The sequence below is a fragment of the Ovis canadensis genome, chromosome 24 (genome assembly GCF_042477335.2).
Source record: "Ovis canadensis isolate MfBH-ARS-UI-01 breed Bighorn chromosome 24, ARS-UI_OviCan_v2, whole genome shotgun sequence".
Classification (NCBI taxonomy): Eukaryota; Metazoa; Chordata; class Mammalia; order Artiodactyla; family Bovidae; genus Ovis; species Ovis canadensis.
The window spans coordinates 16,213,662-16,280,521 of record NC_091268.1 but is presented as its reverse complement, the minus strand read 5'-3'; the positions used below and the strand labels follow the sequence as shown (position 1 = coordinate 16,280,521).

The 66,860-nt window shown below is 64.4% G+C and overlaps 3 protein-coding genes across 7 annotated transcripts; 1 reads left to right on the top strand and 2 right to left on the bottom strand.

The window, feature by feature from the left end:
• Positions 1 to 1,154: 1,154 nt before the first annotated feature.
• On the bottom strand, positions 1,155 to 2,987 carry LOC138429650 (tryptase-2-like). The gene is made up of 6 exons (XM_069571399.1): positions 2,921 to 2,987; positions 2,491 to 2,545; positions 2,210 to 2,381; positions 1,835 to 2,100; positions 1,548 to 1,711; positions 1,155 to 1,475 (listed from the first exon to the last, which is right to left on the bottom strand). Exons 2-6 carry the CDS (start codon positions 2,543 to 2,545, stop codon positions 1,311 to 1,313), a joined length of 822 nt encoding a protein of 273 aa, XP_069427500.1. The 5' UTR covers positions 2,921 to 2,987; the 3' UTR covers positions 1,155 to 1,310.
• Positions 2,988 to 6,857: 3,870 nt separating this feature from the next.
• Positions 6,858 to 9,811, top strand: LOC138428731 (tryptase-2). 3 transcript variants are annotated; one of them, XM_069569529.1, is made up of 7 exons: positions 6,858 to 6,936; positions 7,899 to 7,943; positions 8,319 to 8,373; positions 8,483 to 8,654; positions 8,764 to 9,029; positions 9,153 to 9,316; positions 9,389 to 9,811. In XM_069569529.1, exons 3-7 carry the CDS (start codon positions 8,319 to 8,321, stop codon positions 9,551 to 9,553), a joined length of 822 nt encoding a protein of 273 aa, XP_069425630.1. In that variant the 5' UTR covers positions 6,858 to 6,936; positions 7,899 to 7,943; the 3' UTR covers positions 9,554 to 9,811. The 3 variants fall into 3 exon arrangements, with proteins under 3 accessions (XP_069425630.1, XP_069425631.1, XP_069425632.1); XM_069569530.1 differs by lacking the exon at positions 7,899 to 7,943; XM_069569531.1 differs by lacking the exons at positions 6,858 to 6,936; positions 8,483 to 8,654 and having other exon boundaries at positions 7,640 to 7,943.
• A 1,682-nt stretch (positions 9,812 to 11,493) lies between these two features.
• Positions 11,494 to 36,702, bottom strand: CACNA1H (calcium voltage-gated channel subunit alpha1 H). Of its 3 annotated transcripts, none has more exons than XM_069571447.1 (33): positions 36,527 to 36,702; positions 36,258 to 36,352; positions 35,714 to 35,811; positions 33,130 to 33,289; positions 32,500 to 32,818; positions 32,236 to 32,328; positions 30,711 to 31,488; positions 29,089 to 29,531; positions 27,501 to 27,652; positions 26,657 to 26,842; positions 25,843 to 25,960; positions 25,435 to 25,590; positions 25,021 to 25,111; positions 24,655 to 24,863; positions 22,742 to 23,158; positions 22,199 to 22,299; positions 21,944 to 22,067; positions 21,798 to 21,866; positions 21,509 to 21,693; positions 21,201 to 21,327; positions 20,911 to 21,036; positions 20,659 to 20,748; positions 20,227 to 20,419; positions 19,642 to 19,659; positions 18,332 to 18,483; positions 17,498 to 17,607; positions 17,174 to 17,307; positions 16,942 to 17,012; positions 15,558 to 15,636; positions 14,732 to 14,853; positions 14,214 to 14,637; positions 13,854 to 14,014; positions 11,494 to 13,291 (listed from the first exon to the last, which is right to left on the bottom strand). In XM_069571447.1, exons 1-33 carry the CDS (start codon positions 36,617 to 36,619, stop codon positions 12,287 to 12,289), a joined length of 6,699 nt encoding a protein of 2,232 aa, XP_069427548.1. In that variant the 5' UTR covers positions 36,620 to 36,702; the 3' UTR covers positions 11,494 to 12,286. The 3 variants fall into 3 exon arrangements, with proteins under 3 accessions (XP_069427548.1, XP_069427546.1, XP_069427547.1); XM_069571445.1 differs by having other exon boundaries at positions 36,258 to 36,391; positions 36,527 to 36,695; XM_069571446.1 differs by lacking the exon at positions 19,642 to 19,659 and having other exon boundaries at positions 36,258 to 36,391; positions 36,527 to 36,695.
• Positions 36,703 to 66,860: the final 30,158 nt, after the last annotated feature.

Genomic DNA, 66,860 nt, shown 5'->3' with positions numbered 1-66,860 from the left:
CTCACATTGTGGGCAAGCCTCACAGTGTAGCATATGATACATCTTTTTTATATCTTGTGTATCACACATTATGTATCTTGCACCATGTTCACATTATTGCACGTCAATGACATGTTAGATTAGGTCTCAGGTTTGTTTCCAGGGTATGTCTCACATTGTGTCAAGGTGTTGGATTCAAAGAAAACCAGAGCAACAAGGGACCAGAAACCCCAGTACAGACTGGGCTCCACTCAGAAGGAAGCAAGTGGGGATTGAGGGTCAAGGAGCAAGGGGTTGATGGATGATGGAGCATTTCTAAGCAGAGACAGCATGTCTGGGGGAGTTCTGGCTAAACCAACCTAAAGAGGCTCCTGACACAGCCCAGGGAGATGAAACCTTGGGTGGGGAGTGAGGGTTCTGATCAGATATCAAGGGTGATTAGGTACTAAGGGCAGGGTTCTTGCTGAATCAGCAAGGGTAAAGTAGGGTGTAACCAGGAAGGGCGCCGCTGGGCCAGGAGAAGGTTCAGGGGCCACACTGATGAGGGGAGCGCTGTCATAGCCACAGGTGGGAGGAGACAGGGGACCAGCCTTTCTAGAGATGGTTTAGTGTTGCCATGAGGTTCCAGGGAACCTGCTCCAGACACAACAGCAAATGAGGAGACAGCGCTGGGACGCTGACAGCAAGAGCTGCTGCTGCTGCTAAGGCGCTTCAGGCGTGTCCGGCTCTGTGCGACCCCATGGACTGCAGCCCACCAGGCTCCTCCATCCCTGGGATTCTCCAGGCAAGAGCACTGGAGTGGGGCGCCATCGCCTTCTCCAGACAGCAAGAGCAGCCTGGGCATAAGCAGGAGCACAGTCCCAGTGAACACAGTTGGGAGGCAGGGGCCCAGGCGTGTCTCTGAGATGAGCTGGGACAGTTGCGGGGGCAGTCCCCTGGGGGCTACCCCACAAGAGCAGCGGACGCTCTGCCCCACAGGAGACGTGTGCTCTACGGCATGAGCCAGGGTGCAGAGAAGAGGCCCTGGGCTCGAGGGGCAGGGCGGGACCACCCCCACAGCCAGGTGGGTGCCCAGGGGTGGGGGACCCACAGAGATGGTGGCTGCACCTAGCCGGGCCCTGGGGCCCTCCCCTCCCTCGGTGACACCCGCAGCCAGAGACAGGCAGGACCACATCTGCTCTCCATGCTCTTTAATAAGTGTCATCGGGGGTGGGCTTGGGGCAGGGGGCCGGGGAAAGTGGGGGAAGGTCCCTCCTCGGCCAGAAGCAGTGGGGAGGGGGCAGAGGGGGCTGGCTCCTCCGCTGACCCAGGGGGCAGCCTGGGGACCAGGCTCAGGGCTCCTGGGGGACGTACTGGTGGATCCAGTCCAGGTAGGAGGTGACGCGGGTATAGATGCCGGGATAGTCGGGGTTTGTGCAGCCGTCGCCCCAGCTGACCACACCCGCCTGCAGCCAGGTGCCGTTCACCTTGCAGACCAGGGGCCCTCCAGAGTCGCCCTGCGGAGTGGGGTGGGGGAGTTAGTGTGGCTGCAAAGCCAGGCGGTGGGGGCTGCGGGTTCGCTGACCCACCTGGCAGGAGTCCCTCCCGCCGTCCCCAGCACACAAGTTATCCTCCTGCACGATGGGTACGCTGTAGTCCGTGGACAGGCCAGAGTGGTACTTCCAGTCACAGACACTGTTCTCCACGATGGGCACCTTCACCTGCCTCAGGGGGTATGGGGGCGGCAGGGGCCCTGGGGGAGGGGGCGGAGGGAGGCAATATCAGGGGGAAGCACGCGGTGGGGACCCTGGACCCCAGAGGAAACACCAGAGCCTGGAGCCTGGCCCCACCTCATCCTGGGGTCCCCGACACTCACTTCCATTGTCCACGTTGCCCCAGCCCGTCACCCAGCACTGTGACCCTGGGGGGAAGGTCTCCGATGCAGGGGGCAGGGTGACCGGCCGGACATGGCAGGAGATGCTCACGGGCTCCTCCAGCTGCAGCAGGGCGATGTCCGCCCCATTCTCAACCATGTAGTAGTGGGGGTGGGGGATGACCCTGCTGATGGGCAGCAGCCGGTCCTGGTAGTACAGGTGCTGCTCCCGCAGCTGCACCCTTAAGTCTGAGGGCTCCTGGAGTTCCCTGAGGACAGAGACGGGCCCCCTACTCAGAGCTGAGCCACCCTCGGGACACCCAGGAGCCTGGGTGGAGCCCCGGGCGCACCCCACCTGCAGGCCCCCTGGAGACTCACGGTCCGATGCAGTGGGCTGCGGTCAGCACCCACTGGGGGTGGATCAGGGAGCCCCCGCACTGGTGCTTCCAGTACTGGTCTCTGACTCTCAGGCTCACCTGCCAGGGCCACCTGCTCCCAGGGGCCTCCTTCCCCCCGATGATGCCCGCGCGCTGCAGGGCCTGGCCTGGGGCTGGAGCAGGAAGCCTTCAACCCTGGGCTCCTCTGAACCCACCACCCGCCCCTGGGCTTGTGGGGGTGGGGGAGGGCAAAGACCCCGCGGGCCCAGGGTCAGGACTCACCAGGGGCTGCGGAGACCAGGCTCAGCAGGAGGGCCAGCGCCAGCAGATGGAGCATCTGGAAGCAGCAGGGAGGGGTCTGGGGGTGTGAGTCTGGGGGTTTGCAGTCTGGGGTTTGAGGTTGGGGTCTAGGGGTGTGGAGTTTGGGGGTGCGGGGTCTGGGGGTCTGAGGTCTGGGGTCTGGGGGTGTGGGGTCTGTGGTGTGGGGTCTGGGGATGCAGGGACTGGGGTCTGGATTCTGGGGTCTGGGATCTGGGGTCGGGGGTCTGGGGGTGTGGGGTGTAGGGTGTGGGGTCTGGGGTCTGAGGTCTGGGGTCCGGTGGCATTCGGCCCTTGATCAGGGGGTCTGTCCAGGCGGGGGTCTGGGGCCTCAGTGCTCGGCCACCCGGCTGCACAGTGACACCCAGTGTCAGGGTCCTGCTGGGGGGCTCACCTTGGCAGGTCCAGGCTGCTCTTGCCCAGCCTGCTCTCTCTGCCCCTTTATCCTCACAGACAACAACAGGGTCAGAGGAGGGGGCAGGTCCTCCAATCCAGGGGAGTGGGGGAGGAAGTGGATGACTCAGACCAGAGTGAGTCCATCTGGTCAGGAAGGGGCCCTGCCACCCCCGTCCACACCAACAGACCCGATTCCTCCATGTGGTCCCATATCCATCTCTGGCTGTTATCTGAGAGGTTAACTCTACCATCAGGGGAGCCTTGTTATCTGGGGATCTGAGTGCCATCGCAGAGGGACAGGTCACGGGATGTGATGGGGAGGGGACAGGAGAGGCCAGAGCCACCTTCCCTGGACACTCCCCCACCAGGCCCAGCATCCCTGTCCCCCGCCTGCAGGCCGGGTGAGCCCCATCCCTGTCCACCCACTCCACCTCCTCACTCTCCCCTGGGCCCTCCCCATCTGCCCTCCTCACCTCACGGCCTCCTGACCCCTGCCTCCCCCTCCCTACCATCCATGTGGTACCTCCTGTCCTGCCCCCACCCTGCTGGGACACCAGCCTGGCTCTGGGACCCTCCTGTCCCTGGCTAGCTCTCTTGAACACCCTAGGGGTGTACTCAGCTGGATTTCTGGGGGTTGGCACTCCTGGAGGCAGGCAGGAAGACAGGCTGCCCAGGCCCCATCTCAGGCGTCCCTCCAGCCGACCCTGGTCACTTATTCTATCAACAATTCATCCCCTGGCCTCCAGGTGCTGCATCCAGGCCCATGCAGCAGGTTGATGGAGATGGAACTCTAGCAGCCCACGGTCGGGGCGGGGCGCGGGGAGCGGGGGAAACAGGGACAACAGTGACATTCTGGTGCCCAGAGCCTGCTAGGGGACCAGACAAGGCTTAGGGAGCTCCAGAGAGCCTTACCTCCAAAGGAAGCTCTGATTGGCTTAGCCCTGGGAAGAGGGCCAATCAGCAGCTTAAGCATGTGCTCATTCTGATTGGCTAACATTGGACCAATACGTGGTCAGGCCTGGGATGTGGGCGGGGCTAGGTGATAGGAAGGTGTGGACACGTGAGTCCTCCCGAAGACCCTCTCAATTGAGTATCCTTAGTTCATAAAGACCACCTCCTCCTCTTGAAACTCAGCAATAAGTTTAAGCCCCTTGCACAAAATCAGTAATAACCAAATAAATAAATAATTCGTTGAAGAAATGTAACCTAGAAAGATTCTACCTAGTTAATGAAAATGCGGTATAAATTGGGCGATCACGTTGGGGGTCCAGTTTGCAAGGTTCTGAGATGCATTTCCCAGTGTTGTGAGGATGCATCCCACGTGTCCCACCGGCTGGGGAAGCAATGCTGTCGGCCGATGGTGTCCTGTTCTCAACAGCCCTAAACCAGTGGCCTCTTGAGCTTTCTGTGGATACCCCACTGCAGAATGAGTAAGTGATGAGTGAAGCTGGTCAGTGCATTCAGCCCCCAGGGTAGCCCCAGGGGAAGTCTCTGTCTGAGGCTGTGGTCTTTGGGGCCAGGGATGGGGGTCCTGCCTCCTCAGGCATTGCAAGCCACTGGCCTGAGGTGGGACCTGAAGTGAGAAAGGACAGGAGGAGGACTCCCAGGGAGGAGCCTGGGGGATGCCCCAAGAGCCTCAGTCTGCTAAGGACAGGGTGATGCAGAGAAAGTGGGGCTGGGCCACCCCGGGTGAGAGGCCTGCTGCCCTGGGGAAGATGGACCTGGGGGCAGGTCTCTCCGGGGGTGGTCTTTGGGAGTGACCGGGGCAGTGTGGAGCAGATCGGAGTTGGGGAGTGTGTGTCAGGAGGGACCAGCTGACTGGCCATCCCTGACCTGCCCACCAGGTCGTGGTCTCAGAGTGGCGGTCTGGCTGCAGCTGTGGCTCTGGGCTGGGACCTCCGAGGAGGGCGTGGGGAGCACAGCTGGACCTGGGGCACTGAGGTCTGCGGACTATCCTGCCTGTGACCGTGGCCTCAGTTCCCACAAGGAAGAAACGCTGAGGTGGACTGGACCCAGTGCTTCTTGCCCCAGGCCCAGCCTATGGCCTGTGCTCTCCCTGCCAGGGAGGGGTCACGGGTCGAGGGTCAGAGAGCAGGAAGCCTGGAGAGCCCGTGATGTGGGCCAGTCAGGACAGCCACAGCCCTCACCCAGCTCACCTACAGTCAGGTACTAGCTGACCAGAGGTCCACTAGGTTGTCCTGTGGGCAGAATGGTGTAGGCCCAGGAGGCCAGAGAGCCGGGGAGTCCTCATCCTCCACTTTCCGAGCCTGGGCTCACCTGCCCGACCTCCCTGGGGTCCCGGGGACACAGCACGTCCAGCCAGCTGATAGCGGCTGCCCTCTGGGTCTGGTCGTCCTGGTTGGTGGTCTGCAGGGCAGCAGGGGAGGCTAGGATCAGGGGGAGCTCTACAGGGGGAAGGGGGCAGCAGCCCTGTGCTGCAGAGTCACACACGGAACTCCAGACCCCCGCAGCAGCCGTGAGAGGGTGTTATCAGTGCAGGGTGATGTCCAGAGTGTTAGGGCAGTAGCCTGGAAAGAGACTCAGAAACAGTCCCCTATTTTCAGGAGACAGAGAGGGGGACCTTCCTAGCACGTGTTTCTGGAACAACTGTGTCATCTGTGTGGGAAGAGAGGTGAGCCTTGGTGCTCACCCTGTAGCACACACAGAGAAACTGTTCACAGGGGACCCTAGGCCTCAGTGTAGACGATAAGACTGTAAAACACGGGAGAGAAACTATAGCGGGAAACCCTGACCTGGAGGAAGGCGAGGAGACTCGGAAACCACCACGAGAAACAGAAGAGCTGGTGAGTTTCTGAGTCAGAAGAAACTGGACCTCGCCAAATTGAAAACTTACACTCTGAGGGACACCATTAAGAAAGTGAAAGTGTAACCCACCCCCTGAGAAGGATATCTGTGAGGCAAGAGCCAGGTAAAGCGGGGAGAGGAGGAGGCTTACAACCCCTCAGACGACACCCAACTGATTAAAGGGGCAGCAGCTTGTGTAGACGCTTCCTCAAAGGTGAGGCACCTTATTCCTCATCAGGAAAGTGCGGAGAGGAGCCGCTGCCCCTCACCCTTTGAAATGCAGGGACACCCCAGGCTCTGCCCACTGCCTCCCCGTGTCCCTCTGCGCTGCGCAGCTGGGCGGGCGCTCGCTCGAGAAGGGGTCAGTGTTGCAGAAAAGAGAGGAGGGTGCCAGCCGGAGCAAAAGGGCTTGTGTTCAGGCAAGGCTAATGGAGATGGGAGGGTAATGGACACGTGGGCATTGACCAAATACGTCGCTGGATTAGGGGCAGAACCGGGTTTTACCCACCGGAGAAGGCAGGAGATAGGAGACGGGGCTGCAGTAAACCCTGAGGTGTGGAGCTGGGGTTGGGGAAGACTGATGGCTTCAGTGTAGACACTGAACTGTACAGTTCAGTAAATACAGGGAGAGCCCGTGTGTGTGCGCACGCATCAGCCCGTGTGTACATGTGTGTGATCCCTTGTGCATGTGTGTACATGTCTGTGTTCACATGCCAGCCCATGTGTGCCTGTGTGTGCTCACGTGTGAGACCCTGTGCAATCCCCTAGCTGTGTCCCTGGGAGCACCCGGGAGCCTGAGTGTCACCGTCGCTGGAGTTCACGGGTGCGTCTGCACTGGTTTGGAGAGTTTTATGCAAATCTAAACCCGTTCTAAAAAATTACATTTAAAAAAAAGAAATACAGAATAGGGTTTGAGGCCCAGCTCAGCCCTGTGACTGGCGTCTCTGTGCCCACCCGTCCCCGGGTCCCGTGGGCCCCACCGCAGATCAGATGGGCACAGCCCCAGCTGTCCAGCCTGGGGCAGCCCCTTCCTAACCGTCCTCTGCCTGGCCAGGGCCTGATGACTGAGCTGATTAGGCCCCTGGGAGGGGCCGGGACTTTCCTGCCCCTCCTTCCTGCCCCAGCCCCCTGCTCAGCTCCTAAGCACAGGCTGCGGTTCCTCTGGAAAGCTCGAGACCACGGCCCCCTCTTAGGTGTGGGGGAGCTGAGGTACGGGGTTGGGTAGGGAGCTGCTTGATGATCCACGGTGGAGGGGGACAGAGGCAGTGGGGGGCAGACTTGTCTCCTCCCTGCCAACCCTGGGCCCAGAGCCCGCTCCTTGTTTGATCAGCTGACAAATCAGGACGTTAGAGGCTCTACCTACGCTCTGAGCCCATGGGGACTACACACCTAGGAAGGTGGCCTTGGGGGAGGCACTGCGGTTGGGAGAACTGGGGCCCAGGCCACCCCTCCCAGGGCCCAGGAGGCCTGGTGTGGGGGCAGGAGAATCAGTGACCAGGGTCGGCTGGAGGGACGCCTGAGATGGGGCCCAGGCAGCCCCTGCCTGTTTTGAGGGGTGCTCACCTGAGAAATCCAGCTGAATACAACCCTAGGGTTTTCAAGAAAGCCAGCCAGGGACAAGAGGGCCCCAGAGCCAGGTTGGTGTCCCAGCAGGGTGGGGGCAGGACAGGAGGTACCACATGGATGGTAGGGAGGGGGAGGCAGGGGTCAGGAGGCCGTGAGGTGAGGAGGGCAGATGGGCTGCAGAACCGGGTGACCAGTAGGCCCAGGGGAGAGTGAGGAGGCGGAGTGGGTGGACAGGGATGGGGCTCACCCAGCCTGCAGGCGGGGGACAGGGGTGCTGGGCCTGGTGGGGGAGTGTCCAGGGAAGGTGGCTCTGGCCTCTCCTGTCCCCTCCCCATCACATCCCGTGACCTGTCCCTCTGCGATGGCACTCAGATCCTCAGATAACGAGGCTCCCCTGATGGTAGAGTTAACTTCTCAGATAACAGCCAGAGATGGGTATGGGACCACATGGAGGAATCGGGTCTGTTGGTGTGGACGGGGGTGGCAGGGCCCCTTCCTGACCAGATGGACTCACTCTGGTCTGAGTCATCCACTTCCTCCCCCACTCCCCTGGATTGGAGGACCTGCCCCCTCCTCTGACCCTGTTGTTGTCTGTGAGGATAAAGGGGCAGAGAGAGCAGGCTGGGCAAGAGCAGCCTGGACCTGCCAAGGTGAGCCCCCCAGCAGGACCCTGACACTGGGTGTCACTGTGCAGCCGGGTGGCCGAGCACTGAGGCCCCAGACCCCCGCCTGGACAGACCCCCTGATCAAGGGCCGAATGCCACCGGACCCCAGACCTCAGACCCCAGACCCCACACCCTACACCCCACACCCCCAGACCCCCGACCCCAGATCCCAGACCCCAGAATCCAGACCCCAGTCCCTGCATCCCCAGACCCCACACCACAGACCCCACACCCCCAGACCCCAGACCTCAGACCCCCAGACCCCGCACCCCCAAACTCCACACCCCTAGACCCCAACCTCAAACCCCAGACTGCAAACCCCCAGACTCACACCCCCAGACCCCTCCCTGCTGCTTCCAGATGCTCCATCTGCTGGCGCTGGCCCTCCTGCTGAGCCTGGTCTCCGCAGCCCCTGGTGAGTCCTGACCCTGGGCCCGCGGGGTCTTTGCCCTCCCCCACCCCCACAAGCCCAGGGGCGGGTGGTGGGTTCAGAGGAGCCCAGGGTTGAAGGCTTCCTGCTCCAGCCCCAGGCCAGGCCCTGCAGCGCGCGGGCATCATCGGGGGGAAGGAGGCCCCTGGGAGCAGGTGGCCCTGGCAGGTGAGCCTGAGAGTCAGAGGCCAGTACTGGAAGCACCAGTGCGGGGGCTCCCTGATCCACCCCCAGTGGGTGCTGACCGCAGCCCACTGCATCGGACCGTGAGTCTCCAGGGGGCCTGCAGGTGGGGTGCGCCCGGGGCTCCACCCAGGCTCCTGGGTGTCCCGAGGGTGGCTCAGCTCTGAGTAGGGGGCCCGTCTCTGTCCTCAGGGAACTCCAGGAGCCCTCAGACTTAAGGGTGCAGCTGCGGGAGCAGCACCTGTACTACCAGGACCGGCTGCTGCCCATCAGCAGGGTCATCCCCCACCCCCACTACTACATGGTTGAGAATGGGGCGGACATCGCCCTGCTGCAGCTGGAGGAGCCCGTGAGCATCTCCCGCCACGTACAGCCGGTCACCCTGCCCCCTGCATCGGAGACCTTCCCCCCAGAGTCACAGTGCTGGGTGACGGGCTGGGGCGACGTGGACAATGGAAGTGAGTGTCGGGGACCCCAGGATGAGGTGGGGCCAGGCTCCAGGCTCTGGTGTTTCCTCTGGGGTCCAGGGTCCCCACCGCGTGCTTCCCCCTGATACTGCCTCCCTCCGCCCCCTCCCCCAGGGCCCCTGCCGCCCCCATACCCCCTGAAGCAGGTGAAGGTGCCCATCGTGGAGAACAGTGTCTGTGACTGGAAGTACCACTCTGGCCTGTCCACGGACTACAGCGTACCCATCGTGCAGGAGGATAACTTGTGTGCTGGGGACGGCGGGAGGGACTCCTGCCAGGTGGGTCAGCGAACCCGCAGCCCCCACCGCCTGGCTTTGCAGCCACACTAACTCCCCCACCCCACCCCGCAGGGCGACTCTGGAGGGCCCCTGGTCTGCAAGGTGAACGGCACCTGGCTGCAGGCGGGTGTGGTCAGCTGGGGCGACGGCTGCGCGAAGCCCAACCGGCCCGGCATCTACACCCGCGTCACCTCCTACCTGGACTGGATCCACCAGTACGTCCCCCAGGAGCCCTGAGCCTGGTCCCCAGGCTGCCCCCTGAGTCAGCGGAGGAGCCGGCCCCCTCTGTCCCCTCCCCACTGCTTCCGGCTGAGGAAGGACCTTCCCCCACCTTCCCTGGCTGCCTGCCCCAATTCCCACCCCCAATGACCCCCCTCCCAGCTGACCCTTCTCTGCTGACCCCTCCCTGCCCTGAGCCCCTACCCCAGCCCCCTCCCTGCTCAGCTCAGGGCACCGGCAGGGGCTGCGGACACTCATTAAAGAACGTGGAGAGCAGACGTGGTCCTGCCTGTCTCTGGCTGCAGGTGTCACCGAGGGAGGGGAGGGCCCCAGGGCCCGGCTGGGTGCAGCCACCATCTCTGTGGGTCCCCCACCTATGGGCTTGGGGGTGGCCCCGTCCTGCCCCTCGAGCCCAGGGCCACTGTCTGCACACTGGCTTGTCTTTTTGGTGAGGTAAAAAGTGCCTTCAGAACAGGTAAAGCAACAGTCACTGAGATTATTCTCGGGGCCCCAGGTATCCAGCATTGAGTCAAGAATCAGATTATCATCCCCTATAGCCTGTCCCCGCCCCAGGGCCCTGTCCTAACAATCTGGACTACCCAGCCTGCCAGGTGACCCCAGACTCTCGGCGGAGGATGAGGACTCCCTCGCACCCTGGTCCCCACCCCTCCCCAAGGTGACCTGGAGAACCTTTGTTCCCTAGGGGCCAATACGTCACCCAGGTGAGCTGGGTGAGGACTTCGGTCCACGTCCCTGCTTCTGCACACAGCCTGGTCAACTGTCCCGCCCTCCTGTTCTCTAACCGTTGACCCACGACCTGTCCTTGGCACAGAGAGTAGGGGCCTCTGCCGGGGCCTGGGGCAAGAACTACTGCAGCAGCCTTGGGTCCGACCCAGCTCAGCGTCTTCTCATTGTGGAAACTGAGGCCAACATCATAGGCAGGAGGATCACAGATCCTAGCACCCCAGATCCACCTCTGCCCACCCACTCTGCCCAACTTTCGAGGCTGTTTGCTCTCTGGAGTCCTGCAGTTCTTCGAGTCTCCACCAGAAGGAGCCCCTACCGCCTCTGGGCGCTGGGCGGGGCCAGGTGGACGGGGCCAGGCAGGTGTGACGGGGCCAGGCAGGTGTGAGAGTCGGGGAGAGGCCGGCTGCAGCCCAAGGTCCCTCATACTGGAGACTCGCTGCCCACCTGGGTCAGAGCAAATAGGTCCCAGCCTCAGCCAGGTAAGTCCCAGATGGCACCTCCCACCACCTGGACCAGCCTGGAGGCAGCCGCTGTCCTGCTGCCGTGCGCACCTGCTTTGCTGAGTGAAGGGCAGGGCCTGCATGCTATCGGGGAGCCAACCGCGCACGGGGTACAGCCCCACACCGCGGTCACAGCCACAGTCCACCACGGAGGACCACAGGTTCTAAACTGACCCGGCCCCTCTCTGTTCCTGCTCTCGGGGGAAGAGGTCGTGGGGGGAGCAGGTCTCACACTGGGGCTGCAGCTGAGGCCAGCAGGACGTGGGGCAGGTCTGGGTTCAGAGCCTTCAGGCAGGGACACAGGTAGAGAGACAGCAGGCCGGGAGGCAGTGCCCCCTGCAGCCCCAAGCGACTGCCCAGCTGGGAAGCTCTCTCACAGGGGCCCATACCCTGGCTTCCACCCCTGCTGGGAGCCCTGGCAAAATCTTCTTCCCAGTCTGATCAGACTCCAGCGTGTGAATGATGCCACGTGGTTCTGGCTGCCAAGGTGAGCTTGGCTTTTTCCCAGCAGAACTTTCTATCCGAGATCGGCCAGGGAGTGTGGTGAGGGCAACTGGGGAGTGGCGAGGACCTACAGGGAGCAGGGGGGCTTTGTGGAGCCCTGTAACGCTGGTGGTGGCATCACCCAGGTCTGCCCTTGCTAAGGCCATAGGCTGGCCACCCTCCCATGGGGGAGGGGGATACCAATTCTGGCGGTGGAAATCCAACGTGTTTCTTAAATAAGTTAATATTTATTCCGCTCTGCTTTGCAACCCCCCTCCCCTCCCCTCCCCTTGACTTGAGAAGCCGAGTTTTCCGCATTGGATTATTGCAAACGTTTAACCTGCCTTTATAAAAGAAAGTGAAACGATGGGGCCATCAGCTCAAAGTCTTGAACCAGGCCCCACGGGCAGTGGGGGTCTTATTGCACGGTCCCCACTCCCTGGCGACCGGCCATTTCCCAGGGACCAGAGTCAAGGTGCTCTCTGGAATCCTGAGGGGTTGGAACGGCGGGGAGTGGGTGTGGAGGGGAGATGAGACAGCGATGAGTGGTGGAGACACGGATGAAAACTCGGGACTGTGAGTGACGGAAAGCGTGGCCACGGCGGCCTTTAGCAGGAAGCCGCCACCAGAGGGCGCAAGCGGCCCCCAAGCGTGTTCCCTATAAAAAGAAGTGGACGTGAGGATGGGGCTCTGCTGGGCGGCCTCTGCCTTCCTCCTCCTGGTCAGTTTCTGGTCCTTGTCCCTGGGACTCCTGGGTGGGCCGCCAACTCGGCCTGGGACCACCTTGGCACACTGAGAAACCCCAAACCTGAATCGACAGGACGGAGGCCTCTGGCTGTGGGCTCCCGCTGCTCCACGTGCCCAGAACGGCATGGGCCTCCCTCTCCCTGCGCTGACATCCTTCTGGCTCCTCTGCCCTCGGGGGGCCCGAGCCAGGATCCACACACAGCCCTGTCCTGGCCGCCACCCTGCTGGGCGCACCCCAACCCCTGTGCCAAAGCCTGTGGGTACTGCACCCGAGCTACACGGGCTCATCCACGTCGTCATCCAGGATTGGCACAGCCGGGGGGGACGCTCTCTTCGGTGGGCTCTCCGGGACGGTGAGATGCACCCCCCGCCCCTCCTCTGGGGGGTCTCCTGAGGGCACTGGGGACTCCGTCTCCCGGGGTTCTGGAGGGGCCGCAGTGCCTGAGGAGGAGGGTCTGGGTTCTAGGGCGGCCCTGTGGCCCCCATCCGCGAACAGGTCCCCACTGGGACTTCCCACGTCCAGTGGCTCAAAAGTGAAGTTTGGGACAGTCAGGTGTTCTGTGTGGCAGGGGGCCTGGCCCCGCCGCTCCCCCTTGGCAGCCGTGTCCAGCCCTGCGCCATCTGCAGGCTCCAGGGGGTCTCTGTGGGGCACAGCCTCGCAGGATGGGGTTCGCCGCCGCAGGGTGGTGCTGCTGCCCTCTGCCGCAGGGGCCCTGGCCACACCCTCGTCCTCTGCTGGGGGCTCTATGGAGATGCAGGGGGGGCTCATCTTCTTCTTCCTGCGCGCCCCCAGGGCCAGCTCGGCTTCCAGGACGCGGGGCTTCGCCTCCCCGGCCTCTGGACGGCTGTCCCCAGCGCCTGGCTCCCCCGAGGGCCGCCTCTGCTCATCCACCCGGCCCGGCTGGTCCAGGAAGCCCCGGGCGTCTACGCTGTAGAGCCTGTGCAGGTCTGGCTCGCCACCCACGATCCCACAGGCAGTGGGCGAGGCCGAAGGGCTGCGGGCAGAGCTGGTGATGTGGCTGACCTCCTCGTCGGCCGGGTCTGGGGCTTCAGACTCCTCCCCGCCTGGGGCCGGCGGACGGCTGGAGATGCAGTGCTGTCCAGAAGTGTGCTTGCGGGTGCGGATGCCGGAGGGCCGTGGGGACCGGGGTGGGGACCGCAAGGAGGGCCCCAGGGATGCCTGTCTCATGGGGGTCTTCCCTCCAGGCTCTCCCCAGAATGGGCTGCTGTCCCCAGTGCCATCGACATGCCCTTCCAGGGACTCCGTTAGGACGGCCTCCTGCAAAGGCAGGGAGTCAGGTGAGACCAGCCAGAGGGAGCCCCTCCCCACTCCAGGCCAGGTGACCATGTGACCCCCACGGCTATGGGCCAGCGTGAGATGAGGCTGCAAGATGCCGGTGTGGATGGGCTCGCCTTGCAACTGAAGCAGAGGAGCCTTCACCGAGTCTGGTCACGTGGGGAGGACTGGAGGCCAAGCTCCTGTGGGCAGAACCTGCCCAGGGCCCTGGAAACCCTGAGGGGCACAGACCCCGGCTGCAACTGCTGCTTGTCTGCGGTACTAGGCCAGCTTGGTTCCCCAAGCAGGGAGGGGGAGAGGGGGGGCACCAAAGGCTCAGGCAGGAGGGGATCTGATCTCTGGCTGCGGCCAGGCTCGCCGCACGGTTTCTGGGGAGGGGGAGTCTGGGGGGCTTAGGCTGCTGTTTAAGGGGCCATGGGTCCCCGTGGCCGGGTGTGGTCATTACACACTCCAAGGGCCCAGCGCCCACGTTTCTCCCACTTCAAATGGGGAGGGAATCCCAGAGACCCCAGGGCTAGGCTGAGGACCCGAAAGCGCCTCCTACCTGTCTGCAGAGAAGCCGGCCGACACTAGGCGAGCGGGCTGCACCCTGCGGGGGCAGAGCACGGAGGGTGTCCCCGCCCCTGGACGGGGAGGACACGGCGGACGGGACCTGGAGGGAGGTGCAGGACTCCACAGGCGGCGAGTGGGCAGCGGTGACCCGGCCTGCGGCAGGAAAACGCCAGAAACGTGTATCCACTCCCAGCGGGCCCCGCCCGACAACCCACGCCCCTCTGACCCCCGCCCTGCCTGCCCCATCGCCCCTCTGGCCCTGCCCCGGTCCCTGCCCCCACCCATCGCCCCTTTGGCTCCGCCCCGGACCCCGCCCCGCCCAGGGCCGGGCTGCCTCCGCCAGGGGCTGTACCCGCGGCGCCTGCGTAGGTCTCCATCTCCACCTCCTGTAGCGGGTGGGGGTGAGCGGCTGCCGCAGGCGCCACGGGACGGAACATGTAGCTGTCGTTGGGCAGCGAGAGCATCCTGGACACCGACACCTTGCGCACGACCAGCACGTTGGGGGAGTCCGGCGAGGCGCCGGGGCTCTGAGGGGCCGCGGGCCTGGGCCGGGCGGGGGACCCCTGCGTCATCTCCATCTCGAGCTCTGCGTCCAGCTCGGCGTCCTCGCGGGCCTCCTTGTTGCTCTCCTCCAGGTGCTTCATGAGCACGGCCACCACCACGTTGACCAGCACGAACTGGGCCACCAGCACGAAGGTAACGAAGTAGATGGGCGAGATGGCCGGCAGGTAGGTGAGGCAGTGCTTGTCCTCGCGGGCGCACTCGCGCAGCGTGTCCTGCGGGCAGAGGGCGGCGGGCAGGCTCCCACCTCCGCTTGCAGGCCCCCACTCCGGGGGCTCCCATCGTCCCGCCCGCTGCGCCAGCCTGTACCTTCATGATCCCGTTCCAGTTGTCGCCGGTGGACACGCGGAACAGCGTGAGGAAGGCCATGCCGAAGTTGGAGAAGGTGGCGTGTCTGCTCAGGCCCTCGCAGGGGTTGTCCTCACTGCATTCTGCCGGGAGCGATGGGGTCAGCCCGCCCCACGGGGCCAGGGCACACGGGCCTGCCCTCGCCCGGGAGAAAGCCATGCTCCTCGGGGTGCAGGGCGGTGGCCCAGCAAGTCCCCTGCTCTGCGGAATGACCGGGCGGCCCTGGCACCGGAGAGCCCTAGGTGCTGGGTCAGGCCTGGGAGTCGCCAGGTCCAGGGCCGCGGCACCAACTTTGGGGTCTGGGCAGCCCCTCAAAGGTGACAGCCACCTCGATCCCTTCCCACACAGGCCCACTGGTGGCTCCTGGAACCCACTGAGCGTTCGTTCAGTGACATCCAGTGGGAGGGGGCTCCCACAGGACCTGGGCCGCCACGAAAGGTCCCCACAGGCCCCCACCCAGACTGGCCGGAGCCGCACGCCGGGGAGTTCGGAGGAGAGCCTGGGTGGCAGGAAGGGCTGGCTGCAGCGCGACCCTGGGGCCGGTAGACTTGGGGCCACACCTGTGTGTGGGCGCGTGCACTCACGCTCGTGTGCGGCTCTGTCGGCCTGGCCTGGGTGTTAACACGTGTGCGGGGCTGCACAGCGCGTCTGCATGCGCGGCGTCCAGTCACCTCACGGCCGCGGGGGCGGGGTCGGGGTCGGGCCAGCGGCCCGAACGCATGCGCATGCGGGAAGCTGCGCCTCCCAGGCGAGTCTTGGGGGTGGGACCCCGCGCTGCCGCACTCACCGAGCCTCCCGAACAGCTCCACTCCCAGGGCAGCATAGATAAAAAACAGGAGCATGAAAAGCAGGCCGAGGTTCCCTACCTACACGGGAGAGAAGCGGAGCGAGGTCAGGGGGCTCAGCCCGCCCCGTCCCCCACCCGCGACCTGGTCGGCAGTTCCCAGGCCTGCCTTGAGCCCCGTACTTGCTCCAGGCCTCCTGGCCTCGAGGCTTCTATGGCCCCAGGGCTGACTGGTGCCCAGGGCCCCTCCTTGGCTCTCACACCCGCCCTGCACCCGGGGGCGGGGGGATGGGCTGCATCCAGTTCCTCTGCTCCCGAGCGCCTCCCAGCGGCTTGGGTGGACTCTAGCTTCAGGGTCCCCACCGGGAGGTAAAGGGGGAAGCTCTGCAGGCCGCCAGGTCTTGCCCGACCCCTGCCCTCGGCTCTTCCATGAACTTGCCGCCCCTCCTCCACACCTTCCTGACTCTGATGTGGCTGGTGCCCCTCTTCACCAGCCCCCAGAGGCATCGCACCAGGGGTGGCTGGGGCCTGGGCTTCACCCTCAACCCCCCATTCCGGCAACTCCCAGACAGGGGGTGGCTACACAGGAGCACTAAGGGTGTTAACTCTGGGCTGAGGAAGGCTGCTGGGGACCAGTGGAGGCCAGCTGAAGACACAGGGTGTGGATGGCTGGGGAGGCAGCTGGGTGGATAGATATATGCTAGGCTGGTGGCCAGTGGCCAGGAGGGCTGGAGGATGGACAGCTGGACAGCTGGTAGATGGGGGACAGACAACTGTCTGAATGGATGGATAGAAGCCTGGATGGCTGGATGGCTTGTTGAGAGGGCTGGAGTCACCGTCAGATGGACACATGGATGCCCGGGGGGACTGGCTCAGGGGCTGAACACTACACAGATGGGGCAATGAGACTTTCAACTCAAGAAGCCACACAGGGTCAGGGTTGGGGCTGTGGACACAGGATGTGAGGACAGGGCCCAAGCTGGCTTCAGGAGAGACAGGCCTGGGTGTGGACCTCCAAACTCGACAAGCCCACTGCAGCCACACAGGCTCTCAGCCACACAGGCTCTGCCCTCTGCCCAAAGCCCACTGAGCGCAGAACTGCACCAGACGGTGGGCCCTGGTCTTCCCCAGAGGGACTAGAGTGAGGCTGCAAAGCATGTGGGCCGCCCCCTCACAGCACAGCTCAGCAGCCCATTACTCCCTGTAGGTGGCGGGGAGGGGCTGGATAATTGCGTTTGTCTAGAGACTAGAAAGACCACGTGAACCAGTTATGCCTGACCAGTGAGTGAGGCCCTCCTGCAGTCTTGTCTTCTTGGGGGCGTCTGTGATGCCCACCCTGGGAGCAGGGGAGCCAGACCCAGGCCAGGCCCCCGAGTGGCCGACATACCTGGGGCAGTGCCTGGACCACCGTGTCCAGCAGGGCCCGCATGCCCGTGGCCATCTTGAGCAGCTTCAGGACTAGGATGGGGAGCCAAGCATTAGTGGGCGGATGGGGCTGGTCTGACCTGGACTACACATCCCCGACCTCCCGGTCCCCAGGTGGTCCACTGGGGCAGGTAAGGCAGGAGTTAGGGGGCGGGCCCTCCAACAGCGCAGGGCTCAGGTGGGCGGCGGCCTACCGCGGGCGATGCGGAGGACACGCATGATTCGGATGATGGTGGGATTGATGGGTAGCGCCGCGTTCATCTCAATCTCCTCCAGCGTGATGCCCATGATGGACAGCAGGACGATGGCTAGGTCCAGCTGGTTCCACCTGGGTGGGTGGGCAGGCATGGCTCAGTGCCAGCCAGTGCCTCCTCCCCAGCACCCCTGGCCCTTCGGAGCACCTGGAGTCCCCTCCCCATCCCCTGGGAATGTCCTGGTGTCACCAGGGGCACCCCTGCTCAGCACCGTCGCCTCTGCAGGCCTCCAGCCGTGGCTCCCACCTGCCCCATCCCACACACCTGTCCTTGAAGAACCTCCGGAACCCAAAGGCCACCAGCTTCAGCACAGCCTCAACAACAAAGACGATGGTGAACACGTAATTGCAGTACTTGAGGGCCTCGTCCAGAGCCTGGGGGCAAGCACCAGGCTCCTGAACATCAGGCCCCCTGCAGTGCTGCCCGCCCTGCCCCACCTCTCTGCTCTGCTGACCAACCGGGGCACCCCAGGCCTGCCCACAGACAGGCCTCAGCTATTACTGGATGGAGGTCTGTGCTGGCTTAGGGAGGCCTGCCTGGCCTGACCCTCACAGCATTCTCAGGACGACCCTCAGTTGGGGGAACCTGGTGCTGGGAACCCAGACTCCCAGCCCTGCTTAGGCCAGTCCCACCCTCAGCCCAGCGTAGAAGCCAGCCCACCAGACGGGCTCAGCTTCAGCTACAGAGTTAGAGGCGCTCAGCTGTTCTGGGAGGAGGGGGCGTCCCGTCTTTGATGAAATAATGGAGATGGGATCTGAGAGCATCACCCTCTCAGTCTGACCTTTCCTGGACTTGGGGACATCCCCTAGCCAGCGTTTTGGATGGAACCTGTCACAGGGTCAAGGATGCCCTTGGGACAGGTGGCCCAGGGTGTCCACTGGCTTTAAAGGAAGGAGGACCCTTTGTTCAAGCCACACCTCCATGTATCCCACAAACCCTGACAAGGGCTCAGGCAGGGTTGCAGACCTGGGCCTCCAGCTCTCAGGGTAGCACCACCTGGCTGGCAACAGACCCCACCCTTGGCGACCGACACCACCCCCTAACCGGGCTGCAGGCCTGGAGGCAGGGGGGCCGGTGTGTCACGACAGTGAGCCCCACCTTGGGCTGGTTGTAGTGCTCCATGGACATGGTGATGACGTTGACGCCAATGATGAAGGTGATGAAAAGGTCCAGGTAGTGGCTGGTGCACAGACTGTGGATGGAGCGGCGGGTGGGCGAGTAGTCCGCATAGTAGGGCCGGCGCTGGGCCTCTGTGGGGAGAACACAGTGGTGAGTGGGCAGGTGGGGCGGGATGAGAGGGCTGCCTCCCAGGTGCTGGGGAGTAAGGGGGCTGGGGGAGGGCCCAGGCTTGCGCGTGGGCCTCGGGGCAGGTCACCCACTGACCTCCTCCTCCAAGAGGGCCTCAGCCTCAGAGCAGATCCCTGGAGTGGGCACAGAAGCTGATTCCACCTGGGCCCTGCCCTGGAGCCCTGTCTGGACCCCCCACCCTGCCAGGAGGTCCCAAGCCAGGGCCTGTGTCATCTACTCTCCTGGACTGGCATCAGGGTCCAGAGATACCTCAGCAATGAAGGGAGGGGCAGATGGGAGCTTTTTAGGGGGCAGGGACAGTCCCAAGGCAGGGCAGGGCAGGGCAGGGTGGCCCACCACACCCCCATCTCCCCGACTGGGCATATGCTGCGTTCTGGGCACCAGGCCCGGAGTCCCTCTGTTCCCTGTCCTCCAGGAGGCCTGTGGCCGTGTGCCTGCTGTCTGGGGCCTGCTTGCCCTCTGGTCCATCTGAGGTTGGTGGCCATGACCTGGGGAATGGGAGGGGGTCCATCTCCCAGCAGCTCTGTCTGCACTAAACGCTCTGCCTGCAGTAACTCCCTAGAGCACACCAGTGCCCGCTAGATGAGGGCACGGCTGCCCCCACTGCACAGGGGGCCCGCCTTGGCCTCAGAACCTGTGGGCAGGGACCAGGGAGAGCAGGGGCCAATGGGAACCAACCCCTCCCTGGGGCCCGCATGCTCCTCGGTCTGGCATGCAGTCACTAGAGAGCTCAGCGCAGCAGCCAAGGGGGCCAGAGGCCAGTGAGGCCAGGCCAGCACTGAGGATATGGGGTAGCCAGCCGGCAGGCGTCCCAGCACAGCAGGCAGGCGTGCAAGCCGGGAAGAAGCACACAAGGGCTCAGAGGCAGCAGCGTGAACACCAGGCAGGCCAGCCAGCAATCCCTCCTCCTCCCACTGGCGCCTGGCACCCTGCAGCCATCCCGTGCTGCCCCTGCGGTGGACCCCAGGGGGCCTGGCACCCTCCTGCAATGTCCACCCTTCCCTGTGGCAGGGGCAGAGGAGCAGAGATCAGGCCAGTTCACAGCCCCATGCAGTGGCTGGCAGAAGCAGGGCTGAGGCATGCGGGGTGGGGGCAGGTACCTGGGTTGGGGAAAGTGCCTGGAAAGACAAGGAGATGGTCTGAGCTGGCCGGTGGGCGGGGCCAGGACCCCTCCTGGAAGAAGCCCACTCTGCTCCCCAGCTTGGGCAGGGGTGTCCTAAGACCCTCTCTCTGTCTTGAATGGCTCTGCTTGCTCCCCCCACCGAGGCGTGAGAACACAAAAGCGGGGTGAGCCTGCCCCTGCAGTGGTGGGCGTGGGGGCTGGGGTCTCATCCCTGTGCCTCCTGGGAAGGGCCCCCTGCCTCCTCTGCAGCCGTTCTTCTCTGAGAACATGAAGGGCGAGCGTGCAGAGCCATCTGGAGAGGCCAGGGCCGAGAGGAGTAGGGCCAGGCGGGGGGCTCCGGGGCCAGGGTGCTGAGCCGCTGCCCGGATGCGGTCCCCACAGCCCTGGGCTGGGGGCGAGGCGGACCTGGTTTTCGGCGGCAGCAGCCAGGTCTCGGAGCTGCCCCTGGCTGGCCTCCCGGTCCCCAGCCACCCTCCCATAGGCGAAAGGGGGGCTCAGGTGGATGGGGAGGAGCTGGGTGACACGCAGTAGCCACCGGCCACCGCCACTCGGAGGGCCTTACTCCTGCGCTTCCTCTCCAGGCGACGCTGCCGCTTCTCCTCGCGCCGCCGCGCCTCCTCGGCCTCCTGGTGCTGCCGGCACTTGTGGAAGTTCTCCACCACGACGCCCACGAACATGTTGAGCACGAAGAAGCTGACGATGAGCAGGAAGGAGATGAAGTAGAGCAGCATCCAGGGGTTGTGGTTGGGCACCGGCTGCAGCACAGGAGAGCGCGTGGGTGCAGGCCCGCCCACGGGCTCTGGCCCCGCCCACATGCCCCGAGCCCCGCCCATGGCTGACCCCGCCCACACGCACTGAGCCCCGCCCACGGGCTCTGACGCCCGATGTGGACCTCTGCCAAAGGCAGCCTCGTCTCTGGGGACGTTGCGCGCTCTGAGATGAGCGGAGACCAAGGGAGAAGGCCCAAGCGGAGGGGCAGGGCTGCCCGCCGCACCTGCTGGTCCACGCCCACGGCGTCCAGCCCGTCGTACATGATATTCACCCAGCCGTCCTTGGACGAGAGCACGAACAGCGACATCAGCGCCTGCGAGGCCAGAGCAAGGCGGGCACCTCTGGGCGCTGCCTCAGCTCGCTCACCGCGAACCCTCCTAACTTGCTGAGACCCTGCGGCTCCCGCCCTCCAGATCAGGGCTGAGGTGAGTGAGTCACCCGCCAGCCCCGCCCGCCCCGCCCCAGCCCCGCCCACCTGGCCCAGGTTGTCGAAGTTGTACTTGCGTCGCACCCAGCGGTAGTGCGCGGCCCTGCACTCAGCCTTAGTGGAAATGTTCCTGGTGTCAGCGCCCTCGCAGTAGTAAAACTTCCCCTTGAAAAGCTGACCGGGAGGGGCGGTCACTCAGAGGGTCCGGCCCTGCCCTGCCATTCCCCGCGCCCTCACGGGCCCCGCCCTCTCCCTGCCTGCGTGGGCTGCAGCCCTCCCGGGCGACTCTGCCGCTGCTGCCCACCGCCCACCGTCCCTCAGGCAGGCAGGCCATGCACCTGCACCCCGAGGATGCCGAATATGATGAAGAAGGCGCAGCAGATGAGGACGATGTTCCCGATGGGCCTGAGGGACGATATCAGAGTCTCCACCACCAGCTTGAGTCCCGGCGCACGGCTGATGACCCTGCAAGAGGGCCAGAAGGAACGCGCTGCTGGACGCGCCCAAGGGAGCTGCCACCAGGAGGAACGCCCAGCACTGCAAACACCTGGCTGCCCTGCAGCCTGGGCCCCTCTCCCGCCCCACGTGTGGGCCCGCCCTCCTGCCTCCATCCCCTCCTTTGGCCCCGCCCCACGGCCCAGTCCACCTCAGTGGCCGCAGGGTCCGCAGCAGGCGCAGCACACGCAGGATGCCCAGGATCTTGGCACCGCCAGCCGAGGCCATGGCCACGACGATGTCCACCAGGGACACCAGGACCAGCACCCCATCCAGTATGTTCCAGCTGCTCTGCAGGTAGGCGTGCTCACCCGAGATGAGGCCCAGGGCCACCACCTGGTGAGTACAGATGATGGGCTCGTGGACCTACGCCCTGTATATGTGGCCGCAGCTGCAAGGCCAGACGGACAGACCCCCGGGTCCCCCAGGACACGGTGTACCTTCACCATCATCTCCGCCACGAAGATCGCTGTGAAGATGTAGTTGGAGACACTGAGGAAGACGCGCTCCTGCAGGAGACAAGAAGATGGGAAGGGGCGGCCGTGGCCATGGGACCCACCCCTCCCCAGTGAGGAGAGAGCCTCACGGTGCTGCCGGGGTCGATGTCGGGCCTCTCCAGGGCGATGGTGATGCAGTTGAGGAAGATGAAGACGAGGACGACGTGATCGAACATCTTGTGAGCAATGATCTTTTGGCAGGAGATGCGGAACCTGGGAGCCAGGGGTGGGGGTTTTGGGGACAGTCCTGGCCAAGCCCTGGCTTCTGTCCACAGAGCTCACCGTCTGGTAGGGACAAAGGGGGCCCCCGGGGCGGGGCCAGCTTTCCCAGGTGCGCCCCTCACCTGTTCTGCGGGGAGAAGAGGTACAGAGCCCAGGGCTCACGGCTCCGGCAGCACCCCGGCTTGTGCGGCTCCAGCACCTTCTGCAGTCGCGAGCAGCAGCTCTGGGGAGGGGGGGTGGTGTTCAGGGCCCCTCCCAGCCTGACCAACCCCAGCCCCTGCCACCTTCAGGCTCAGCCCTGTCCACCCACCCAGGCACCGGGCCAGGGAGCTACACTGGGGTCTAGGGGACCGGTGAGTGGCCATCGTCAGATTCCCCACCCAGGTGGCCCCCAGCAGCCCTGGGCAGTGGGGTGCCCAGCTGAGAAGGCACTTCCCCTCCCCCTGCAGACATCTCACTGCCTGACCAACTCCAGCCCAGAACTAGCCCTCAGCCGGAGGTGGGGCCAACCCTGGGGCGAATCCCGCTCCAGAGCTCCCCGTGGATGTGCTCTGGCCCAGCCTGTCCTGCTTCCCGCCCCCTCCCGCCCCCAGGGCCTCCCATGAACGCTGCCCCGACAGGGGGAGCAGAGGCAAGGGGCCAACGTGAGGCCCACCCCCACTCACGTCCTCGACATCATCCTCAAACTCGGCCGGATCCTCCTTGTGACTGTCGATGCGCAGGAAGAACTCGCTGGGCAGGGCCAGCACCTGCCCATTGCAGTCGTGGACCTTGGTGGGCAGCAGGGTGGCCGGCCGTGGGGGCCGCAGGTCCAGCGTGCTGCGGTGGTCCAGGGACTCAGCGCGCCGCAGCGGCGTGGCACGCGTGCCCGGCGAGGCCCCCGCCCCTGGCCGGCCATCCTCGGCCTCCTCATCAGTGCTGCCACTGCCCCTGCCCTCGCCGGACAGCAGCGACTCACGCTCCCCACACTGGCTCCTGCGCTTGAGGCTGGGTGCGCGGCCCAGGCTGTTCCAGCTGGAGCGCCGGCTGCTCCAGGCGCTGTTGGGGCCCCAGGGGGCGCAGGGAGAGCTGCGGAGGCTAGACTGTGGGGCAGGGGCAGGAATGAGCAGGTCACACACTTCCAAAGTCACCCCCAACATGCTGGCCTCAGGGCACCTGGCTCACGGGCCTTTCCCTGGTGAAAGGGATCTCCACTGACACCCGTGCGTGACATTTAAAAGAGATGATCCATGTACGAATGTCACCCGTGGGTGGCATGGATCATCTCTTTTAATGGGCTTCCTTGGTGGCTCAGATGGTAAAAAAATCTGCCTGCAATGCAGGAGACCTGGGTTCGATCCCTGGGTTGGGAAGATCCCGTGGAGAAGGAAATGGCTACCCATTCCAGAATTCTTGCCTGAAGAATCCCATGGACAGAGGAGCCTGGCGGGCTACAGTCCATGAGGCCACAAAGAATCAGACACGACTGAGCAACTAACACGCATGTGTAAGCTAAACAGGGCCTCTCCTCTAAGGAGCGGACAGCCCTGCTGGGGAGCTGCTAGTGGCAGGGAGCCTTCCGCGAGATGCCTGTGGCACACAGTGGGTCAACGGTGAGCTGGAGACATCGCCAGCAAGTGTCAGAGCCCTGAGTGGGCCTCGCATGGCAGCTTGAGGACCAGAAGGTGGGCGAAGGTCATCAACGGGCCAGGGATCCTCAGATACGGCCCAGCAGCTGACCTGGAGCTCTGAGGAGGGACCGCTCATCAGCTTCTGGCTGGCAGGCTCTGGACTTCCAAGGAGAAGCCACGCGCCGCCTCAGGAGAGAAACTGGGCTGTGCTCCGGGACTTCACCTTTGCTGCACCTATGCTCTCTGCCCTTCGCCGTTTTCACCTCCTGGGTCAGCAGGAGCTGAGCTGGAATCTGGCCCAACAGCCCCATCCTCCTCCTGGGGGAGCTAGCAGCTTAGCTGCTTAGAACAGCTGCTTGGCCACAGCTGTTCTGTGACTGACACTCGGTGTCCCCTCCCCCTCTCGATGGTTTGCCTGGACTTTCCTCCAGGTTCACCCCCCACCCCACCCCAAGTTAGCTTGTCCTGCTCCACCCACCCCTTCTGGCCCTTCTGAGATGCACAGAGCCGGCTCTAGCTGCATCTGTCTGGGGTGGTGCTTCCTGGGTTTGTCTGGAAAGACCGTGGGCCCCAGCTCCACAGGGTGCTGCTGGTGACGCACAGAAGCCTCTGCCCGGCTTCCGTCACCTGTTTCGTGTAGTCAGCTTTTACACCTTTTTGCCATCCTTCTCTGTTTTCCCTTCTTGTACATTCTGTGTTCTGCCAGCTTTTATCTTACATTGCGCAAATTGGAAGATAAACTTCCGGCCTGCTATTCTACTTGCTTATTCATATGCCTCCCATCAGAACAGTGGTTTCTAGTTCCATTTATAGAAAACAAAGCGCTTGGGCCTGAGGGATTTCTGGGGTGTGAGTGGGGAGGGCACATTCAGGACCCTCACTCATCTCTGGGAAAGGCCTAAGGAGCTGTGTGTTGGTTGGGGGGGGTGAGCCTGAAGGTGCCCTGAGGCCAGGGCAGGGTCCCCTACCAGAGATTTCTGGTCTCCTAGCTGAGGGTCCATGGAGCTGCTGCTGCCACGGCGCGAGTCCAGGGGGCCAGGGGCCGCGTCCAGGTGTGGGGAGCTCTTGGGGGTGGGCATGGGCGTGGCCGCCGTGCGCATAATAAGGGGAGGGGGCAGGCTGCCCCGGCCCTCCAGGTGCCCGTTGGGTGTCACTGCCAGCGAGTACATCTTCATCTCTAGGGGAGGGGGGAGAGGGGAGGCCACTCGAGCCTGCAGGGCTCCCAGGAAGGAGTGCCTGTCCGCCTAGGATCCCCCTCCGGAGTCCCAGCTGTGCCCAGACCCTAGAGGCAGCATCCCCTCCGCCCCATCCCTGCCCCCCGTCCACACGCGCACCTGTGGCCCTGAGGTCTCGGAACTTGTCCAAGTCCTCCTCCAAGTGGGTGGGCGTCTTGTCTTCATCTGTGTCGGACCTGGTGGCATCGCCCTGTGCCCACCGAGCACACAGCACACGTGAGGCCCCCCATGGGGGGTGACCCCGGATGGAAAGGTCAGGCCCACAAGGGGTGGGAGTGCACAGAAGAGCCCAGCAGGGCGAGGATGGCTGGGGGGAGTCTGCCCCACACTCCTGGTTCCCACCGCCTCCCCTGGAAGCCCCTCACCTCCCCTAGAACCCTTCACTCCCTTGGAAGCCCCCTTACCTCCCCAGGAAGCCCCCTCACCTCCCCTGGAAGCTCCCTTTCACCTCCCCTGGAAGCCCCCTCACCTCGCCTGGAAGCCCCCTCACCTCCCCTGGAAGCTCCCCCTCACCTCGGCCTGGAAACCCTCCACCAGGATGGCCACCAGCAGGTTGAAGAGCACGTAGTTGCCAAAGGTCATGAGGGCCACGAAGTACAGCGCGGCCCAGGAGGACGTGGAGGCCATGCCGTTGTACAGGACGACATTCCAGTCCTCTTGAGTGAGGATCTGGGGGAGGGGCAGTGGGCAGAGTGGGCCCAATGTGGGGGCCAAGGGGGCACCAGGACGGGGTCCTGGCTGGGGGAATACCACCAGGTCTCAGGACCAGAAGGACGAGTAGGACCAGGCCCACCACCCCAACGTCCCGGCCACCGTTCTTCACCCCCAGTGGTCTCGGAAGGGCCTTAGCCAGCTCCGAGCAGGGCTATGGCCCTCCAAGGACCACCCGTGCACAGCAGGGGACGGCCTGCCCAGCTGTACCTGGAACACGGTGACAATGGCCCACAGCAGGGAATCAAAGTTCTTCCGGTCGGGGACTGTGTCTCCGGCATCTGTTTTCAGACTGAATTTGCAGCCGAAGAGATGCATGCCAAGGATGCTGGGGGGTGGACAGGCACGGGCACAGTGAGTGACTGGTGAGGGCCAGGCATGGGGCTGGGGGCCAGCCTGGTCTCCCCACGCCCACCACCCACTCCTCCACACCTCCCAGAACTCCAGCTTCCTCGGGGGCAGGGCTGCCCAGGGTCCACGGACAAGCTGTTTCCATTCTATAGGTGGTAAGACCAAAGCCAAGAACGGAGGGAACACTGGAGGCCGCTCTGGCTTCAGACAGCGGCCAGGACTGGGTGTCTGCCTCACCCAGCCTATGTGGGCCGCTCTCCGCCCCAGCCCGCTCCGGAGGCCCGGGGCCAAGCCGGCCCACGGCCTGGGCCCAGCGACAGCACCAGGGGTCCAGGAGCCCCAGCTTGCCTGCCTGCCTGCCCCGCCCTCCTCCACCCCTTTGCCCTTGGCTCTTGAGCACAGTTCCAAGTCCCTCACTGCGTGCTGGCGCATGGCAGCAAAACCCACAGTAACTGAATCTGTCTTCCTCTTTCAGGCTCAGGGCACCCCAGGCCCCCGAAGCCAGGGACGGCGCGGCGGGCGGACCCGCGCGGCGGGCGGGGCCGGGTGCCGGCGCGGTGGGCGGTCCCGGCTGGGAGCAGGGCCTCCCGTCGAGCGCCAGAGCGGGCTCCTTGCCACAGGCCTTCCCCTTGCAGCCACCCGGGGCAGGGAGGCCCCTGCGCGGCGCACGCACCTGAAGATGAAGATGAAGAGCATGAGCAGCATGCAGAAGGTGGCCACGTTGTCCATGGTCTTCATGAGCACCACCAGCTGGCGCCGCAGCGCGGGCATGAAGCGCACCAGCTTGAGCACCCGCAGCAGCCGGAAGGTGCGCAGCACCGACAGCCCGCCGTCCGCCTGCCCGATGATCTCCCACACGCTGAGGGGCGGGGGGGGGGGGGGGGGTGAGGGGTGGGATGAGCAGGGTTAGGACGGCCTACTCCCGCCCTGACTCTGGGACACCCTCTTCCCAGAGGCAAGAACGACAGCCGGGAGCCACCGCGGCCTCTGCTCAACCCCAACTGGGAGCAGGTTCGGCTGCATCAAAGCGTGGGAGCGGCTGAGGGGTGGTGGTGGCAGACTCGACTGAGCGCCTTTCCAGGGTGCCTGGCTTGTCTGCTCTCCTTAGGCTGGGGGCCCCCTTGACTCCCAAGGGCCCTGCTTTGTCCCAGGGGGAGGGAATTTCCCCAGATCCCCCTGGTCCTTTCTGTGCGGATTTTGCTGTAGCAAGCTGGCCTTTCTTGCTGGGGCTGAGCCCTCAGTGGAGGCCGGCTGCAAGGCTGAACGGCCACTGAGTGCCTGCTCTGTTCCCGCAGGGAACAGCTCCACTAGCTTCTAGAAACTCCCACCTGAGCTGCAGCTGACTTCACCATGTGCACCCAACTCTGCCTTTGAAGAGGGGCAAGGGTCCCGCCCCAGGAGACTGCACCTCTGCACCCTGACGGCAGGGCCTTTCCCAGTGGTGGGGGCTCTGCCATCTGCGGGGGCTGTGGTGGACACTGGAGCCTCCCCAGGCCCCAGGGGAGGAGAGGACCCACCTGATGACGACGATGATGCCGTCAAAGATGTTGTAGGGGTTCCGGATGTAGCCCAGTGGGCCGCAGGCCAGCAGCTTCAACAGCATCTCCAGAGCGAACATGCTTGTGAACACGATGTTGCTGATCTCCAGGGCATTGGTCAGCTCCTCGGGCTGCGGGCGGCAGAGTGATTGTCAGGGCCTGCCCCCAGCCCCCACTGCCTGTCATGGCAGGGTGGGGCACCAGTCCACTGATCTGGGAGCAGGTAAGGCTGCATCAAGGGGCTGTGGCAACATCTCAGGAGACCCATCGGCTGCTGTCCAGAGGAGGAAACAGGGACCACAGGGGTGTCCCCTCCAGCTGCACCCCAGCCTGCCTGGCCCTCCCACCCTGACTGTCCCTGGCTCCCCCAGGCTCCACCTGACCTTCCCAGCAGCATGTCTTGAGAAACAGGGCTCCGGACACTTCCCAGACCCCAAGAGCACAGGCCTTGGGAACAGAGCCTAGAGCATCTGTTCTGGGGTGGGCGTGTGGGTACCCGGGGTGCAGGCAGTACAGTGGTTCCCCCAGCAGCTGCCCTGGCCCTGGTGGCCCCGCACACCTTTCCTTGTCAGCAGAAGGCCCCGAGGCCCTTTTCTTACCAGGGATATGCTAGTCTGCCTATGTGTGCAAGTGCACACCTGTGCCAGCATAGATGCTGCTGTGTGTGTGCCAGTGTGTGGTCTGCCTGTGTGCACGTGAGTCTGCATGTGCCCGCGTGTGTTGTGTGCATGCGTGGCCACCCACGTGTGTGTCTGTGCACAAGCTCACATCTGCACAGATAACCTTTGCGTACGTGCGTGTGTGCATGTGTGTGCGTGCAGAGGCTCCTCCTGGCCAGGGATCCCCGAGCCTGCTGTTGCTCCTGCCCTGGATCTCACCCTCACAGACGGCACCTCCCAGCCGCCAGCTGGAGGCTAACATCACTTGCATTTTCCCTGAAATTGCTAAAGGATGAAAGACCAGAGCTTAAGGGACTTAAAAAGCCCAGAGAGCAGAAAAGGAAGAAGGCAGTTTGGTCATTAAGAGTGAACTGGCCTCAGTCCCCAGGGAGGACGACCTCTCCCTGCCGGCCCAGCTGCTGCTCCTCGGGGAAGCCCCAGCCCAGGGCAGGGGCCGCGCGCCAGCACCACGTGCCACTGCCACATTCCCCTCTGGGGCCACCCAGAGCATCCCAGCCTGCAGGCCCAGCTCATATGGGGGGCTCTGTCCATGAAAGCTGGGCTCTGGGGGTCCCACCCTGAAAAGCACCAGATGGCCTGGCAAGTGCCCTTGGCTCCCTGCTGCCTCCGGGTCTGCACTCTCAATGCCCCAGCCCAGACAGAGGACCTCCGGATGGGAGCCACAGTCTGTCTCTACTCAGCAGAGGCCCACCAACGAGCAGCACGAGCCTCCGCTGAGTGAGCGGTAAAAACTCCCTCACAGCCGACCTTCAGCCCCACTGCTACGCCTATTCCCCAACCCCAGAGAGCCCTCCGTGGAGCCCATGAGAGGCTAAAGCCTGCAGGAGACACAGGCAGGTGGGACATGCCCCAGGGCCACTCTGAAGGCTGTCTGTGTGGGCGCCCACCTGCTCATGGTACTCCACACCCATGCTCAGCGTGTTGGTGAGGATGGCCACCATGATGCCCCGGTTGAAGTACTTGCTGTCCACGATGCGGCGCAGCTTGCCGCTGAAGGAGGCCCAGATGCGGCTCAGCCCGCCCTGCTCGCCCGCCGCTGCCCGCCGCGGCCCCCTCCGCCGTGTGCTGCCCGCGCCTGGCGCCTCCGTCACAGGGGGCGACTGCATGGGGTCGCGGCGGTCCCCATGCCGCACGTCCTGTGTGAACTCATAGACCCCGTTGCTGTCTGAGTCTCCACTGTCTGAGTCGCTGAACTCCAGCTCGGGGTCCTCCAAGGCACTGGTGCAGTACGGGCAGCTGCTCAGCTCACAGGTCAGCGTGCCCGCCTGGGGGCTGGGCAGGGGGCAGGGCACACTCAGGCCTGACAGGCGGCTGGGGGCCTGGCCCAGTCCTGCGGGGAGAAGGATGCGGGCAGCCTCAGGTAGCTCAGCTGGTGCCCAGGAAGCAGGCGCTCACGGAGGCTGCTGTGGGGTGAATGGTGTCCGTGTGCACACCTGCACACACCTGGGCACACTCATACACACTTGGCACACACCTGAGCACACCACGCACGCCTGCATACACCTGAGCACGGGTGCACACCTGGGCACTCTCATAGACGCCTGGGCACACAGCTGAGCACGTGCACAGGAACAGACGCACACACTTGCACACCCACACGCCCTGCAGAGCTGCTCTCTGCTCACTCGGGTAAAAAGAGGCAGAGGCTCATCCCTGCAGGAGCCACAGCACCCACAAAACTACGGCGCGAGCCTCTTCCCAGTGAACGGACGCCGCGGCCGTGAACGTTCTGGCTCGTGGTGCCCTGAGCCATCGTCACTCCGCGCTGGCTCCCTGGCCGAGTCTCTGGGGCCCAGGTGACTCTGCACCCACAGAGGCTTAGACTCGCCGCAGCCGGGCACCCTGCAGGGCCATGCTTCCCCCAGGGCGCAGTGCAGAGCTGCAGGCACGTGTGCGGTGATGCCCGGGGCACCATGTGAGCACACAGGGCGGCCCCGGCCCACACACCTCTCCCTGCCCCGGGTGCCCCTGCCAGTGCCGGCCACCTGGGAGGCCTCAGCCTGGTGTGACCCCAGTGTCCTGCGTGAGCCAGGCTGGTTAGGCCGAGGGCCCAGGTGGGAGGACCGGGTGTACCGAGGGGCACCCTGGCTCCTCTCTGCTCGGCCTCTGGGAGCTCTGTGACCTTGGCTTCCCCTCCCCCCCGCCCCAGCCACAGTCTCCCCACCAAGAGCGCAGGCCAAGTGCTCCTGCTGAGAAACGACTGGCCGTCCCGCTCGGGGCTGAACGTGGGCCATGGGACATGGCCCCAGGGCTTCTCTTTTGCTTGCCAGCTTCAGAATTCTCATTTCCCTGTGGCAAACACTCGCACCCCACTGAGCCATCAGCTGCTCAAGAACACAGGATGGATGGTGGTGGGAAGGCACCTCCTCCCATCTGAGGCCCCCTTTCTCTCTCTTGTCCAGGACTCCAAAGGAGAAGGCTGGGCTCACGAGGGTGGGCACATAAGTTGGGACGTCCCAGGAGCCCTGTACCCCACCCCCCACTGCTCCCCACAGGGGCAGGTCCTTACCATGCTCCCCAACCAGGTGCTGGATCTTCTCGCAGGGATCCGGGCTGCTCAGCCTCACGGGGCTGTGCCCACCGGCTCCCAGGGGGCCACCAGGCCGCTTCCCCTTGGGCCCGAGGCCGCTTTTGCCACTGCCCGCGGCTGAGGGCAGGATGGTGGGGTAGTTCATGGCTCCCAGCCCGGCGGCCAGCTTGAGCCCGGCAGCGGCAGTGGCTGCGGCGTGTGCCACGCGCGCCCTCTCCTGCGGCCCCTCCACGTGGCAGTCAGCGTGGTACACACTGTGCACCGACTCAGCGTCAGGGGGCCCGCGCCTGGGCGAGGCTGGCACTCCGGCCCTCACCAGCCTGGTGTCACCAGCTCCTGGCTCGGGGCCTGGCCGGCGGGGGCTGCCGTGGCTGAAGTGGTAGTGGTGGTGGTGATGGTGGTGGTGGTGGTACACGAGGTGGTGGACAGAGGTGGTGCGCCCGCCTGCCCGCCGCGGCCGCCGCCCTGAGCCCTGGCCATGCACGGCGCCACCGGGGTCCACCTTCTTGCGCCAGCGGCTCTGCCAGCGGGCATAGAGGCGGAGGCCACGGCGCTTTAGCTTGCGGCACACGTGGCCCACATACCGGAGGAGCTCCTCGTAGCAGCTGCCCGGCTCAGAGAAGCTGGCTAGCGTGCTGTCGTTGGACAGATAACGGGCCCGCTGCTCCCGCATCAGCTGGTTCTCCCGCTGCTTCGTCTCTGAGAACTGCGTGGCAATGACCACCAGGCACAGGTTGATCATGAAGAAGGAACCCACCTGTGGTGGGTAGGCAGCCATGAGCTCGCTGGTCATGTGCTCCCGGGAGGTGGGGAAGCGGGGAGCACTGGGATCCACCATCTCGGGTGGGGCAGGAGGCCAGGGCAGCAGCTGTGGTTTCTACACCACAATCAAGCCCCTGATGCGAAATACACTGAGCCCTACTGTGGGCTTCCCGATCTAGGGGCCGGCAGGGGGCCCTGGGACGGGTGGGATCCCTGCTGATTCGATGCTGAGCCCCAGCATCTGAAATGGGTGGTGGGCAGTGGCTGCTCCTTGATTATTTGTGGACAATTCGAGGACATGTGGGGAGACTCCTTCCTGTCATTTGTGTGGTTCATGCCCTCCTCCTGAAGACATGTTTTTCAATTAGAGCCTCCTGCCTGGGTCAGGCCTCCCCCCGCCCCCAAGGCTGCACTGTCCTCTGTGGCAGGGTCAGCAGGTGACACTCTCTTGTGCTTCGGTTTATGGTCTGAGATAACAAGGGGCGAGTTCCTGGCTCAACTCACCTCTGGTCTATGCAGACCCTGCCTCAGACCCCAGGGCCACTGAGAGAACCAAACTGAGTGCCACCTTCGGGGGTCACACTCCCTGTGGAGGGCCGGGATGGCACAGGACCTCCATGGATCCCAGGGGCAGGGCCATGGCCAGCGGCAGGGGAGCTCAGGATCTGAGACAGGTCTGCCACAATGTGGGGACAACCCCCCGGCCCTCACAGCAGATGTGCCCCCACAACCCCGCACTCACGATGATGAGCAAGATGAAGTAGATGAAGTTGTAGAAAGAGTGGGCGTCCATGACGTAGTACATGATGTCCACCCAGCCCTCCAGCGTGATCACCTGGTGGGGGAGGCAGGCGGCTGGACACATGGACGGCCCTGGAAGGGCAGTGGGCCCTCCTCGCCTGTCTTGGGGAGGGTGGCATAGCTGGCGGGGCAGGAAAGCCCTTGCCGGCACCAGCCCCCAGCCCTACACGCTGGGCGAGCGGCACCAGGGAGACCCGAAGCCCACCTGGAAGATGGCGATCCAGGCGTAGCCGATGTTGTCGAAGCTGATGGCCCCGTTGTGCGGGTTGGAGTCGCCCGAGCGGCACACGTTGTAGTACTGGTTCCAGTTGATGCAGGTGTGGCGACCCATGCCACCTGCGCCCTCGGCCTGCGGCTGCCCGTAGGCCTCCCAGCCCAGAGTGCACTCCACGCGCAGCTCGCGGCGGCTGGGGATGTGCGAGCACTTCTGCATGCCGTTGTCCCGGCGGGAGGAGCAGATGAACGGGTTTTCCTCGCCCTCCTCCGGCTGGTAGTACGGCCGCAGGAAGCTGAGGTTGCTGTTCCTGGAGGAGAGACGGCGAGACAGACACACACAAAGGTATACACACAAACAAAACAAAAGGTAAGAGGCAGACCTAAGTCCGCCAGCGCTGGTGCCGCTCTCGGAAGGTCGTGTCTGGGGGAACCGGGCTTGGAGAGCAGGAACCTGAGGGCGCGGAACCTGTTGGGGGTGGAGCCTCCGGAGGCGGGGCCTCGAGGGAGGGGCCTGTTGGGGTGGAGCCTCCGGAGGCGGGGGCTGGAGGGAGGGGCCTGCTGGGGTGGAGCCTCCAGAGGTAGGCCCAGGAAGAGAGGATTAGGGGCAGGGCTTGCGCACCTGGCGAAGGTGCTGTCCAGGAAGCAGCGGTTGCGCAGCAGGCCGGCCCAAAGTTGGACGCCCACGATGCCGAAGATGAAGAAAACAAAGAAGCAGAGCAGGAGGACGTTGCCGAGCATGGGCAGTGTGTCCAGCAGCAGCGTGACCAGGATCCGCATGCCTGCAGGCATCACGCAGCCGGTCAGCGCAGCAGAGCCCTCCCGGGCATCCCTGAGGCCCCAGCCCCTCCTGAGCTCTCTGCCATTCACAGGTGGGCATCTGCAGGGGGCACGACCCAGGCCCCTGCACATTCTGTCAGACCCCACGGAGGGCAGTAAATAAGGCCACCGACTGGAAGGGCTCAGGGTAGGTGGTCCTTGCTCCTCACGAATGCCGGACCACACAGTTTCCAGACAGGCTCCCAGCGTGACAGCTCAGGAGTCCCGCAGCCCCAAGCTCGTCATGGGAGCGGCAGCCTGGGGAAGCCCCAGCAGCTCAGACTCTGGGTTGCCTCCTGCATGCAGGAGGCACGGGTCTTGAAGCAGGCATTGTGTTTGGGGACCAGTGTTTCTTCCTACTCTCTATGGGAATCATGTGAAGCAGAGCCCTGGAGGGGACGTAGGGGCTGTGTGCACCCCAGGGCAGGAGGCAGTTTTATTTGTTTTTTTTTTTTTACAGATTTTTTTCTTTTTAATGTGGACCATTTTTAAAGTCTTTATTGAATTTGTTACAATACTGCATCTGTGTTATGTTTTGGACTTTTGGTCATGAGCATGTGGCATCTTAACCCGCAGACCTGGGCTCGAACTCACATGCCCTGCATTGGAAGGTGAAGTCCCACAGCATAACCCTTCACCCTCCTGCTCTTTGGTGGAGCTGACAGCTTCAGGGGGAGACAGTGACCCACTGGACCACCAGGGAAGTCCCAGGAGGCGGCTTCTGAGAGAGCGTTTTGAAGCTCTCGCTCCTGGGTGTGATGGAGTGTGTGAACACTCCAGGGAATGGGTCAGCCAGCCCCACCAGCCCTCCGCTTGGTCCTGGCTCTGCCCTGCTCCCAGACCTCAGCAAGCACGTCTCACTTCCAGAAACAAGCAAGGGCCAGGCTAAGGGTGCAGGCAGAGCCAGGGGCAGATACCAAGGCCCCCTGGAGAGCGCCCAGGGGCTGTTGGGTGACAGAGGGGCCCCTGGGGCTACAGGAGTAATCACAGCTGGGAGGGGCACTGCAGTTTCAGAAACGGCCGAGAGGAAGATTCACCAGGGACAAAGTCCGAGAGCACCACCATCACCAGACCGCAACTGGCTCCAAGGCCAAAGATGATCCAGGGTTCAGAGTAGACCCAAGGCAGCCAGAGTGAGACGTAGCCTGGACCATGCCCACTGGGGGCTTGCAGTGAGGGGAACATGGTCCAGTGTGGGGGAGGCACCATGTTTGGGACCAGGGCCTGACCCCACAGGGAGACCAGGCTGAAGACAGCATTTGGCCTAAAAAGTGATCGGTGCTGTGAAAGGGGCTGTGCTGTCACTTCAGGCACTGAAAGGGGCCCAGGTGAACGAAGCCAGTGTATGGTGGTGCTGGGCACAGAGCCGTCCTTGAGGGGTACTATGTTCACAAGTGGGTAAACCAAGGCTCAGAGGGGCACAGTTACTTGCCCAAGGTCACACAGCATCTGAATCCTGTCTGATCCCTGACGGTAGAGCCTAGTGGCATCTAGATGGAAGACCTAGGAGTCCCACAACATAACCCTTCACCCTCCTGCTCTTTGGTGGAGCTGACAGCTTCAGGGGGAAACAGTGACCCATCCTGCAGGGGATACTTCTTGGAGGAGCTGCAGGACAAGCCCTGATCCCTTGGGCCACGGTGCTGAAGCCACCAGGACCCAAGGTAGGCAGCCAGAAAGGCTGTGCACACCAAGGTGGTACACGAGACCCACCTGTATGCGTGACTACACACATTTGACAGTCACGTGGGGAATGCCCCTCACTATACCCCAGGAAAACTAACAGCTGAATTCAGTCAGAACACTGGAAACTTTGAAGACACGGAGACCCCCACACAGACCCATGTAGGCATGACCAAGGTCAGCATAGACCACCTTCCAAATAAGCTTCCAAAGCCATACCATCCAAACCCACACAACGGCCTAGAAGCTTCTCCATGCTTCCCTGAGCACCAGGCCCCTTGGCAGCGCTCACACAGGAGGATTGCTGGGGCGGGTCAAACAAGGAACCCACCATGTCCTGCATGGCTCCAGGACATGACCCCAAACGCTGTGTGGATGATGAGTCTAAGGTTCCGAATGGCCCCTGATACTCAGCAGCCGTGGGGGACATGGGGCCACCATTCATCCTGACTGCCCATCACACCCCGGCTCGGTACAGGGTTGCTCTGTCCCCACCTGCCCCCTGCCACTCTTAAAAGCAGCGGCAAGCCCTCAGCTGCCGTGTAAGTGGCAGGAGGCCTGCACCGTGGTCTGGGCTGGGACCCCAGCACCCAGCAGCCAGACAGGCGGTACAGTCTCTGGGTCTTGTGCCCAGTGGGGCCTCAGGAGCTCTCAGCAGGGCTGTCTGGCCACGCTTACCCCAGCCCTCGGTGGGGGTCACTTACTGGGCACACGGTTGATGGCACGAAGGGGCCGCAGTACGCGCACGGTTCGGATGGCCGAGAGGCTCACGTTGTGTCCGTCCAAGGAGTACTCCATCATACTGGGGGCACAGCAGGGGCATGCTCAGTGGGGGCAGGTGCTGGGAGAGGGGATCAGAGCTAGGCCAGTGGGCACCCGGCTCTCTCCAGGGTACCCTGGTGGCTGAGGCCAGGAGGTGAGCACTTGCTGGAGACATGATCCCCATGCCGTGCGCCCAGCCCGGCTGCCCAGAGGTAGGGAAAGCACAGCCTCGGCTCAGCACTGGACGATCCTCGCTGCTCACAAGCCGCCCTGGACACCTCGTGTATGCCCCACCGTCCCTGGTGCTGACACAGGGATCCGGGATAGGTCCCGCCCCGGGCACCCCACCCCAAGCACTCCCTGGGCCCCGTCCCGCCTGAGTGCACCTCCCCATCTCTCATCCTGGGGCCCCCCGGGGCCGCTCCCAGACGGGCCTGACCAGGCACCGGGGTCGCTCCAGGCTGGCCCTCGGGGGAGGGGCCGTACCCCGCCATGACGATGAAGAAGTCCAGCCTGTTCCACGTGTCGCCCAGGTAGCACTTCTGCCCAAACAGCCCCAGGGCGATCATCTTGATGACCATCTCCACCGCGAAGAAGGCGAAGATGAAGTCGTCAAAGGCCTGCAGGAGGGGGGCCTGAGAGCGGGGCCTGCGCCCCTCACACGGCCCCGGCCGCCGGTGACCGGCTCCGCCCCCACCAAACTCCGCCCACCGACCATGCCCACCTCCAGGCCCCGCCCCTCCGACCCCGCCCACCTCCAGGATGCCGCAGCGCTCCGAGCGGCACTCGACGTCCTCGCAGGGCCGGAACATGCCCAGGGTCACGCAGTTGAGCATGATGACCAGCATGCTGACGTGCTCGAACCACGTGGGGCAGGTGCCGAGTTAAGGGTCCACGTGGCAGTTAAGCAGCCCCAGGACGCGCCCCCAGCATCCCCCAGCCGCCACAGGGCCACATCCTCAAAATCTCCCCCTTTCGTGCCCGGCCCATCAGCTGCGCAGTGAGGGACAGACCCCAATACCAGCCTCTGGACACCGCTGCCAACCTCTCGTGTACAGCAGGACACTGGACCGAGGCGCGGGGCCCGCCACTGCCCCTCCACCAGGCTCCCTAAACCGTGGCCAGGATCACCATTGCTGCCCAGCTGGGACCCCAAGTACCACAAATGCCCACTGATTGTTACGGGTGCCATAAAGGCAGCCTCAAAGACCCTCTCCATGGCCCTGCAAGAGTCCCTCCTGTGACCCCAGAGGTTGCCCTAACCACGACGACAGGCAAGAGGGATGGGAACTTTAGCCCAGCTCAGTGCCTGGGCCCAGAGGACCTACTGGATGAAGGGGGCTGGGACACGGACAAAGGTCAGGTGAGTAAGGACCACCCCCCAAGTTAGTGGGCTCGTGAAGGGTCCCGCCCAGGAGACTCTCCCTTTGGCAGGAGGGTGTCTAGTCAGGACATTAGGGCGCCTGGCCAGCAGCCAGTGCTGTATCAACCCGTGCTGTGTGAACCTGATCACCTGCAGGGTTGCTGGCCCTCAGGACGGGAGGCCACCCGCCACATCAATGAGGATGCACATTCTTGAGAGTGGCCACCAGGTGGCGCCTCAGCTCCACAGAAGCCACGGTGCACCCCTCAAGGTCCCCCTCCGCTCCTCCATAAGGGAGCCACGTGGTGGGCCAGCAGTGCCAGGCCTGAAGAAGGGGGTTCCCCGGCGGGGGCAGTGGGGCTTTATCCAAGCCCGTGCGTGCAGGCAGGTGTCCCTCAGATGGGAGGGCCCTGGGGCACTCCTTGTACCCCCCTCCCACCAGGACACATAGCCACCACCCTTCCTCCCCCGGGGCAGGCTTCCTGTGGGGCTGCCCGCCTGTCCCGCCCTGGGGTGGATAGCAGGGGACCGGGGAAGCCTTCTCGAGCTCTGTGGGGTGGAAAGGGCCTCCTACTAAAGAGAGAGAGAGTCAGCACTTGGAAAACACTGTTGGAAGACAGCCTGGGAAATTCGGTACCAGGGCCCCCTAGCCCCACCCCAGGCGCCCAGGGGGCTGGGCAGGACGACAGGGGCCAGACCGCCTGCAGCACATGCAGGCTGTGTGCCCTGGAGCCTCGGTGCCCTTCTGTGCCCTCTCAGTGTCCGCCAGTTGGGGGAGCGCGCATTGCACAGTTCAGCGAGGTGACCAAAGCAGTAGGGCCTGGCTCCGCAAAGTGGGTCGGTCCCCAGGGCCCTGACTGCCCACCCTGCGCCCCACCGCACGTGGGTGCTAGGCTTGGGGTCCATGTGGCCCCACCTATGAGGGTCTCTGACCCTGAGGTCACCTGACACACTGGCAGAGGCTATGCTGTGACCGGGGTCAGGGAGGGACAAGGCGTGGGCAAGTTCAGGGCCTGTGTGTTCATTCAGGTGGATGGGCAGGAGAAGGCCAGGCTGTGTCTGTCTCCTTTCTTTGTGGAGCCGGCAGCCCGCCCCACCGGGAGAAGAGGCAGACCCTTCTCCCCTGGCACCCCGCAGGGACAGGGCCAACAGTGGCCTCTCTGAAGCCCCTGGTCCCCGGTGCCCCTTGCAATGTGGCACTGGGCCACCGATGTAATTACCCGTTCCCGCTGAGAGCACCATAATTACACTTAATGGGTTCAGCAGTAACAAGTGCCTCTGCTGTGATCTGGCTGCAGAGAAACAGAAATCAGCATCCCGCTAAGATAGCTCAGAGGGCCCAGCCCCCAGGTCCGTGATGGCGGGCCACCGTGAGCAGGCAGCCCTGGGCCTGGCAGGTGATGGTCAGATGCTCCCCAGAGCTGGCTGGACCCTTGGTCTTGCAGGCTTCCCACCCCCACCCCTGTAGGGAGGCAGTGCAGAGCAGCCTGCGCCCTTGGTTTGCCCGTCCCCGGCAGCAGGGGTGTGGGGACTGCGCACCGGGCTCCTGCGACACCCCTTCCCTGCCCCAATTCCCCTAGCTCTTCCGCTACCCCAAGGGCTTCTGCCTGGCTGGCCCTGCCTCCCACGTGGTGAACATCCTGCTCCAGGAGCAGCAAGGTGCCCGGCCCAGCCCACCCCTGAGCCCTCAGCCCCTCCCATCTTCCACCATCATCACATCCCTCTTCTCAGACTGATGTCACCAGCCTGATTCCTCCAGGGCCTGCACCCACTCTCACTCTGAGGGCACCCAGACCCTGGAGCTGCCGTAGGACAGAGCTGAGGACCTTGGCGCTCGACGGTGCTGTGCGCATCTGGAGCCCCAGGCTGGTCTGGACCAGGACCCACAAAGGGCTATTGGGACTGGGGGTCGCAGTCCCCTGCCAGTGCCTCAAGCCAGGTCCCCAGCAAGTTGTAAAGACAGTCCAGCTTGGCTGCGGTCCTACCTCAATACCTTCCCAAACCATAGACAACCCCCTCAACCTCAGCTTCTCCTGACCCTGCTGGCCCCGTCTGCCTTCCTCAACCTTGTGGCCTGCCCCAGGGGCTCAGGACAGCTTCCATGGCCACAGAGACCCTGAGGGATGAGCACAGGCTCACGAGAGCAGCAGGGACATGGTCCATGTGGCTGGGGTGACCTACCTGGCCAACATGGCCCCCATCCATACCCGCAAGCACATCCCTTGGTGGTTACCATCCTGATACACCCGCCCCACCCCCACCTAAACACCATGTGAGGGACGAGGTCCCAGGGTCCTGCAAGTCGTGTCTGTACAAAGTGCACCCAGGAGACGCAAGCCGCCCTGCCCAGGGAGGGCTCTCCATGCACAGGGTGCCCCTGGCCCAGTCCAGAGAGGAGACCCGCTGGAGGGGGGGCTCCATCAGCCCCCCACGCCAGCCATCCCCGAGTCACACCTCAGTGGGCAGCTGACGACAGGCAGTGCCAACCGGACTCTCAGCTGACAGCCGCTGACTTCCGGAGGCTTAATTACACAGATGGATTTTCCGGGTTTTAATTAAAAATCCTGTAGGTTTGAACCAAATTCTACAAATCAGAGTCAATTTCCACTGCAGGTCCAAGGAAGCCAGGCTGTGTGGCTGGGCAGAGATGGCCGCGCCAGCCCGGCAAGAGGCCTGGTCACATGCAGAGGAGCTGGGGGCATGGGTCTTTCAGGTACCCCACAGCCAGGAAGGTTCTGCCCAAGCCTGGAGGCTGAAAGAAAGGCAGCCAGCCTGTTAACCCATGCTCCCGGACCCTCCCTGAGCCTTGGCCTGACAGAGCCCTGCTGTCCAGCCTGGGCAGGGTGGGGCCTGGACTGACACTCCCTGAGGAAGCCTGTCCCACAGCCAGGTTGGGGGCTTGCAATGAGAAATGGGTTTTCAGAGAGGCTCGAAGAGGGACCCAGAGCCAGGCCTGGAGACCCAGTCAGCAGAGGGGGCAGGGATCTGGTCCATCCAGGGACACCCTCAAGTGCCATAACCTGCCCCCGCCCCACCCCACAGGTCGCACACTCCGTCTCGAAGCTCTCCTCGCATCCACTGGCCCTGCATCAGCCTTCTCCTGGCTCCTCCCTTTTTTCTGTCTCTGCAGCTTTGGTGGGGACCACCTTCCCACCCCCACAGCCATGCCCATGAGCCTGGCCTCCCCCCGCCGGTGCAGAGCAGGAACTCAGTCTTGTCGTGAAGACTCTTGGTGCCGGCTCCACGGTCTCCCAGCCCACGGCTGCAAAGCACCCCACACAAACCCAATGACAGGCCCAGAGGGCGAGGAGGGCAAGGTGGACAGCAGCCGCTGTCCATGGTGCTGAACCATCCACATCTGGGGAGCTCAGGGCTGAGGGGCTGGGCTCACCCAGGGCTGGGCTCTGTGGAGCCACTTCGGAATGTCTAGCTCCATGTCCCTTCTCATTCCCAGACTCCCAGCTAGTTAAGAAAAGCACATCCAGGGCTGCTTGGAAGACAACCGGGGAGCAAGGTGACTCCCAAAGGTGCTAGGATGCTGCAAGGTGGGGAGCTGGGGTTCGGGGAGGTCAGGAGAGGCTCTATCAGCACACGCCAGGGGCGGCCAGCCCCCCACCAGCAGCCATGCCATGGGGATACAGACACACCACGTCCATCACCAGGAACACTGGTCTCCACAGTCCTGGCACGGGGTGGGGGTCCCTGAGGCCTGGGTGGTGCAGGATGGTGTGGTCCTGGACCCCTGAGCCAAATTCTCAGCATCATGCAGCTGCCCACAGCCCACCCAGGCCTGCTGGTTCCACGAGTCTGGGGACAAGAACCTGACCGCCAGGTTCTCTTCATGACCCCCACCCACCTCTCACCCTTCTTTAGCCTCAGATCATACCAGTCAATCCTAAAGGAAATCAACCCTGAAGGTTCATTGGAAGGACTGATGCTGAGGCTGAAGCTCCAATACTTTGGCCACGTGAGGCGAAGAGCCGACTCACTGAAAAGACCCTAATGCTGGGAAAGACTAGGGCAGGAGGAGAAGGGGATGACCAGGGATGAGATAAATGGATGGCGTCACTGATTCAATGAACAGGAGTTTGAGCAAGCTCTAGGAGATGATGGACAGCAGTCTGGTGTGCTGCAGTCCATGGGGTTGCCAAGAGTCAGACAGGACTGAGCGACTGACCACCACCACCCACCTCTCACGTTTTCTTAGCCTGTCTCTCCACCTGTACAGCAGTGGTGATGATATCTACTTTCCAGATGAGGATGGTCACCCAGATCCCCCCAACCCGTCCCTCATCCTGATGAACGGGCCCCTCGCTTGCCACCTGGGACATGCAGAGGGAGGGGACACCATCCCCCCCTCCCCCAAGGACCTGAGGATGTAGGGCGGGGTCTGTGGGGGAGGGTCAGGATGAGGGACACCATCACCAGGGGTCAGACAGCAGAACTGGGCATCCTCACCCAGAGACCCGGCTCCAGATCCCAAAGCCACCAACCGACAGGGAACACAGGGCTTGAGGGCTGTGGGGCGGGGTCCCCGGGTGTGACTGTTATGTGGGGTCAAACCCTGACCCCACAGGCCACGTTGATATCACATGGACAGAGATGCAAAGCTCCCAGGAGGATGAAAAGGCCTGAGCTGGCTGCCCCCAGAGCAATCTGCTGGGCTCACTCACTGTCTTAGGTCCAGCCCACAACTGTCCTGCGTGAACATCCACATGCCCAGGCAAAGGGGCTCCAGCACCAGGAAAAGGAACCCTCGGTGGGGTGGCCCAGAGCTGCCCACACCAGACATCCGGGTCAGCATCTGTGCCCTCCTCACCATGGCCGAGGCCACCACCCAGGCCAAGCCACTCTTGCTCGCGCCAGTACCACCTCCTCCCTGCGGCCTGCCGGGTACCCACGACAGCCCCTGGAGCCTTGTCCTTCCAGTACGCCAGGGTCCAGGACACACAGATGCAAGAGCAGGCCCTAGCTGATTGTGACCCCTAGCAGAAAGACCCCTGCAGGGCAGCCCTCAAGGTTGTCCTGCGGCGGTGGGGAGCGGGAGATGGCCGGGCCTCCAAACCCCGCCCCCAGGGTCCAGCATCGGGCCGTCCCATTTGGTGTGGAAGAGCTGCCCCAATGGGCAGGAAGATGGACGGCTGAAGACGAGCTTGAAGGGTGTACACCAGGCTGCTACTGGGGCTCTGGACCTGCCCACAGACGCATCGCCTGTGGGTGGCCCCTGGTGGGAAACCCCTCCCTGCCCCGGGGCCACCCCTTCACCGAGGCTCTGCACCTGCCCCTCCCGTAGCTGCACGCCGCCCACGCAGCCGGCGTTCATCTCTGTCTCCTCCAGTCCCGGAGCACTCAACCTTGCGCTTCCTATTTGCTGGAGGAGAAAAGCATATGTTTATTCATCGGGGAGGAAGCCCTGCCCTGCGGAAGAACGACCTGGGCCCTGAGGCCTGGGAGGGAGCGCGCCTCCCCAGAGCCCGCTGGAGATCCCGTGGGCAGGGCTCAGGGCAGCACGGAGACCCCAGGGCCCGCCCCGCTCCGCGCAGCACAGCGTCCAGAACCGAGTGCTCTGTTCCAGGACCCGCTACGGCGGCGAGGCGCCCTGACGTCCTCGGTTCGGGTGCAGGGGGCCGAGCCCCACCCGACAGCAGTGTCTGCGATCCTGAGACCACGGACGGGTGCGTGAGCTGCTCCAAACATGTCCTGTGCGGCTGAGTGGGAAAAGTCTGCGGTGGGGAACAGGGCAACCCCGTTACAGAGAACGCGTGCGCAGGCGCACCAGCAGGCAGGCAAGAGGGCTGGGCCCACGTGGGAAGTCTGATCCACACACAACATAAGCGTCGTTGGAGCCACATCGCTGGCGCAGTGACGAAGCTGGGGTGTTAGGAAGTGCAGACACCGCAGTCCACAGGGCTGCCGGCTAAGTGAGGCTTGGGAGGGGTCCCCACTCCTGGCTCCCCAGCCACCCACCCAAGCAGGCACACCTAGCCCAGTGTTTGTGGGGCAGCCAGAGCCCACAGGCCTCCCGCCCAGCCCCCCAGCTGGTGACCAGCACCTCCCAAGGTTGCCACAGACAGAGCAGCCTCCTCTCGCCGGCATCCAAGCAGACACACGTCACTAACAAGGGGGGCTTCCCTCGCCAGCCTCGCCCTGGCAGGGTCCCCGCAGAAGGGCTGGTGGCTCACACACCATGAGTGTGGCCCCCACCCAGGGGCTGGCATGCTGGTGAGACTAGGCTGGCCAGCAGCACCGTCTGTGGACCACCAGCTCCACAAGGAACTCAGAGGGCTCCTGGCAGGTCCCACAGACATTGTCCAAGTGCAGCCCCCACTCCAGACCCCCAGAAAGCAGGAAGATGAAGAGCTCCTGTCTGGAAATTCCTCAGAGTGTTAACCTGAGTCCCCACACAGCCCAGGGTCACACCAAAAGACCCAAAACCCGGAGCTTAATACATACACACACACATGCATTCAGGGTTTTCCTGGTGGCTCCGTGGTAAAGAATCTGCCTGCAATGCAGATGTTGCAGGAGATGCGGTTTCCATCCGTGGGTCAGGAAGATCCCCTGGAGGAGGGCACGACAACCCACTCCAGCGTTCTTGCCTGGAGAGCTCCATGGACAGAGAGAGGAGCCTGGTGGGCTACAGTTCATGGGGTCGGCAAGAGTTGGGCACCACTCAAGTGACTTAGCACATGCTCATACATGCATTCACAGCACCCGAAAACCGGGGACAACCCCAACATGCACCAGATAAATGGACAGGCAGCACGTGGTCCACCCGAGCACCGGACAGTTACTGGGCCATGGAAAGGAGTGGAGCACCACCACCTGCCGCCATGCACCGACAAGCCTGAACACAGGACGCGGGGGAGGCCAGACACTGGGGCCACGTTAGCACAATCCCATCTAGTTTACGAGACGTGCTGAACTGGCAGATCCATAGGCAGTGACCCCCTGGGCGCCAGGGGCTGGCAGAGGGGGCGGGGTCCCTTTGGGGTGAGGTAAAGCTCCAGAATTAGGCAGGTGTGGTGGTCGGTCAGGCCATGAATGAGCTAAATGCTGCTAAACCATTCGCTGTAAGAGTGCTGACTGTATTGCAGCACCTGAACTTCACCTTGAAGATGCCATTTGAAATTAGCCTCCCTCGGGCAGGCCAGTGTGGCCTGTGGGAGGGGCTGGGCTGGGCGGGGTACCCAGTGATGGCTCCCAGGGCCTCAGCAGCTCGGGGGTGTGGGTGAGATGGGCTGGGGATACAGTGACACCCACCAGGCAGGGGCTGAGCCTCACCAAATGAGAGCCGGGCCCCTGGGCATGGGTCGTGCCCTTCAAGGGCCGGGCAGCAGCCACACACGTGGCACTCAGGCCATGCTACGTGGCATCCACCCTGGCTTCGGCACGGGTACCCCCAGAGCCGGGCCTGGCCCCTCGTGTGCCTTCAGGTTCCAGCGGGGTCCAAGGCTCCAGGCCCCCAGACTCGCTCTCCACAGCCTCAAGGCCCCGATCCTCCCCTCTGTGAGTGACGCCCACACCTCCAGGGATTTGGGCTGGACCCTCAGGTAGGGGTCTTCTCCCTGGTCTCGGGGCCCTGGCAGGGACTCTGGCATGCAGCAGCGTAGGAGCCAGGGGCTGACCCCCTGCAGCACTGAGAAGGCAGGTGTGGATGGAGGCCTGTGTAGACCCACCTGCCCCTGGGGTGGGGTGAGTTTCAGCCCAGTTTTCGGCTGCCAGCCTCCACGTGCAGCCAGAGGGTCTAGGCAGAGACAGACCCCTGAAAGTGAGCGCTCTGGCCCCTCCCTTGGGGGTCTGGCCTCACCTGCAGCCCCCATTCAGCGCCTGCCCCCCCAACTCCAGGCAGATGTACCTTCCCTGGAGGCTGGAGATGCCTCTTCCACAGGCACTCTTGGGTAATTAATTAATTAGCAAGGTAATTCATTAATTAAGGTTCCCACTGTGGTGACAGTGCCCAGCCAGGAGTGGGATGCTCTATAGACTTGGGGGCCTCCAGGCAGAGGGACAGAGTGGGTCCCCCGGCACGTGCTCACTCACACGGGGCTGCAGACAGAGAAAGGCCGGTGTGGCCAAGGCTGGGAGGCTGAAAATGGAACCTTGGTGAGGGAGCCCCTCAAGGGGACCCAGACATTTATGTAGCTACACCCCTCAGCCACACCAGGCCAAATGCCCCCTTTCCCAAGGGGTGCCCAGGCCACTGCCAGCAGGGACATGGGGGCAGGGCCTGTCTCCAAGGGTGTGGTGATCCAGCATGGAGGGGCTCTGACCTGGGGCCTAGGGGGAGCAAAGGTCCACGCGCAAGGGCTCAGGGCAAAGCCGGCTGCCCGGGACCCGAGCTCACTGCCGTCAGGAGACGTCACTCGGGGGAGGTGAGAGAAACCCCACAAAGTGCAGGAGCACACGGTGCCCACAGGGCTCCCGGAGTGGGGCTTGAGCACGGCTGTCCTGATGCCAGGGAAGAGCAAGGGGGGTTGTCTGGGGGGGCTCTCAGGGGAGGGCGCCACTGGAAACCATGATTTTAGGAAGCCACTCTTTCCCTCAGGCTGTTGCCAAGGCGACAAGCTGCTGATAGGTGTAGGGGGCGGTGGAGGGGCTGCCCCCAGTCTCCCCCACAGGAAGGCTCCACAAGTTTTAACTGGGGGAGCGGGTGGGCCCAGAGGATCCTGTTGCTGTCTGAGAAGTGGGGCGGGCAGGAGGGGGACCCGAGACCAGGGAGGAGCTCGGTGTGTGGTTTTGGCGCCGGGCACAGGCAGGCTTACGTGAAGTTAGAAAAAGGCCCCGCTGGCCCCTCCCTGCCCCCAGCGGCTCTGCATGTGGCAGGGCGCCATCTTCTGTGGGCAGCTCCAAGTTGCCCAGTTGTCCACGTTTGTGGGGACAAGTGGCCACCAGTCCCCACAGGTCACCTGTGCCCCTTGGAGCCACAGGTCTGCCCATCTGTCTAGAGCTCCCTGGACGCGCTCACCCAACATCAGGGTGGCGGGACGTGTCCTGGCCGTCAGGGGTGCGGCAGTACCCCATTTCCTTCCTGCTCCGTCCTGGGGGCCTGCTGTGGCCCCACGGGGCAGGGGTCTAGGTCAGGAGCCGACCGCGGGCACCTGTGGGCTCTCCCTATCCCCGCGCCCGGATGGCGCCCACTGGCCTCCCCGACTGCCCGCTCAGACCCCGCTGCACGGGGCCGGTCTCCCTGCCCCCGCCCCGGCCTGGGCCCGTATGACTCACTCAGTCTGCTCAGTCGGCCGCCGGCGGGTGGGGAGCGAGAGCCGGCCAAACATGGAGCTGTTTGTTCTCAGCGAGGCTCAAGGTCACGCGGGGGGTACTGGGGGTGCTGGGCTGTCCCAGGGAGAGCGAGTCCCCGGACACCTGGGGGCCTGCGAGCCCACTCCCCACCAAACCCGGTGATGGGTGCTTATCGCCCCACAAGCAGCCGGCTGAGGCTGCTGGAATGTTCTTTCTCCCCCTGGACCCAACTTTGTGTCCTCAGAGTCCCTCCCTGTGCCGGCGGCCCCGAAAGGCTTCCCGAGCTGAGTCTAGAGGCTCCCCGGAAGCCGGCTTTGACTCTAGTCTGCCCCGCACCCCTCCCCCAGCCCCCTGCGAACTGGGGCCACAGGATGTGGGCCGGCGCCCAGACCCTGGGTCTTAAAGGCAACGACGTGGTCTGAGCAGTTTGGGGCACAGACGCCCCCGCCCCGCCTGTGAGAGTTCTCAGCTCATCAGCAGAGCGCCGTTCTCACGCTGGCAGTCCACACTCGAGTGCCACGGAGGAGGACAGGAGCAGAGGCAGCCCCTCGCCTCCAGCCAGGCAGGGCCGGGAGTGGGCAGCCAGACCCCTGCACGAGCGAGCCTGTGCCCCTGGCACACACGTGCCAGGCACGTGCACGTCTGTGCTCTGCCTGTTCCTGTGAGCCGTCCATACCCCAGTGTGCACCCAAGCAAGACTGTCTGTGCACACACATGCTCACACCTCTGTCCACCAAACACACCACTACGCACACACGTCATGCACACACACCCCCTCACGCACACACACCCCTCACGCACACACACACCATCACACACACACGCACTCTTGCGCGCACACACACGCTTGTGCACATTGCCACGTGGGCATCTTGCAGGTGGTCTTGAGAGGGGCCTGGCACTCCTCTTTCTCGGGAGGAAGAACCTCCCCCCCCCAGGACTGCAGGACACCAAAGAACCACACCACATGCCCACAGTTCTTGGCACCAGCACCCAGTTCAGAAGACTGTTCTCATCAGGAAGAGTGCTAACGGTTCCCTTCAGCTCCTAATAAAGAGCTTGATTTGGGATGTTTTTCAAGGTGTAACTGAGTGAAAAAGTGCCTGGTCTCCACCGCCGATCACCATGCCCGCAAGAAGCCGGCATGTGTAGGCCACGGAGCCTCGTGGAGATACCGCCAGTCACTTGGTGGCCCATAGCCCCCGCCCAGGAATGTTCCTGCCTGCAAGTGAAGCCACCCAAACCATCCCCCAGCCTTCCAGCCTTCTCTATTCCCCTCCCTTATTTCCAGCTTTCCTGACGGAGCTCTCTGTCACAGCTCTGTCTTGGCTCCTGCGGGGAGCAGCAGAGGGCTCGGAACGGTCCGCCCCGGCTGGCTCTGTCCTGGGCCCAGGTGGGAAGGCCCAGCCTTCCCAGGTGAGGCCTCCTTCCAGCCACACTTCTGCCAATCTTGGGGGACTCCTCACAGCCCTGGACCTTGGAGGGCAAGGCGGCACAGGGCCAGGAGGGGCCCCTCGGGAAGATGACCGCCCAGCATGGGGCCCATTCTGGGCAGGAATTCTCCAGGCCAGAAATAACCGCCTCCGCGCCACTGCACAGCTGCCCTCGGCCTGAATTAGCGACCCCGGGGGAATGCTCGCTCCTTCCATGGGAACGCAGCCTGGAGCGGCCCGCCCCGCCCCCCACAGCCGGCAGGCTGTCCCCAGAGAAGGGGCCCGGGGTCTGCAGAAAGCTGGCTGCAGGGGGCTCCTTCCCACAGGAGACTGGAGTGAGCACACCTGGGGCCCCCCGCAGGGCCTCCCCCTGCGCCCAGACCCGCGTCCCCCAAGTGCCAGGGCCCAGGCGGGGAGTTCTTCAGGCCTTTGCACACCTGGTCTCAAGCTCTTGTGTGTGTTAGTAAGGCCCAGCTCACACCTGGGACACACAGCCACTGTGGTGGGAACAGGCTTACACGTGCATGTACATCTCTGCACAGGAGAGACCGAGTCACCCCAACGGGAGGCACATGGGCCGGCAGCTCACAAGGGGTACTGTCCCCTTGCCCTCACCCTACGTGGGCGGCTCCCTGCAACCCAGCTTCCCTATGAGTGTTGCTGGGCAACCGGGCATTTATTAAACAGATGGAGAAAGGCCAGGCCTCGCCCGCCCGCCCGCCTGCCAGGGGCGGCCTGCCCTCCCACAGCACCCGGGGCATCCCTGTGCAGTCAGGCCTCCCCACCCCGAGGGCTGACTCAGCCGGGCCCCCTCCTAGGGTGGGGGAAAGCAGAAGGGCAGCTCAAGACTAAGGTCAGGGACCCCAGAGTCCAGCCTTCACCAGAGGAGCCACACCCCTTCCTCATCAGTCCCCCAGGCACTGGGTAAAGACAGAGCCCCTCCTCGGGGTGGGGACGGCAGCTGGGGGCCCACACAGGTGTTTTGACGCCCTAGGCAGGTTCTGGGAGCCCAGCCTCAGGGGTCGAGCGCCTCCACTCTGCCAGCCCCCAGGATGCAGCAGCAGCCCCGCCAAGCAGGGGCCCCAGGAAGGGGCTGCCCTGAGGGAAATAGAGGCAGTGTCCAGAACCTTCCAAATGAGTCGCGGGCACTGGGAGCTAAGGTGACCCCTGCCCTCCAGAGCAGAGCCACCTCAGGCCCCTGTGGGCTTCTCAAGAAAGATCCTGCACAGGGGGTGGGACCCCATCAGGGATGGGGCTCCCACAGTGATGAAGCCACCGGGTGATGGGGCCCTCTGCCTGGAGAGAGTCCAGGCCTCCTCTCTGGCACCCCTCCTGAGGTGTGCCCTAGACCCAACCACCCCGCACCGGAGAACCCCAGGCCCCCGCGGGAGAGCCTCAGCCTCTCAGGGCCTTGGGGCTTAAGGCAAGCCCTAGAAGCCCCTGGGTGGGTACCTCTTACCCATGTGCTGATCCCACCTCTGGAACCATTGGCTTCTCCAGCCTAAGCATCCTTCTTCCTCTGCCCACCCCAACTCCCCCCGCCTGGGGGTGTGGACAGCCTAGGGCCTGCCCCCGGGGCTGCCAAGGAGCCTCTGGAAGGACTCTGCCCATCTGGGGGGCAGGAGGCCACGCATTTGGACGCCACCCCCCCCTTACAGATGTCACACTGGGGCCGGGAGAAGGAAGCTCCCAGTTGGGCAGCAAGGTCAAGACCTGCAGGAGCCCCTCGTCTCCTCTTCGCAGACCCCAAGGATGGGACCCCTGCACCCAAGCAGACCCCCTGACCACACTGCTGAGCTGAGCCAGGCCCTAGGCCCCAGGCCCCAGGCCTCTGAAAGGTCTGGGCAGCCGCACTCACTCCCCCCAGGTCCCTCAGCACCCCCGAGGCCCTCTGGCCGGGTACAGCCTCGGCCCTGCCTGTGTTAATAGCAGCAGTGACATTTTAAAAGGACGGCCCAGACACTCAGGACGCCAGTTTCAAGGTGAAGCTTGTTGGCCCTGGACACGTGTCCCTGGACCGCTGTCTCCCACACCCCCATGGCTGCCGCTCCCCGCCACCACAGGCAGCGCCCCTGACATTTCAGCACTGATGCCGCTCGGATGTCCTGCCCGATGTTCAGGGCCGGGGGTGCCCCGCTGCCCGGAGTGCGGAGCGGGTAGGTTGGAGCGCAGCCTAGGCCGTGGCCCAGGGCAACACCTTCCTCAAGTGCAAGAGCCACGCTCTGGCCCGGGCCGGGGCCCCCTGCCCGCCCCTCCGACGGGCAGGTCCTCCCGGGTGTGGACTGAACTGTGTCCCTCCAAGTCCTTATGCTGAAGCCCTACCCTCAGGACCTCGGATGTGAGTGCATCCGGAGACAGGCCTTTAAAGAAGTGCTGAAGGTCAAGTGAGAGGTTAGGGCGGGCTCTAATGCCTTGTGAAAGCAGGGGATCGGGACACGGCCATACACTGTGGGGGGCACATGAGGACAGCGAGCGGCCTCGGGAGAGACCAGCCCTGACTGCGGACGTCCAGTCTGCAGGACTGGGGGGAATAAACATCTGTTGAGGAAACAAACATCTGCTGTTTGAGCTGCCTCGCCTGCGGTGCTGTCACGCCACCCCGTGCAAACACACCGAAGTGCCACCAGGTCCTGGGGGACCCTTCCTGCCCTCAGCTCGGTCCTGCCTTACCCGGGCTAGGACTCCCGGGGGCAGGCCTGGCCCCGGCGCCCTGTCGCATGAGCCCGTCAGTTGGGTGAAGAGGCTTGGGGGGAGTGGCTCGGGGGGGAGGGGTCTGGCTGCCCAGACAGATGTACAGCTGGACACTGGTGACTCCCCTGTGTGTGTGGGGGTCCCATGTTCCTCCCGGCACTGCAGTTTACCTGATAGATAAACCGAGACTCAGGGCACATCGCCTGCCAGGCCACAGGGAAGCCAGGCTTGGCCGGTCCAAGTGGACACTCACCCTGTGCCCCTGGTCCCGAGCTCTCTGGGAATCCGACGTGGCCCGATGGCCCCCAGGGGCCCCTGCCTCCCGCTGCCCCAGCGCAGACCCCGCCCTCCCAGAGCAGCCAGCCCGCCGTCTCTGGTGTGGCTCTGTCTCACCCCCTCCCCGCCCCTTCCCGGTGCCACGTCCCACAGGAAGTCTCAGCAGCTGGGCTCACACACGCAGAAGCAGGCTCCCCGCGCGGCGGGTGGCTGGGGCGGCCAGCCGCCAGCCCAGCAGGTACGGGCCCCCAGACCCAACAGAGACCCAACCTGGGCAGGCAGCACAGAGCTGGGCCCTTGGAGCTTCCAGGAAAGGCCCCCACAGGTGGGTGGGGGCCAGGGAGTGTCCAAAACACACGCATGTGCTCCGCCCACGACCCCCAAGCCCAGGACAAGGGAGGAAGACACTCCAGAGGCGCCTCAGGCTCCATCAGACGCTAATTAGAGCTCCGTGTGGTGCGTGCTCAACAGCAACAGAGGGGCAGCCGGCACAAACATTTCGAATGACACAGAATTTGCGCTTAATGGGCTGAAATTCTTTAAGCTGAGAGCCCAGCTGAGCGCCCAGCTGAGCCATTATGCAGCCGATTTGCAGGATGGGGAGAACACCGCATGGGAGCCGACAAGCGGGGCACTTCCCATGACCAGAGGGGCAGCGGCCCGGCCCCGGGGCAGCACCCCCAGCATGGCCACCAGGGAGCCCCCGAAGCGTGGGAGCCCCAGCCAGGTGTAGACAGGACCCAGGTGCAGAGCCCAGGCTGCCGGACCTTCTCAGAGCACTGCTTGCCCTCCCCCCGCAGCATAAGGACAGCCCCTTGGGGGACCCCTGCACACAGCAGTCTTCACTTGGTAGGTACACCGGTGCACACAGTAGGGCCACACTTCAAATGGGGGTCACCCACTCACAGGGCCTCAGATCATGCATGGCTGGGAGTTCAGCCTGTGCGCACAACTGCGTCCTGCCCCGAGTCACGAATGAACGGCGGCCTGATCAGGACACGTGTGGACCAGGCGCACGGTAGGGACCTGCGGGCCCGCTGCTGCGGGAGGGCACCTCTCCTGGCCGCCACCGCCCGGCAGCCCCCTGCCCACAGCCCTGGGCCCTGGGGAGCTCGCAGCCATGCTGGCTCCCCTCCAGCCGCCTGCCTTTGCATCGATCCTCTAATAACTCGATCCATTACGCCGGAGCAGGATTCTTGGAAACCGGCAGGAAAAGGAAGGCTTCTGCGAACGATCTGAGTCATTTTTTTTTAACAATAGGGTGCCTCTCCCCTCGCCAGTGTGGCAGGCTGTCCACCACTCACTGTGCCTCTCGTGGGGAAGGGGCCCCAACCGCCTGGCCAGAGCCGTGACGACCCTCCCAGGGCTCTGGGACCCGTCCAGCTCTCCCCTCGAGTCCAGCCCGGCCCAGATGCGGGCTCTCATGGAGGAGTCACTCGCTGGTACTCCTTCTGGGAGGGAGACCGTCCACTCCCCACCTTGGCCATGGAAAGAAGCTGAATTTACACCTGGGTTTCCCGGGCTCCCAGCTCCTCAAAGCACATGCCCTCTGGGGTGCAGGCCCCACAGGGCCAGGGTGACCAGCAGACTTCAGGCCCAGCCTCCAAGCAGGCTGAGCAAATGGGCCAGGGCAGGTGGTCAGGGTCTGGAAACACTATCTCATCTGCAAAGCGGGGATCCCAGCGGCACCCCCTCCCCAGGGGGAGCCTGGAGCATTCTCCAGCAGGTGAGTGCCGCTGTTCCAGGCTGGCGGTCCTGGCAGAGGGCAGGACCCACCCCACCCTCACTGGCGCCCAAGGGCCCTGCTGTCTCCAGCTCTTCTATCAGGCCAGGGTGAGAGACTGACAAAACCCTACAATGCCCCTTTTCCAGCTGAATTTTTATGGTTTGGAAAATACAGACGTTTTTCATGAAAGGAAATGCTATGGCAACACCTACTGAGTTTATTATTGTTTTAAATTAATGGCTAAAGAACGATTTCTAAATTTCCTCAACTTAAACTCTAAGAAGAGAAACAGCAGACAGAGGCCCCCTGCAGAGACCTCCTGGGGCCTCAATCCATCAGGCCCTGGGGTTCGGGGACCTGTTTCAGAGGCGGCAGAACAGGGTCTGGGTGCCCAACCGTGCCAGGGCTCCCAGCCTCAGAAGGATGTCCCCTCCCTGCCCTGCCGGACACCCCAGGCCCCACCCCCAGGGGCCTTCCTCCTGGGCCCGCTTTAAGAAACCCCAGTCCGAAGCCAGTGCCTCCCCAGGTCCCCCTGGGTTCCAGTGGACACACCTAGGGGACCAAAGCACCTCTGGCCACACAAACATGGTTCCCACACCCAGTGCTGGCCAGGGGGGCCCACCCGATGTGTCCCCAGATCCCCCCCGTCCTGCATCTGTCAAGGCCTGAGGGAACCACCCCTGGGCTGGCTGGCCGGGCCGGATGCACCTCTGCCCCACAAGGCCCTGGTTGGGGGTCACTCGGGGCTCAGCAGGACCCTCTCTGAGGAACAAAGCCCACCCTTCCCACCGATGGACCTCCTGGGGCAGAGACCCCCGGCCGCCTGGCCCCCACCTGCCCCACAAGGCTGCCTGCAGGCTGAAGGCAGACGTTTGTCTCCGGGGCCGCAGGAAGCCCGTGCCAAGGACCCCGGGCACCATAACGAACCCTTTAATTAGGGAACCCCGGGCTCCAGCACACGCCCCTGCTGCTCCCATTCTTGGGCTCTCTCCACCAGCACATGTGCTGCCCAGGGGAGGTGGCCCAGGCCCCGCTGCAGGAGAGGCAGCTCGAGGGTGGCCCGGCAGAACCCAGGGGTGCAGAAGTCCCTGTGGGGGGTGTCCTTTGCACTCACCGGAGACACATTTCAGACCCCTGCCCCCGTTTCTAGAAGCTTCCATGAGGCCAAGGATCAGGAGGTGAGGGTTTGGCGGTGGCTCTGGATGTGGTGGACCTGGGCCTGGGCCAGCAGATGAGTTGAGGGGGGCTTGCTCCCCGGAGGGGCGTTGTGGGGTCTGCAAATCCTCCAGCTGGCCAGGACTGGCCCCCCCCCCAGCCCAGGTGGCTCTGCCAAGGAAAGCTGCCACCAGCCTCCCAGGTTGGGCCTCACCTTCATACCCCCTGGGGGCCCCCGGGATGCCTGACGCCCCAAACACGCTCACAAAGCTCCACAGGCTCCCAGAGTGACCAAACGCTGCCTCTTGTGGCGTGAGGGCTACACTCAGCCCAGTTCCCTCCTGGCCATCAGTTCCGAGCATGTCACCCCAAAGGCAAGGGGGCACCAGGGGACGAAGATGAAATACATAAGTTCACACAGAAGCGGGTGCTGACGAGGGTCCTGGCCAGCAGAGGGTCCTGGCCTGCCGACGCCCAGCCCAGCTCCCTCCAGAGGACGTTCAGGAAGGGGCAGCAAGACAGGGCGTACCCAGTCGGCATGGCAACCAGGAATCCAGCCCGACCTCAGCCAGACCATTATGGCTAGAGAGTGAGGCGTATTTTCTAATTAAAGTGGGAGAGGTGACATTGATCCTGAGTTGGTCGTTAATGAGGCGGGGGACCTGCAGGGGGCCGATGCAGGCCTGTTTTTCCCACCAGGCTCTCCCCCCGCCCCCCGAGCCTCCCTGCCTTCTCCAGTCCCTCTTTTAAGGTAAAACTCAGACCAGGCCACAGCTGAGTCTACCCGGCTTCAGATTCCACACTGTGCCGGCCCAGAGAAAGGCCCGGAAGGCGTAGGGAGGGGGCCGCCCCCTGTGGAGGGCGGGTGGCAGCCAGCTGGCGGCCCAGAGATGCCCATCCAGGAGGCCACCACGGGGCTGGCAGGGCTGGGGGTCCAGAGGCGAGCCCCCAGCAGTGCCCACCAGGCAGCTGGAGCACGGTGGAGGTGGGAGGCGCCTGGGAGGGGCGCGGGGGGGCACTGACTCTCCTCGCCCGGCCTCCAGAGCTCTGCAGATAAACAGTCTAAATTAGGAATTAAAACATCGTTCGCTCCCACCAGCAGGCAGGCCAGCCGTAATTCAAACGTGCAAGAAACACCCCGGCCTCCTCCCGGAGCCCCAGACTTCCCAGTGTGGGTCTGCAGGGTCGGCAGGCAGAGGTCAAGGTCAAGTTCGAGCACGGCACAGCCTGCTCTGCCTCTCCTGGGGCCCGGCGGGGGCCTCCCCAAGCCAGCAGGCTCAGAGTGGGGCCAGGACCCCAGCCCACCGTAGAGTCACACGCTCTGCTGGAGCCTCCCTAGAGGCTCTGAGGAGGCTGGGAACCCCCACAGGCATCAATGGCGGGGGCAGGGGTGGCACTGGGAATGCCCTCCCGACTCCCCCTGCCCCCGCCCCAGGAGAGGCCTCCATGGGTGCTGGGCAAGGATGTCCGCCCTCGGGCACTGGCCTGGGCCCCATGGGGCTGCAACACTCCCTTTCCCGGCTCCAGGGCCCAGCCTCCCCCAGCTTCCTGCCCTCTCACTCCCAGGCGCCGGGGGTCGGCCTGGAATAGGGCACAGCCCTGGGAGTGAGCACTTGGCAAGGGAATTCCAGGCGTCAACGAGCTGGAGGCTCATCCCTGAATTCCGGCTGGAGAATGCCTGCTCCACCACGGGTCAGCCCACGGGCCGCCAAGCTGGTCCAGAGGATGCCACCTCTGGGGGGCATGGGGAGATGATTCAGGACCACGGTGCAGATGGGAGAGGGTGGTGCATCGGGCACTGGGAGGGCTGAATCAGCAACGCAGGCGGCCCCCCGAGAGCCCCTCCCCAACAGGGGCCCCTGCACGGCCACAATCTGGGGCTGCCCCAGGCTGGGAGGAGATGCTTCCCGGGGTGTCAGCTGTCCTGGGGGCCCTGTTCTGACCCCTGCACTGACACCCCCCCATGGACCACAACTCTGGGGGACGGTGGCTAAGATGGGCCTACTCTAGCAGCTTATAGAGGAAGCCACTGGCTGGGCGTAGGGGCAGCTTGGACCTGTCACCCGCCAAGTCACAAATCCCAGCCACAGAGTCAGCAGACACAAGTCTGGCCATACCTCTGGCCGTAGCCACTGAGACAGAGAGAGGGCCTGGGGGGCCGACCCATGGAGCCCAGACAGCCAGAGTGGACACTCGTGTCTGATCACAAACACCGCCCAGCCTGCCTCTGCCCTGCCCCACTGGGGGGCGGGGAGGACCTATGGAGCCCCCTGCAGACACCGCTTCACAAGCCGTTCACGCAATGTCTCTGCCTGGACACTCTGGCCATGAGGAGGCAGGGCTGTCCAGCCCTTCTGCCTCTGGTCGGTGTCTCCACCAGGATGAGAAGACAGTCTTCCAGAGGGAAGCCTGATACTGCTGGACGGGCTGGACTAAGACCTCAGCGGCCACACAGAGGAGCGCGGCCCCGCACGCCCAGGGCACTGTGGGGTAGTGGGTGTTACTGGCCCACGACTCTTGGCTCTACGCAGAGCTGAGGTCACCCCGGGCATTAACCTGTCCGCTTGATGACTTCAAGGAGCAGGGCAGGAGCATGTGGTTAGAGGGCCACTATGTGACAGGCCCAGGTAGCCACGGACTCCAGGGAACAACCCTCGGATCCAACAGCTCTGGGGAGGTACCATGGGCTGAGTGGCTCAAACCCTGGACCTCAGTTCGCGGCTGTGTTGTGTTTGCAGATGGTGCCTGTAAAGGGGTACGGAGGGTAAAATGAGGTCAGCGGGTTGGACCCTAACACAGACCACGTCCTTATAAGAAAAGGCCAGGACAGACACACACACAGCGGCCCCACAGGAACACGACAGCTGCAGGCCAGCGACAGAGGCCCCAGGCCGCCCGGGGAATGCGCCAGCTCCTGCCCCGAGCGCTCCACCCGCTGGTCCCCGCGGGCACTGAGCCCCTGCTGGTGCCAGCCTCCATCTCACCCCTGCCCCGGGCACCACACACGCTGTACTGAGCAAAGCAGCAACCCTCAGGGCTTGTCTTTCCAACAAAAAGCCACACTCCGTGGGCTCCGGCGCCTCCAATTCCTGAATCTGGGGAGCCCGAGGTGTGGCCTGTGGAAGGAGGTAGGACACCCAGCGGCGGGGAAGCCCTGGTCACAGACAAACCGGCCGAGGAGCCCCGGGGTCGCCAGGCCTGGAGCGGCCCTGGGCGGTGTGCTAAATCGCTTTATGTAACTCGGGCCAGGCCGGTAAACCAGGAGCCCGGCTGGGGATTAGTGACAGGCGTTGCCACGGCAACCTGATTAGTCGGAAACGTGTCGTCCCCGGGCCTGGTGCTGCTCTGCGGAGGTAAAAGGAAACCCCAGAGATTCATTAGCAACAGGTTCCCATGGCAACCGCGCCAAGCTCATTAATAATTTTTTTTATTCCTAGTGTGGGTGTTGAAATCCTCCAGAGGGCTGATGGAGGCACAGATCCGGGCAAACACACGGCCAGCTACTCCCCCCACAGCCTGGCACCACCCCACCCATATGCCCGCCTGTGCACCAGGGCACAGTGCCTGGCAGGCCGCACACTTCCGACGGTCGCGCCTGGAAGGTCCATCGCAGGGAGACCCAGGTCGGGGCGGTGTAGGGCGCTGCTTCAGAGAATGCTTTGGCACCTCAGGCACTCTGCCACAGTTCCCTGTAAGCGGACAATTCCGCTCCGGGGCGCGTGCCCAGCTCAGACATGCGTGCTCACGGCAGCACCGCTCCCAGCAGAAAGGTGCAGCCAGCCAGCCCCGCCAGCAGTGAACGAGCAGGCAGCGTCCCACCCTCCTGCCTCGGCCTGGACGAGCCTAGAGGACAAGCGTTCAGAGAGAGGCCGGACACGTGGGTCACTTCTGTGTGGTTCCACTCCTATGAAACGCCCAGAGGACGCACATCCGGAGATAAAGCGCGGGCCAGGGGCAGCGCGGGGGTGCTGACTGCTGACGGGACAGGGTCTCCTCCTGCAAGAAAGCCTGCACAACTGGCTTTAGCGATGGCTGCGCAACTGCGGCCACCGCAGAGCGGCCACCACGTGTAACTAGCACAGCGCGGGGCCTTGCGTCGCAACGATGCTGAGAGAAAGCGGGCACCGGGGTGGGGCTGTCTGAGCTCCGAATCCTGGGGACGTGCAGGGACCTACTCTGACCCTCTGCTTCCTCATCGGCCGACAGGACTTGGGTGAGAAGTGCCCGCAGGCCTGAGACACAGGGAGGGGCTCCCAGAGGCAAAGGTGAGCCTGGTCACCATTGTTCCTCCGCCCTGAGGTCAGAGGTGAGCAGGTGCCTGGACCACAGGGACATGTAACAAAATGACGCAGAGCCCAGCTCGGCCTTCCAAGCCGAGGGACCCCCGGGAAGGAGCCGGCACACTGAGCAGCCTGCCCCCCGCCCGCCCACGTCCTGGCGACACCCGAGTCAGAAAACACAGATGCAGAGGCCTTGCCACTCAGTCTGGGTGGCTGGTGTGAATCCACCAACGGGCCACACGGACATGTGGACACAGGACGTGTGGCCAGTGGTGTCTGCGGGGTGGTCGAGCGGCGGCTGCAGGGTCTCCTTCCCCACGGGCCCCCAAGCTGGTTCTCCGCACCCCTCCCTCCTGTCCCCTTGGCCCAGATTTCAGTGGCTCTGGAACCGAACCGAGGAGTTCCGGGAAGCCCAGTGTCTGACACGCAGAGCTGCACCGGGGACGCACTGCCTGAGCCTCCCGCCCCAGGCCCCGCCGGCCGGCAATCCTGACGCTACCCCCGGCTCCTAGAGTGCCCCTGGGGCGTTGAGAGGCTGCTGGGGTCCTTCCCAGGGACCCTGAGGCTCCACGCTCAGCCAATCTCCTTCCGCCTACAACGCACCCCAGGCGGTCCGCCCGCAGACTCGTGCCCCTGCTGGGGGCCCACTCAGCCTCTCCCAGCGTCTGCACCCTGCGAGGGGTGTGCTTCACGTCCCGGAGCCCACTGAGCCACACGACCGAGCCCACATGTCCACGGAACCCAAGCTTCTGGAACCAAGCTCCTGGCCCGCCACACCCAAGGCACAGCACGTGCCAGCTGAACACAGCGGCCTGTGCAGAGTCACGGAGGCCCAAGCAGGCCGGGTCCCCTTCTGGGGCCAGAGCCGGGCGGCTCCCCTGCCAGCAGGACTCGGGACACGTCCTCTTCCATCTCGATGAGGCGCTAATGCAGGCTGACTCATCAGACTGCGGCCAGGCGACTGCTTGAAAGACAAAGGGACGCGTGGGGCAAGCTGCGTGCCGCCACCTGCCCCACACTTCCCGGTCACCCCTGCACCTCCCGGTCAGCCCCTCGCACCCCCTGGTCACCCCCTTCACTTTCCTGCAGGCTCACTCAGCCCTGAGGCAGGTGCGGCAACGGCAGCTTCAAAAAGCAGTGGACGCAGGTCAATGCTCAGTTGGCCCTCCCAGCCGCCCCTTCCAAGGGGAGCACCAAGGCCCCCCGGCCCTGAGGTTCCTGACTGCCAGATGTCCCCACACCCGTCTCCTCACCTCCACGCCAGGAGCCTGGCCTCCAGACGGGCACCTAGGGACCCCCCTACCCAGCCTCAGCTGCCCCTGGAACACACACTGTTCAGGCCTTCACACCCCAGTCCTGGTAGACTACCCTACAGGTCCACCCCAAACACTGTCCACCCAGGACCAGGCTCCGGGTGGGGGGAACGGGGGAGTCCAGCTCCAGGACCGAGGCTGCCTCCTTCCTGGCTACCTGGGGCAGCGCCTGGCAGGAGAGGGCGTGGTAGCAGCCGAAGCCAGACACCCCTGGAGCCCCGGCAGCCGGAGAACCACCCCAGCTGGGAGACAGCCATCCACACTGCGTTCTGCAGGACACCCGCGGCGGCCACAGGCGAGGCTGCACACCGGGGTTCCCGCCACGGCCGCTGCACTCCAGCCACACGGGGCAGCGGAGAGCCCGCAACACAGGTCACTCGGTGAGCGAGGGTCCCAGACGCCCACAGGATCTCTGCAGGCTCCATCTGGTGGAAAGGCAGCTAAAAGCCTAACATCGTGGATGGACACCACCTCAGGGACACCCCCCTGCCCCGAGCAGGCGACCTCCCAGGAACCCCAGAGACACAACCGTTCGAGGTCTGACTGGGCCTCCCTGGTGACGAGGCCTCCAAATGGGTGATCTCACGGCTGGTTTTCCCCGGGTGGCTGAGCTCCTTGTGGAGAGGAGAGGCTGACCTGGGGTGGATGGTGCGATGAACCTGGCAGGGCCGCCTCCCACCAGCCCAGCCCCATCACCTGCCTCTGCCTCCAGAGCCAAGCCCAGGTACGTGAGCCCAGGTGCACGAGCTAGGGAGGGCCCTCAAAACAAAGCACTGCAGCCCTGGGCTCACACTGCAGGAATTCTCACAGTCCAGGGACCAGGGGTCTGTGACGGGGGTCAGCAGGCCATGTGGGGACCTGTCCAGGCCCGTCCCAGCCTCTGGAGGCTGCAGGAACCTCGATCCTGGGCGTGTGGCCGCCTCATGCAGCGACTGCTTCCAGCTTCATGCGGCCTCTCTAGCATCTCCGTCCACTCCTCTTAGAGGACACCCGTCAGTGGGTCCAGGGCCCCCCAGCCCAGCCTGACCTCATCCTAACACAACTATGTCTGCAAAGACCCCACTTCCCCGTAAGGTCACTTTCTGAGATTCAGGTGGACATGAATTCAGGGACACGCTCCAGCCAGTGCACTAGCCTACCTGTGTCGGTCTGTGGATGAAGGGCACGCCCACAGCCGCGCTGACGCCCACCCTGCTTGCTCCGACTGCCCCAGCGACCCCACTGGCCTGGTCGCTCTGCCTGGGCCTGTGGTGACGCTCCCAGCTTAGGGCAGGGGCCTCCAACCCTGCTGCTCTCCCGTCTGCTTTTCTCCACCCCTGTCGCAGGCTCCCTGGAGCCCTCAAGGGCCTGCCCTCTCTCTGCCCATGGCCAGCATAGAGGGCAGAGCCTGGAACATGCACACAGCTCAGGGGACATGCGTGTCCTGTCCCGCCGATAGGCGGACACCTGCTTAGTCACAGGAAGCACTGAGCTCCAGGCTGAGCTGCGCTGGCCCCAGACCTCCCGGGGTGCCCACAAGCGGCTCAAAGATCAACCTGGTGGCGCCAAGTGGGCGGCCTGGGCCTGGCACCTGAAACCTGGGGGGAGGCCCCACAGGCCCTGGCCAAGGGGGCCGAGAAGGCCCCACCGTGAGCCCAGGCCTGCCCACTTAGCTCCTCAGGCCTGCTCCCAGGGGAGCGCCCGGCGCTCAGGCCAGCCCAGCAGATGGGCCCCGGCTACCCGACCTCCCCGGGCAGGTGGGCCTGCGGGCCCCCTCCGGCACACGCCTGCCCCTCAGCACAGAAGGGCCGGGTCCGGAAGGCAGCCCCAGTCCCCAGGTCTGAGCCCACACCTCTCGCTGCGTCGGCCTTCACTGACACAGACCTGGTCCCCTGAGAGGCCCCACCGCCTCCCGGGATGTCGCCGAGCCCCTCCCTGCTTCAACACCGGACGCTGCCCACCCTCCCTGCAGGCTGCGGCTGGGGGACCCAGGCACGCTCAGAGCAGGGAGGCGGCTGTGCCTCTGGTCAGGCCTCCGAAGCCTCCACGGCTCAGCCCTCTGAGCAGCTGCTCTGAGCTGGACGAGGCCTTCAACCCCCGCACCAGGGTGTTCCACAAACCCCACTTGGTCAGTGATGGGAGAAGAAAGAGGAACCATGAGGAAAACACCTTGGCACGTGAGGGGCCAGCATCCTGGCTGACGGAAGGGCCCCTCCTCCCCAGGGTCCCAGAGGCCTCAGCCTAGCCGCAGGGACATCAGGGGCCATGGCCTCTGAAGAGGCATCAGGGTGACCCCATGAGCGTCCTCAGGAGAGCGACAGCCCAGAACGTGACCACCATGGCCAGGGCCCCCGCTGGGTGCCGGTGAGCAGGCGGGCAGCAGAGAGGTCCCTGCAGCCCGGAAAAGGGGTGCTGTCCCCGCTGCCCCGGCGCCCTGACCCCACCTGGGGGCGGTGGGGAGGGGCCAGCATGAGCACGCGGGCTGGCCACCGCCTGCCAGGCCTCTTGGCACCAGCGTCAGGTTGGGCTGTGCCCAGTCCAGGCAGCGGACGGGGGCTGTGCCCACCCAGCAGAACTGGCCTGTCCCCCAGCCCCGCGCCGCCCCCCTCCACTGGAACGCAGGCATCTCACTAACATCGGCTCCCTGTGTGCACGAATGGTTCAGGCGGCCCCACGCGGGAGGGAGAGCTAACGCCAGACAGGGCTGGGCCACCTGGACCGTCCCAGACCCAGCGGGGCAGGCAGGCTGGTCGCAGCGAGACAGCCCCTGCGGCGCGGGCCCGGCCCTCCACCACATCTGCCTCCAACTCCAGCCAAGAGTGAGGCTGACACGGGCTGCCCGGGACATGGCCCTGGTCCTTGTCTGCATCATGCTCAGGAAAGGGGGTGCTCCCGGGACCCCCGAAGCCCCCCTCACATCCGGGAGCCACTGGGGGCCACAGAGGCGGGCAGCTGCCACTGTGAGGCTCCCTGCTCGCTCTGGTCCCAGGGGCACAGAGGTGGCAGCGCTCCGGCTGGAATGCTCTAATTGAGCACATCCATCAGCTGTCCCCGCTGATCGGAGCTCTGGGCTCGGCCAGTGCCGGCGACACTCCCCCCCACCCCCCCAGCAGCACCAGAGGACCAGGAAAACCAGTGCCCTGGTGCCCGAAAGGCCACGCAGGGCAGCACGGCCTCGTCTCCCTGGAGGCGTGTGTGCGTGCGTGCGTGTTCAGCGGGGCCCCTCCTGACGAAACAAGCCGCTACTCACTCCGTGAAGACAGCACAGCCACGCGGCCCCATCTGTCATCCAAGGCGGGCGCGGCGCGAAGGCTCTGGGGACGCTGCCCGAACTCGCTGCCAGCTCACCAGGGCCAGGCTGTTCGCCTCCCAGACCCATCCTGCCCGGCTCCCCTCATTCCCGCCGGGCAGCCAGGCCCTAAATCACCGCGCGGCTGCCAGGATGGGCGCCCGCCTGGAAACTCAGCGGAGGCCCACGTGACTCAGAGGTGTTCCCGCTTCTGTCAAAGCGAACCGCTGCGGGGAGGAGGAAGCAACTGGTCCTCCGTGCCCCTTGCGAGGAGGAAAGGGAAACTGGCCCACTCAGCCAGCTAGGAGGCGGCCACTCCTGCCCTGGCGGGCGGGCACACGCGCGTGAAAAGAGGTAACGCATTCCCGCCCGACCTTGACAGCTGGGCCGAGGTCCGGACTCCAAGCTGCACACAGGCTGCACGGACTCACCCCGCGGATGTTTGACAGGCCGGCCCATCCCCCGCATTCCTTCCCATCCTGACCCTGGAGCCGGGCGTCTCGCCAGCTCCGGGAGGGCGAGGGGGGGTACCCGGACCACCTCTGAGCACTGCACCGTGCCAGGGAGGGTGCCCGCAGCCTCCCGCAGCAGGATGGAATTTGGGTGGTCACCATGGGGCGCCCACGGCCTCCCCTCGGACCCCGGGCTGCCCTCCACCTGCCCTGTGCTCCACTTCTCCCCAGAGTGGTGCCAACACGGCCCCTGCCCGAGGACGAGACTCAGCCCGAGAGCCCGGGCCAGCCCACACCCGCCCGCCATGCTCACAGGCCTCTCTGGCCACCCGGCCCCTCCCGCCCCACCTCAGCACACCCGCCGCCCCTCCTGCTGAGGGCCGTGTGCCGTCCACCTCGGGGCCTTCGCACCTGTCACCTGGCCGCCCGGGCCACCCCTGCTCCTCGTCCACCCTCCCCTCTCCTCCCCCCAAGGTCCCCGCGAGCAGGGGGCTCCCCGACTCCCAGCCCCCAGCTGCCTCCCCCTGGCCCACCCGCCTGCCCCAGGACCCACAGCACAATCCGGCTAGAGGCCGACACGCAGTGGAAGTGGCCCGCCGGGAGGCCCCGGGGCCCAGCACAGGGCCCGGGGGGGTCTGCACAGTGAGGCCACCCAGCCCCACCCCCCAGGGCCCCCCCGGGCCCAGCTGGGAAGCAGGCGTGGGGGCGAGGGCCGCGCTCACGTCGCTGTGTGTCAGTGCCACACACGGGCTCTTCATCAGCGCTCCTGGCGTCCGCCGACTGATCAGGCCGCCAGAAGCTGGAGCGACACCAACCGTCTGCCCGCGTTAGGGCCCTGCAGGAGCCCGGGGGGAGGACGGGGTGAGTCTAGAAGCCTAGGCCCCTGCGGGCTGGGGGTCAGCCAGGGCATTCCCGCAGTCTCAAGGCAGTGAGTGGCACAGACGCAGCCCGGGCCCTCCCAGGCGGATGTGCCTCAGCTCATCCCAACTTCCCCTTCTACACCCCCTGCCTTCCTGGACCTTGCACTTACCTGAAGAGCCCAGCCCAGCCTCACCTCCCCCAGGAAGCCCTCCTCAACACACCAGCCAAGAGACTGACGTGTCACGCCTCGGCTCTAAACTCAGGGTCCAACGGGAGCTCAGGCCCGTGTCCAGGGACCCCAGGAGCAGGCACCCCAGGGACAGGGCTCCCCCTCCCAACCTCCTGCAGGTCCTCTGAGATCGCCTCTCCACTGCGCCCCACTCCACCGGCTCTCAGGGAAATGTCCTTCCCCAGGAAGCCCCCTACCATGAAGCCCTATCTCTGCCACCAAGATCTTTATTTCCACTGCTCTCCTCACCCCAGGACATGCCCTTAGAGCCCGGGGTGGGGGACTGGGAAGACCCAGAGACACACGGACACACACGGCAGCTCCTTCTAACTCAGGAAGTTCGGCAGCCCCATCAGCCCAGGTCCCGCCGGCCGAGAGGCAGCAGGCCCCGGGAAACAAACACACGTTGGCATTAGAACGAGGGCCTGGACGAGGCGCTGGGTGGAGGTGCTCAGAAGCTGGAGTGGCCCCCGGGCCTGGGCTCCACAAAGCGCTCAGCAGCCACGGGCTCAAGAAGGGGAGGACACGGACCGTCCACTCACGGCCAGTCCATGGGGCCAGAGGGGGCAGATGGGGCCTGTCCCCTTGCATCCCCACGCCCCGCGTGTCCTCACTGGGATGCCTGCCGGGAGCCGAGGCGCTGGCAGCAAGCACAGGGGAGCGGCGTCCACAAGACATCATCAAGGACCTGGACGCTGGGCCTCACCTCCCTGCTGGGCCGCGCCCTGCCAAACCCGCGGACACGGAAGCCAGGCCGGGCTCACCCAGAGCCGTCCTCCGCTGGCCCTGTGACCTTGCCTCGTCCTCTGTCTCCTCTGAGCCCTGCGTCTGGGGCGTCCGCTGCCGGGCCCCTGGGACACACCTCCTGGGCACGTCCACCACCCCCGAGCCCCCAGGTGCCCCCGCGGCCACCCCCCAGCACCTTGGCGCCCAAACAGGGCCACGGCCGGCTTCCACAGCTCCCAGGGAGGTAGTGGCAGGGCCCCTTTCCCAGCCGGCGAGCACCCCTGGGAGGCCCCGCCCGGCCTGGGTGCTGGGACGCGGCAGCCACAGCACAGGCAGCGCGAGTCAGGAACCCCGGGGGAGCCCGGGCGGAACACAGCCCCGCGGCGCGGGCTGCAACACAGATCCCACCCACCTTCCGCTATAAATAAACCTGTGTAGGAGACACAGCACTCGACCCAAAAGTTCCAGCACCATTATATTTTCAAAAAGCAAAGTAAATCAATAAGGACGCCGGTCGCCTTTGGGAGCTCCTCTGCTGTGGACCTGATATCCTTCAAGGCAGACAGGACACACGTGCTCGTCTGTGTGGGGGGCTGTCCACGCCACGCAGGGGGTCCCAAAAGTCTGGGCTTGAGGGAGGCCCCTGCCTGTGTTCCCACTGCTGGTCTCGTCCCTGCACGGGGCTGGGTTCGGCGGACCGGCTGGGGTTCTGCCCCCCTCTGGGAAGCATTGAGTGGCTTCATGGTGTGTGGGTTCCCAAAGCAAACCCAGTCACCCCATCTCCCTCTCCAAGTTTACCCTCCGCAGCAGGAGAGGTTCCAGGAAAGGACGCTGGGTGCCACCGGCATAACACCCACCTACAGGGCAGGGAACCAAGGCCAAGGGGTGTCCTCTGGCCCTGGGATGGACACCACGTAGGTTCCGGCAGACTGCAGGCCACCCACCAAACCCCAGCCTCTCACAAGGAACCTGAAGTGCTCAGAACAGGCTTGCTGAGGCCCACGGGCTTCCCCGGGGGGACCGGCCCCCCGTCGGGCGCACCGTCTTATTTTAGGTTCTCCCTGTGGCCGAGTCACCCCTGCACCAGGGCCTGGCACCTGCTGGAGATCACAGCCGTCCCTACTCACTAGGGCCCTGACAAACCCACCACACTCAACACAGGCAACCTCTCCACGAAATCGGGAGAGCTCCTGGTATTGTGGAGAGACGATACTGGGACCTGAGCTCCCCCACACCCTGCCAGTCGGAAGGGTACTCCCAGATTCCCCGCCCCTGACCTGGCGGAGGGCTCCTCCTAGCCTCTCGACATCCTCCTGCTCCTGGAGTCCCCAGGAGCCCAGGGACAGACACATGGGCAGGTGGCCCTGCCAGCCCCAGCCCCCACCCCTTGGGGCCCCCCCACCCGCATGGGGCACCCCCCTTCCCCTGCACTGAGGAACACAAACAACCTTGTCAGACGTCCCGAAGGACGCAGCCCGCCCGGAACATCCAGAACACAGGGTCAGGCGGGACGGGGACAGGGCGGCCAGACGCGGGGGCTGTCAGGAGAGAGAAAGTGCAGGCCCCGCTCCCGTCCTTCCCTGACTGGTCCCCACGTGTGCCTGCAGATGAAGGACACGGCAGGGGGGCTGCCTCCCCTCCCAGGGCCTCAGGGTGCCCACCGTATACCCCAGTACCCCACCCAGTCGGGCCACCTTCCCGCCCAAACCAGGTGGCCTGAACATGCCCCGGGTTTCGGAGGGAAGACCAGCATACAGCTCCCCTGCAAGCTCAGCATGGCAGCTGCTGGGGGTTGAGGGGGGCCCCAAGCCCACCAAGGAGCTGTGGGACAAAGGCAGGCAGGGGAGCCTGCTGCCATGCTGGGGCGGCAAGCGGCCGTGGCCCTCAACCCAGGCCACGACGGACCCCTTGCACAACGGCATTGGGGGTGGGGGGGCGGGTTTTGGCTACTCTGACTCAGCCCACGTTTGGATTTCAGGAAAGAAATAAAAGACAGGGTTTGTTACTTTCCTGCTACACATTCCTCTTTCCTATGTGATGTTTGTACAGTTAGACACACAAGGTAGGAAAAAT

Coding starts and splice junctions, on each gene's coding strand:
- LOC138429650 (XM_069571399.1), bottom strand. CDS start 2,545: ATGCTCCATCTGCTGGCGCTGGCCCTCCTGCTGAGCCTGGTCTCCGCA. Junction 1,712..1,834: donor GGGCAACGTGGACAATGGAA/GTGAGTGTCGGG, acceptor CCCCTCCCCCAG/GGCCCCTGCCGCCCCCATAC. Junction 1,476..1,547: donor GCGGGAGGGACTCCTGCCAG/GTGGGTCAGCGA, acceptor CCCACTCCGCAG/GGCGACTCTGGAGGGCCCCT.
- LOC138428731 (XM_069569531.1), top strand. CDS start 7,655: ATGGCACTCAGATCCTCAGATAACGAGGCTCCCCTGATGGTAGAGTTA. Junction 7,944..8,318: donor AGCAGCCTGGACCTGCCAAG/GTGAGCCCCCCA, acceptor TGCTGCTTCCAG/ATGCTCCATCTGCTGGCGCT. Junction 8,374..8,763: donor CCTGGTCTCCGCAGCCCCTG/GTGAGTCCTGAC, acceptor CTCTGTCCTCAG/GGAACTCCAGGAGCCCTCAG.
- CACNA1H (XM_069571445.1), bottom strand. CDS start 36,619: ATGCTGGTCATCATGCTCAACTGCGTGACCCTGGGCATGTTCCGGCCC. Junction 25,961..26,656: donor CTCTTCATCTTCATCTTCAG/GTGCGTGCGCCG, acceptor TCCACCCCCCAG/CATCCTTGGCATGCATCTCT. Junction 22,068..22,198: donor CTCTTCTCCCCGCAGAACAG/GTGAGGGGCGCA, acceptor CCTGGCTCCCAG/GTTCCGCATCTCCTGCCAAA.